The sequence below is a fragment of the Salmo salar genome, chromosome 16 (assembly GCF_965601325.2).
Source record: "Salmo salar chromosome 16, fSalSal1, whole genome shotgun sequence".
Lineage (NCBI taxonomy): Eukaryota > Metazoa > Chordata > Actinopteri > Salmoniformes > Salmonidae > Salmo > Salmo salar.
The window spans coordinates 67,297,846-67,369,934 of NC_138306.1; the positions used below are offsets into that span (position 1 = coordinate 67,297,846).

Genomic DNA, 72,089 nt, shown 5'->3' on the forward strand with positions numbered 1-72,089 from the left:
GACATTACATCAAAGTTGGATCAGCCTGTAGTATGGTTTTCCACTTTAATTTTGAGTGTGACTCCAAATCCAGACCTCCATGGGTTGATAAATTGGATTTCCATTGATTATTTTTGTGTGATTTTGTTGTCAGCACATTCAACTATGTAAAGAAAAAAGTATTTAATAAGATTATTTTGTTAATTCAGATCTAGGATGTGTTATTTTAGTGTTCCCTTTTTTGAGCAGTGTACATCCACAGGTACACCTCCAATTGACTCAAATGATGTCAATTAGCCTATCAGAAGCTTCTAAAGCCATGACATCATTTTCTGGAATTTTCCAAGCTGTTTAAAGGGACAGTCAACTTAGTGCTTGTAAACTTCTGACCCACTGGAATTGTGATACAGTGAATTATAAGTGAAATAATCTGTCTGTAAACAATTGTTGGAAAAATTACTTGTGTCATGCACAAAGTAGATGTCCTAACCAACTTGCAAAAGTACAGTTTGTTAACAAGTAATTTGTGGAGTGGTTGAAAAATGAGTTTTAATGACTCCAACCTAAGTGTATGTCAACTTCCGACTCCAACTGTGTCACTCCAGTGTTTAATTGCTTTTTGTATTTATTTAGCCACTATGGCCTATTTAATGCCTCACCTCCCTTATCCTACCTCATTTGCACACACTGTATATACACTTTTTATATTGTATTATTGATTATGTTTGTTCCTTCCATGTGTAACTCTGTGTTGTTGTTTGTGTCGCACTGCTTTGCTTTATCTTGGCCAGGTCGCAGTTGTAAATGAGAACTTGTTCTCAACTAGCCTACCTGGTTAAATAAAGGTGAAAAAAAGGCTAAATTCAATATTTTATCAAATAATGTTTTTTTATCTATTTTGGGGATACCTAAAGGGATCCTAAAATTCTAAATCAAACAGCTAAATGTTCCAAAATCAAACAACTAAACTATCCATGGTATGATCATATTAAAACAATTTCATATGTTAGCTTAGCTTGAGAGAGACAGCGGTGGAGGAGAGGGGAGAGGGAGAAGACAGTAGGCAGAAGAGAGGCCAGGCAGGCTGTGTTTGGACCTGTTCCTTGCCTGAGGGATGATACATTTCACTGCTGTCTTCCAGCCATCAGGCTCTGTTTAATGTTTCCTTCCTCCGTGCCAGAAAGATGTATCTTGGAGATGATTCCAAATCATGCTTGACATTTATACATTGCACCGATGCCAGGGCGGTAGCCAAAACTGCTTATTTAGTGTGTCAATAGGTTAAAAAACGACATAGCTTTAACTCGCAACAAGCATGTATGAACAACCAAACATTTCTGCAGCCGCTGTCTGAGCACCGTCCAACGTAAGAACTGATAAAAATAACCAATCAAAACTATGAAAGTAGACCTCAACTAATAAGGATAACTGTGCTGGATTTATATGCCAATATTTCAAAACACACTGAGATTCGAGGTATTTGGAGTTGTGAATGATTTAGCGCCATTGTGAAGCGCTCCAATATGGGCCTTCAGCACCAAAGGACGTATCGTAGGGACAAGACTTTGTGAGACACAATCACATCCAGCTGTTCAGCTGTTATGTTGATGAATGATTGATTGAATGAAGGATTATTATGTGAAGCATATGTATCCATTTACTAGTGAAAGATTTATGGCAAAATAGTTACACATATGCTCTCTATCTCCTCTACCCCTCTCTCACTTTATTAGGATAGGAATAAACTTGAAGAGAGAGTGAGAGTAAATAAATGCCACTAAATATGGTAAGATTTCAAACTATGCAGCAAGCAAAAAACACAATGTATATCTACTGAACAAAAATATAAACGCAACATGTAAAGTGTTGGTCTCATGTTTCATGAGCTGAAGTAAATAATCCCAGAAATGTTCCATTCCCACAAAAAGCGTATTTCTCTAAAATATTGTACACAAATTTGTTTACATCCCTGTTAGTGAGCATTTCGCCTTTGCAAAGATAATCCATCCACCTGACAGGTGTGGCATATCAAGAAGCAGATTAAACAGCATGATCATTACACAGGTGCACCTTGTGCTGTGGACAATAAAAGGCCACTCTAAAATGTGCAGTTTTGTCACACAACACAATGCCACAGGTGTCTGAAGTTTTTGAGGAAGCGTGCAATTGGCATGCTGACTGCAGGAATGTCCACCATAGCTGTTGCCAGAGAATTGAATGCTCATTTCTCTACCATAAGACGCTTCCGACTTAATTTTCGAGAATTTGTTAGTACGTCCAACTGGCCTCACAACCGCGGACCACGTGTATGGTGTCGTGTGGGCGAGCTTTGCAGATGCCAACGTTGTGAACAGAGTGCCCCATGGTATCGGTGGGGTTATGGTGTGGGCAAGCATAAGACAATGAACACGATTGTATTTTATCGATGGCAATTTGAATGCACAGAGATACCGTGACGAGATCCTGAGGCCCATTGTCGTGCCATTCATCCTCCGTCATCACCTCATGTTTCAGCATTATCATGCACGGCCCCATGTCGCAAGGATCTGTACACAATTCCTGGAAGCTGAAAATGTCCCAGTTTATCAATGGCCTGCATACTCACCAGACATGTCACCCACTGAGCCGTTTGGGATAATCTGGATTGACGCGTACGACATCATGTTCCAGGTCCCGCCCATATCCAGCAACTTCGCACAGCCTGATCAACTCTATGCGTCACGCTGCATGAGGCAAATGGTAGTCACACCAGATACTGACTGACTGGTTTTCTGATCCACACCCCTACTTTTCTTTTTTTAAGGTATCTGTGACCAACAGATGCATATTTGTATGCCCAGTCATGTGAAATCCATAGATTAGGGCCTAATGAATTTATTTCAATTGACTGATTTCCTTATATGAACTGTAACTCATGAAAATCTTAGAAATTGTTGCATGTTAAGTTTATATTTTTGTTCAGTTTTTTTTTATCCACCAACCTCTGAATAGTGATACTACCTGGGTGGTGAATCCTTATACATTTTTACATTTTAGTCATTTAGCAGACGCTCTTATCCAGAGTGACTTACAGTAGTGAATGCATACATTTCATACATTTTTTTTTCTTCCCCGTACTGGTCCCCCGTGGGAATCGAACCCACAACCTTGGTGTTGCAAACACCATGCTCTACCAACTGAGCCACACGGGACATATGTCATGTAATTCAAATTCAGACCCTTCTTAGGCCATTAACTGCTTGGCTATTGGCCCAGACATACGCTACCTCTTAAATTAAAGTGGTTCCTGCTCCGTGCTCCCACTAAAAGACCCCTGTAATTAAGGTCATTTGCTAGCTCAGTCCTCCGTCTCAGGTATTCTTTCACAACTGGCTGACTCGGCATTCATCCACCACTAGGAGACCTAGCAGCCATCCTAAACTGCCGGCTAAGTCATAGTGAGTGCACCGCCTATAGGCTGCTATCACCAGAGACACAAGACCTAGTCTTCTTGCTGCGTTCATTCAGTGGTTAACTCAAGTATAGCGTTGACAAGGGTACATGTACTTGTTAGAACCTCTCAACAAGGCAGTGTCACAAGGCAATGCTGAACTGATGACAGGTGACGTTGACAATCTGACATAACAACAATGTTTAAAGTGTCGTCAGAAAGGACCTCTGCTTGTCATTAAGGGGTGGGTGGGGGATGCTTTGAGGAGACTCTAGTCTTTTACTTGGTGGTCAGGCGTCCAGGCGGGGCTCCTGTTTACGACCGCCCGGAGGCGATAGGTTAACACTAAAGTGTGTTGTTAGGGCTCTAGCATTGTATCAATGACAGAGCAGAGGTACCTCACAGCACTTACTGTCCTAAGGCTTGAATTTGCTGAATGTAATGGTTTTTTTTAAGGGTTTAATTCAATTAACTTATTCTCAATCATTCGTAATGATTCAGAGAGTTAATTTCCTTCAATGCCTTATGGGTGTCTATGGTAAGACTGTGATATGGTTGAGTCGTTGTGGTCGACTGGATCCCCTCTCCCCAGTCAAACACGAGACACCGTTAGCATCTGCTGAACAACACAGAAACATAAATGGTAAACACAGATGTACAAACATCTTCACACGTCCATTACAGAAAATAACAGGACATGAGCTGCACTGTGCAGCGGGTAGAAGGTGTGATATTCACTGTGGAACACACACAGCTTTCCTGGGATGTCAGGGAAAGAGTGTCAGTCTCTCAATTAGCACCCTATTCTCTATATAGTGCACTACACTTGACCCAAGCCCTATGGGCCCTGATCAAAAGTAGTGCACTATATAGGGAATAGAGTGCCATTTGAAAAACAGCCGCGGAGTCTCAGTGGAGTCTCTCTGATCATAAGGGATTCATTAGTCAGTTATTACCGAGGCTGCTCCACTTGGCGTCTCTGCAGCAGCCTCAGATGTCATGCAACACAAGGAGGTCCAGACAACACGAGTCACTTTCCACTGTTAACACTAATTACTTTCTTGAAATTATACCTTTTAGATTCATTTGGATCTTATGAGAGCCTTTAAGGGAGGGGATAATGAAGCTCCAAAATCGATGACTGCTGTGTGGTTTAAAGTGTTCACGCATCCACACACACACACACACCACAACTCAATTACAATGTTGGGTAGATACAGACTAGGCCGGTGAACTTGTAGACAAATTACCAACCGACGGAAACACTCCGAAGCTCATTTGTCTGATGACTTGAAATAGTGGTAGCTAATACTTCTAAGGCCAGCTAAGAGCTATTGAATCATAGAGAAGATTAAAGGTTTTGATATTCTAATAGTGTTTGGCCAACCAGACAACAGTCAGTCACATGACTTACATGTCGCCTACAGTATATACAAAACCAACGTGGAAATAGAAAATCCCATCCTATGCTGAATTACAAATCTAACCCTGGCTCCTACCACCCCAAGTACTCTGATACATCTGAAACGATTACATAGATGTAAGCAATATGGAGACAATTCTACCGAGCCTATCAGAAAGCAAAGTATAGCAATTACCAAATCGTTAACACTATTAATACATCACAATATGTTATAATCACACTTCTGAGAGGAAAGAGAATCAGTTGTTGAGTCAGTGGATAGGAGGTGTTTTTAATCCTGGTTGTGTGGATCTTTTAAACAGTATCTCACGAAGTTAAATACAGTACTGCAACATTAACCATATGAAAAGGCCATACAAAGTTTGTAAGGTAGGCTGTTAAATAATAATCAAAACAATCTATACACTTTGACAAAAGGCATTGGTAAAATGGTATTGGGTATAAAATATCATATGCTTGTATTGACCTAAAAGTACAGTATTTCTTCTTTCATATTCGTTTTCTTTTTGCTAATACATAAACAAAATCTTAAAAAAAGGCAAAAGGCTGAGGATTGTAAAGCAAATTCCCTAGATACACACTTAGATCCCTAGATACACAAAAAAGACGCAAAAAAACAATACATGCGTTGACCAAAAGTCCTAATTATTCGGTCCATTTAGTGTAAACTCACACCGAGTATTGTTTCATAATTGGTTATTAAGAAAACGACATAAAACATTACATACAAGCAATCAAATTGTTCAATTCAAATAATTTAAGTTGACTAAAAGGGACACGAATGACTTCAGTGTTACTAAGTAAGTGTGAGAGACAGTTTGTGATTGTACTATGATGTGTCTAGTCATGATGTGCTTTCTACTGGCCAGTGATATGATTGGTGGAGAGAAGACAAGTTTATTGGCTGCCTGAAGCAGATGGCCAAGCATCTTGCTGAGACAACTTCCTGCTTGGCTATACATGAAACCAGCTGGAGATCTGTATTCTACAGTTCTTTATAGTACGTGAAAGAGACCTAGAGAAAGATAGACATACCAGTCAATATACAAGGATATTTTTTTGTTATTGCGTGAACAGCAAAATAGGACAAGGTGGACGGAAGAAAAAGATGGGAGAAACCCCGATTCCACATATAGCAACTAGCTACACTTCTTCCACACAACAATTATTCCACGTATATTATTATTAACAGTCAACGTTTTCAACAGCACAGCTCAAGTATAAACAGTGTGTGTGATATAAATAAAGTTGAAAAAGTACCACTAGCTTGTCAGGAGAAAAGAAGAAGACATACAATATGTCACATCCAAAGGCACCGTTTACAAGTGCTTTCTGGTCTGGCCTTGATGCACACATGCACGGAAGTCTGGCCGATAGATAACCAAGTACTTACAGCTCAAAATGACAAGTTTAACAGCCTATTTGACTAGCGGCCACTTGGCATGATATTGTACTACGTTCCTGTACAAGTTTTGTACTTTCTCATTGACACATATCCTGTACAGTCTACTAAGTAAGGATATAGTAACCACATATCTAAATTCCATTTACTGTACAGCTCAATACTGAGTCTACTGTATGCGTGATAATTTTTGGATCATAAGCTTTGCTCGGTTGGTTGAGTCCCACAAGTTCCAACAAAGAAAACTGGAACCTTTTTGTCCCAACAAAATATAAAATTCCTGATTATTGCATTTTAAACATATTCATTTCAGTAACAATGTCCTTTGGTTCAAAGAGGACCATCATTTTATTTTTTGCATAACAGGAGAAGGCTCAGAGAAACAAAGAAACTGAGGACAGAGGGTTGAGGTTTTAGTTAAGTGAAAAAAAACTCTTTCAAACAAAAATAAATTAATGATAGATAAATATTGTGGTGATATGATGATGCTTTTAGTTATTTTTAGGTCAATTCTGTCCTGCTCTTCCACCCAATGTGGAACACATCAATGTCTTCAAGCAAGATAAAGTTCTGGGACTTGGAAGCTTAGAAGTTCTCTTGCTGACCATACAATGGTGACATCTCAGATGATTTACCAGTCGTTCTGTTATTCAGCAAGATCCAGAAGTCTTTCTATATTTTTTCAACATCTAGAAGTTGGACTCACCTTTTCCAAGATCTAAAAGTTCTTGTCTTTCTCTACAAGACCTATATGTTTTCGAAGTATTTCTCTCGTTACTTCCGCCTTTTTTTTTTTTAGAAGTTCTTGAAGATTTCTAAATCCTTCGCAGGCACAGGTGCGTCTTTCTTCCACTCGTCCTCGGGGTAGGCATCAAAGTTAGACGTGTCACCTTCGTGGGACACCTTGGGAACTATGGGTGGCTGAGGGAACAAAAAAAAATGTGACGCTGGATACATCAAAGAGCTAAAAAAAGCAGGCATTTTCAAAAAAGTATATCAACTCTAAATGGTGAGTTTAATGAAAACAGTATATGCTGAAAATAAAGTGTATGTTTTACGAGTGTTCCCATTGATGTGTCTGGATGATCGTGTGTGTAATATAGCCAACGTGACAGACCTTCAGTTTTCTCAGAGGTACACCATCCCAGTCTATAGACTTGAACCATCTGTGCTTTTTCACATCGTCTGCTCCGTTCTGCAAGAGAAGACATTGTGCATCAGAGCCGTCTGTGGGCGGTCTACTCGACACAATCTGGAATGAGGATAAATAACGTTCTTCTCGTCTGGAATAAATGGTTTGAAATAATAATAATTAGAGCAAAACACTTCATTCTTTCTAAACGCTTTGTGGTGTCTGTGGCGATTCACCCTGTATACTGGGAGTGTGTGGCTAGACCACTCCATGAGTCAGCTAGCTAGTCAGCTAACTAGCACATTTTCCTCAGAAAACCCTTTGAGGCACAAGTCAATAACAGACTGTGTGCCGAATTATGTTTATTTAATCATTGTGCTTACCAACAGTTGTTTTATTGAAAAGAGCCTTCATATACTCCCACATTGACTCGTATGCCTTTGAACAGTGTAATTCAAAACACTCAGACATTATCCTTCGATTGAACGTCAGTGCCAGATACATACATGATTCCAATGAATGAATCATAAAATGTCGGTAGACTACAGGGAATAGAAGTCTGAAACAGATAAATGCAAATTTAGTTTCTTTCACTCTGTCTTTCCATCTTAGGTGGATGAGTAAAAACCAGGCCTGCAGTGTTCCTGAGGCATACATATACTGCACACAACGGTGGCAAGCAAACAAGGAACAATCAGTTCGCCATGAGAGTTAAGATGTGCATGGCGCCTACTTTGGACCGCTCAGTGTCTAGCAGAATGGGCAGTATTGTGCAGTTCAAAAATAAAATCCCTCCCGTTATGACGGAGAGCCAGTTCATCACAGTGGTGTAAAAATAAATTATTTCACGCAAGAGGAATTACTTCATTGAGTGACACAGCGACCCAAACGGAACCCTATTCCCTACATAGTGCACTACTTTCGGCCAGAGCCCTATGGTCCCTGTTCAAAGCTAGTGCACTATAAAAGGGAATATGGCGTTACCAAGAGACCGTGTTCATTGTGGAGGGAGACTCCATTTCTCACTGTGCAAACACAGCTTCTCTGTTGCCTCCTATACATTTCCTGTGCAGATGGCTTGTGCATACTGGCTTCACTCCTACTACTACAGTGGACATCCTGGCTACCAAAGGGGGCATCTTTTCAGCAAGATATAATTCATATTTGCATAGAATGCCCAGTCATGCTGAAATGGCAGGACTAAGTAATGAACCGACTGACTTACTGACAGTGCATAGGAAGGGGAAATAGGTTTTTCTGTGATCCCCCTAAACCCCTGCCGTCCCCTCCCACCCCTTCAACGGTGCAAACTACCTCTACAACAACTTCCTCTATGTATCCAGCTAATTGGAACCAAATGCAGACATTCAGTCACTTCCTAGGCCTTTTCCTTTCCCGTCTCAGTGTTGAGAGTGTGACGTCAAACTGCAAAAGACTCACTCCACAACCTGCCGAGTGAACAAAATACTTGGAATTCTGTTTAATTAGTACTGTGTATCTGTTCTCATGTAATGTTTTAGTATAGCTTGGGACAATAAACATTTCTGAAATCGAATCCCAATAATTATTTGATCTTGAAACTCACCTTCATATTGCCTAACCTCCTGGCTCGGTCAATGACGAGGAACTTCTTGATGAGATCTCTGGAAAACAATAGAAAGACAGTCAGAGAGAGAGTTACAATGAGTTCACACTGACAATCTATCTCCAGACAGCAGTGTGTGTGTGTGTGTTCAGACAGCAGATCTACTGCAGGTCTGCAGTTTCAGTCAGAAGCCAAGAAGTCCGTTTCAATCCAAAAGCTGACAACAAGATGGAGGAGCTTGGCCATTGGAACAACAGATAACCAGACGGATTCATAAAGGTGCCATGGGGTACCAGAGCGGTACATCCTGTGTGTGTGTGTGTGTATATGTGAGGTGCATCCTGACAGAAACATCTCTCTTGCTCTTGCCCTTTCACTCCCTCTCTTTTAATTGAGGGAAAGTGACAGGTTTTAAAGTGAAACTTTTCACAACTATGAAGATGCTGGAGTAGGCATACTTTAGGGATGAATTTGTCTTTAAAATGACAGTGTAAGTTTTCCGATGATATGCGGCCGGCGCTGACAGAGTGAACATTCAATAAAGCTGACGTATATCTCACAACCAACGAGATGCCAGCAGACGTAAATATACTATCCGATTATCGAAAGTCTGCATTTTAGTGTCTTAAAATCCTCCCAACTAACAACAACTTCACAATCCGACAGCCTCCGCTCTCATTCAGTGCCCTCTTTTACAGTTCCTAGGGCAAGGACTGAAATGGGGAAACAATCCTACTCCTATAATACTCCTTGGTCCTGGAACGAACTACAAAAGACTTTAAAGACTTTAATCAGAGTTTAAAGCAATGATTAAAAGAAAATGTCAATGACCATTGTAATTGTATGTACACACTGGCTACTTCCTGCTGACCTCTCGCTAGGTCTCCCTCACAAAAGACATTTCTAACATCAACAGTTTTTTTCCTGGTTAAATTAAAACGTAGAGGGGAAATGCAACTTTCCTTAACCCCAATTGATTGCCCAATCTGAGACAATTCTATTTTATGCAATATGCAAGCGACAAACAATGTCACTGTACATTTCTATGGAAATATACCACACAGCAAGGCTTTTTTTCTGGATCAAAATGGGGCTTAGGTGGTAGGAATGGCCAATGGTGAAGTCACCGACCAACATTTTTGTGGAATTCTACACATTTTGCCTTTGTTGCAGTTTTAAAGCACATTTCCTGCAGATCTACACATTTTGCCATGACTTAGGCTATCTGAGTGACTCAAACATTATAACAAAATCAAATGGGGGCCCCATGCCATGACAAAAATACTCCTGAATGCATTGTTTTTTGAATTTTTGATTCTCATTTTTATTTTGGTGATTGTTAGTCGACAGTTCTCTTATTTAAAAATACATAGGCCCATTATCTTTTCTTCATAGTTTCTATCTGGTTTAGTTTCTATCTGGTTTTAGTCATTTAAGTTTACACTGAAAACATTTTGTATCTTTCTTTCTTTCTGTTTGGATTAAGGCGGCCTGAAAAAACACTTTGCACCCCCCCCCAAGACTTTTCTATGCAGAAAGCCCTGCACAGTGATGTTACTAAATACAGCATATTTAGAATGGCGTATTTGAATGGCATATAACACTTTACAATAAGTTGGTCTTACACCGGTTCAGCAATACTGTAACACGTCTTATCTTCTCTGCGATAGAAAATAGTTACTGCAATGGACAGACAAACACAGCCAGAGCCAGAGCCACGCAACTCTGCCTCAGGTTCTACCCATCAGTTCTGATGGATGGATGGGAGTGGGTCAAAGTGACAGTGATATAGCTGGAGGGAATATTAAAAAAAGAAAACCCTTCTGTCTGTCTGGTGGCCAAAAGATAGACGGCTTAAGTGTTTGGGGGCTCTATTGTTAGTGTGTTATGTAGCAGTGGGACTGTGTGTGTGTGTGTGTGTGTGTGTGTGTGTGTGTGTGTGTGTGTTTGGTAGCAGCGGGACTGTGTGTGTATGTGCGTTAGGTAACACTGTGTGTGTGTGTGTGTGGCCTCTCCCAGGTATCCGGTTGGGCCAGTGTGTCAGGGCTGATTGAGTGCGTCCCAGGACCTCTCCTCCTAAAGCTGGTAATCTCCTCACATTACTCCAACCCCCAGCTGTTCTGAGGAGCAGTGTGACGGTTGTGATGGGTTTAAAAGGACGAGTTCCAACTCAGCAGGGTGTGTCATTAGTGAGGGCCCACACCCCACATTCAGCGTAGCTAGCTCTTCATCTTCTGCATGGGAGGCTGATTGACCCGGTCGTTTGGGAGGATGGTTGCTCTGTGTGACGCAGCCGTTAGCACACACACGTAGATCCGTTGTCTGAGTGCGCGGGCAGGCACACACACGGTCTCACACACACACACACACACACAAGTCTACACTGGAGAGATAGGTTAAATATAGGATTTAGTACATTCCCAGATGCACATACACAACTAAAGGTATTCACAATGCACCTCTGATAAATTCCAATTGTCAGGTCCTAATCATGAGTATTGGTAATAATGCATTTCCAAAACACACTGTTTGTTATGGGTAGAGAGAGTGTGGTGGATGCGGTTGTTTCCAATTACAGTCTGGAGAAGGACTTATCTCAGGAACATTTTGTTTCCTGCATGCCAAGACCTAAATCTAAAAATCTGATTGAAATGTGATGTGAAAAACAACTTCCATAAATTCTCCTCTCACGTTGAAATGATATAAGATGGCTTATCGTATATTATGTATCATAATGGAATACATTTGTGCCGAGGTAGTGGTAGACTTTGGGTACTTTCCCTACATTATTTCACGCACAATCCCCTGTGCTTGGGTGTGTGCTTGTGCTTGTGTGTGTGTGTGTGTGTGTGTGTGTGTGTGTGTGTGTGTGTGTGTGTGTGTGTGTGTGTGTGTGTGTGTGTGTGTGTGTGTGTATGTGTGTGTCCGACTTACTTTACATAGAAATCCAGATGCCGCGGGAATTCCAGCTTTCCGGCGAGGATCTTTTGATAAATACCAAAAGGATTGTCATCAAAAAACGGTGGGTACCTGGAAGGAAAAATAAAAGAATATGTCAGAAAACAGTCCTCTCTCCTCAACCGGTGATTACTTGCAAACTCCTTCAAAATGTTTGCTCCTATTGGCAAACACTAAAAAAATTATAATAAAATGAAAATCACCAGGTAAAAATAGCATCAAAAGCCAGGTTTCCATCCAACCTATTTATGCGAGTCAAGTACGTCAGATTAAAATGTCACGACAAGCTTGATGGAAACGGCAAATTTGTCGGTAAACTTTATAAATGTCCGTCAAGCAAAATACGCTATACAAGATGTGTCTGTTAAATTGATTGGGCGAGAAATGGCAGTGGAAATGCATTTATGCGCAAATATTGACAACCATTATACTGAAGTAAACTTAGTGTCACACGTTGATATTTTGTGTGGTTCCGTGTGGCTCAGTTGGTAGAGCGTGGCGCTTGCAACGGCAGGGCTGTGGGTTCGATTCCCACAGAGGTCCAGTATGAAAGTTTATGTACCCACTACTGTAAATCACTCTGGATCGTCTGCTAAATTATGAAAAATGTTGAAATGTCCTCCCACTACGGCATGGGAAAGCATGCAGTTTATTAGGTTACAGATGAAGTAAGTTATGATGAACTTCACAAGGTGGTGATGCTTGGCTGCTGTTTGACAAATAATCTCTTTTTTTGGCCATTACAATCTCATCATTTTGTTGCCTACCCGCCATCTGTGAGCTGTTGACTAGAGCCCAGCTGTCAAGACCAGAGTAGGCACATTTGCTATATAAAACGCAAAAAAAATTTGTGACAAAACCATCAGTAGGGTTGAAAGTGAGATGGAAACCCATTTATCTGTATTTATTTTTTGGTCACGGGAATTGAACCGCAAAAGTTATTTTGATATGTCCCATGTCAACACGCACAGCTTTTTATCCGCAACAAATCAATTTGATGGAAACACATCTGTGGTGGGAAAATGCATATATTATTTTGATTCAGATTTTTGATGGATGGAAACCTAGCTATAAACAGAAAATTGAAAGGGCTGCACTAAAGTACACGGCAACACAAAGCAGTGAAACACGTGACCCTACAGTTTAAATAACTAATCTGGTGACCTGTGTGTGCCGTTTGACCCTGTGTGTGTGTATGTAGTGTGTCTGCGCACATGTATGAACACACTCGCCTACGTGTCTCTGTAGTACAGAGCTGTAGTTCCTCAGACCAAATCAACTGCATTCTGGTGACTCCGATGGTTTAACGGTGAATGCTTCGCCAGCACTGCTCCAGCCTGGACAAGCCATTAACCGTGCAGACTGCGTTACATAATGGGCCAGGCTAGCCTAGCTAAATACATTACACATGCAGCAGACAGCCGGATAATCACACCAGTTTGTCACAGGGGGCTGCCGAACTGAGGAGTCAGAAACCTCTGCCCGTGGAATGGGGCCTGGAGGCTGTTAGATGGGTAACACAGACCAACTAATGTTGAATACCTATCGTTACTAGTGAGATTCCAGTAATCAAACACATTATACTATATTGCTATGTTTAAGTTGACAGCTATTACAAATCAGCTGCCAGAAGCTGCATGGCGAGCAGTTTGTTGTGATCCTATCAAAACTCAATATTCTCTTAGTCCCTCTCCTAAACTCACGCTATACATCAGTTGGCCCCAACATGCAAAAAAAAGAAAAAAGAAAAGAGCTAGAACGGAACGTGAAGAGCCACCGCCATTCCATGGAAGAAAAACGTTGTTTCAAATTCTGAACTAAAAAGAGAGAACTGGATATTAACACTCACTTATCTATACGAACGTGCTGTGACGGGATTGAGGGAAAAGATTGACGCCAGGATTTGGTCAGGTTTTTTTGAGTATGGATTCAGTTCCACCAAGGATGGCGAGCCGCCCGAACCCAGGACATCAATAAGAAGATTTTGCATGCGAAGATTTCTTTTCCTTGGAGAACACTGAATTTGCACTGCCAACTATGGTGTGGTAGGATTTTTCTTGCAAGACATCATTGCATCATACATTGCAGTGGGATTGTTATAAGCACATGCTACACTCTGATAGGCACAGTCACATTTCATTCCATGTCATAGTGGTTTATAAGTCAGTATTTGTGAATTGGGTTGTGTTTTTCTGTGGATTCATATTTATTGTATTTCTATTGAACAATGAAATCGGAAAGACCCTTGGGCGGGCCCTAGTAAACTATAGGCAGGATGTATGGCCGATATCTACGTCTATTGTACTATTGATGTATTTCATTCATATTAAGCTCATCGTACAAATTTCACACATCAATATTTACTTAAGGCGATTCATTTTTTTGTAAGCATTTTTATTTATACAAGCCGGCATTCTTTTCCTAAATTATTCAGTTGTGTGGTTTTCATTTCTCCGTACTGCTCCAGTAGCAAACCAGGTCCAATAGAGTTTAAGCTTAAACATACAGTAGTCCATCGTGTTAAGCAATTGTTAAGACGGTAAGACATATTACCAACGATCAAAGGTGAACTGCATCAGTGGATGACGGCACGCATCAGTCAAAACCTGTCAATAAACTGAAATGACTAATACGGACAGGATAAGGAAGGGATAAATAATGCCCGGTAATGATTTTTGGTCATGACCTGAGATCAGAATAAAGTCCTCGTTGCCAAGGGGAATGTAATGTCTTTAGCAGGGACAGGTCTCTACAGTGAATGTCAGAGCAGAAGGGAGGGGGAAAAAGAGGAAGAGTCTGGGCGTTGGTAGAATACGAGGGGAGCCAAAGGATGAACCAACAGAGAGCTGCTGTCCTGATGGGTCCTCCTCTTACTGGATGGTAGAGAGGGAGGGAGGCCAAGTGCAGACTACCCCCCCCCCCCAGGCTACCACCCCGCTCCCCCAGGTACCCCGCCAGTAGATTAGTAGTAGAATTAAACTAGCACAGCTACAGCAAGAATGGACAAGAGTACTCTCAAGAATATCCATCTTCCATATGTTGTAGAAAAACAGTTAGGCCTATAAGTTGAGAAATTAAAACTGTTTCCGGTTCACATGGAACTGGAATCGGCTACATTGACCAGATAAGATGTTGTGATGTGAGTGGGAGGGAGGGAGGGAGGACCACACACAAAGACAGGGCTGTTGTCATTAAGGAGAGCAGGCGCCCCCTCCAGGCAGGATTAGATACAGGATGATACAAGCCTACTGGACTGTCTATGTGTGTCGGTGTGTGTTAGTGTGTGTGTGTCGGTGTGTGTATGTAAGATACAGGAGGGCTGGACTGAGTGTGTGTGGAGCTAAGTGCACAGGTGAACTCGTCATGATTATTCCCAGAAGTCAGGACCCTGGGGCGGTTGGATGTCTGAGTGTGTAAACCTACCCCACCGCGTAACTTTCAGTAGCCCCCCCCTCTACATTCTTCCACTACGGAAGCTACAGGACCTTTGACAAAACAGTTACGCGGCAGTCAACATTTAGGGCGTGTTGTTCTGAAGGGAGCTTTTGTCTCCTGGAGCGCTGAATGTGTGCGCACACTTCAAAGGCCAGTGTGACGAATGCTATGGAGAAGGTCACATTTTTCTTCACTAGAAGCCAAAGCCACTGAATTCTCCACTGGCACATGAAGACTAGGGTGAGGTGAAGAGGCACGTACAGAAAGACCTCTGATTCACTGACTTCACTACCACTCTTGTCCAGTCGCACGTTTCTATATTCATATAGATATAATCAATATGTAAAATACAAAAAATATTTAATAAATGTAACATTCTAGGCCTATCAACTTTGATTTTAATCGAAAGGCGTAGATATGAAGTCTAATCTCAGATTTAACATTTTTACCCACTCTGGGGGATAAGGGCTATGCTACATTTCCATAGCAAAACAAAAACAAAAACACCCAAACCCATCTTGTGTACTGTACCAAGGTCATAATAACTAGCGCCCCCTAGGGGCGACTAATTCACATGATCGAAAAAAGGTTGGGAACCACTGCCTGTTACTGTACCACCAACTGAATTTTGCTCTGCTGGAGTACACGTGATTTACCCCCTGATGTGCATTTTACCAGTAGGCCTATTGTCTCCTGAGTCTTCTTAAGTACCCCCTGTGGATAGGCAAAGTACCCCCAGGGGTCCTAGTACCCCTGGTTGGAAACCTCTGTGATAGTGTTATGTTCAGTACGCTATCAGAGCCCTTCTCGCTTGCTTCCATGGATTGTATTAGCCAACGCATTGTCTATGTAATATTATAAACTGGGTGGTTCGAGCCCTGAATGCTGATTGGCTGACAGCCATGGTATATCAGACCGTATACCATGGGTATGACAAAACATTTATTTGTACTGCTTTAATTACGTTGGTAACCAGTTTATAACAGCAATAAGGCACCTCAGGGGTTTGTGATATGGCCAATATACCACAGCTAAAGGCTGTAAGAACAGCCCTTAGCTGTGGTATATTGGCCATATAGGCCATATACCACACTCCCTCATGCTTTATTGCTTAATAATATGGCACTTGGCAGACACTTATCGACTCACAGTTCAGTGAGTGCATACATAGGCTAGGCCCTACATATTTAGCCTAGTATATGTAGCCTATGTGACGCCTGCAGAAATGCATGTGGATTATAAGCAAAAAGCAAGCACTTAACTCATGTGTAGGCTGGGCTCTATAGAACAAATCATTTAACTTGGTGCACTCGTCTCAAAGAGGAGTGGAAGAGCAGCCGGCCACATGAGTGATGCTATATGTTGCTAGCAGACATCCACTCAGTCAGTGAGTCATTTATTCATTCATTAATTCAAGGCCAGTGTACTCTACAGAAGCACTGCTGAATTAGGATTTCTATAGACACCAGGCCGCAGATGTACCATAGCTAAAGGGCCCAGCGCCACTGTCTGTGTTCCAAAGGGCACCCTATTCCCAATGTAGTGCACTACGTTTGACCAGGATTCTGTTCAAAAGTAGTGCACTACATAGGGAATAGGATGCCATTTGGAACACATTTCCGGTGTCATTAAGCTATGGTACAACTACGGTCTGTCTATAGAAATCCTATTTCAGCAGTGCTTCTGTAGGCCTTGAATTAATGAGTGACTGAGTGGGCTTCTCAGACGAGAGAGCATAGCTTTAAGGCACCAGAGTTTGTTATTATGAAACCTTGGTCTCCACAGATCACACACGTGGGAATGTGTCAGAATAAGTTACCTTTGACCTTTCTTCAATCTGTAACCTTCCTTTCATCCTTATGACCGTCCACCTCTGTCATCACAGAAACACAAGGCAGACTGGTCTTGGAATTGAGCCCACTACGAGTGACGTAACCTCATGAGGTCAACTCGCTGAATAACAGCACACTTGTCTCACCATTGACTCGCCACAGACATTCTGCTGGATACTACCCAATGTTCATAGACAGAGCCCATTGTCCATAGATGATAGCCACTCTTCATACATACTACTACACTAGGAAGGGGTCAATTCTATTTCAAATTCAGGAAGTAAACTGTAATTCCGATTCCAATATTTTTTATTAAAAATCAATGAGGAGAAATGGAATGTTAGTTTACTTTCTGAATATAAATGAAATTGACCCCAAACCCTGCTACTAACACCCAGTCATCTTGTCCTCTGGTGAACAGGGCCCCCCTGGTGTTGAACCCTGCTCTGTCAGGGGACATTACAGTATTCAGTTAAATCCCTGCTACTAACACACAATCATCTTGTCCTCTGGTGGATTGGGGCCCCCTGGTGTTGAACCCTGCCCTGTCAGGGGACATTACAGTATTCAGTTAAACCCCTGCTACTAACACACAGTCATCTTGTCCTCTGGTGGACTGGGGCCCCCTGGTGTTGAACCCTGCCCTGTCAGGGGACATTACAGTATTCAGTTAAACCCCTGCCCAGTCAGGACTCATGCCACTAGTGTCCAGCTCAACACCAGTCCTTCCCATTCAGTCAGAGGACAGGACACTACTACTCACCCAGCCAGCATCTCAAAGATGAGGATCCCCAGGGCCCACCAGTCCACCGCCCGGCCATGACCTTTGCTCTGGATGACCTCTGGGGCCAGGTACTCCGGGGTTCCACACAGAGTCCACGTCCTGGATGGAGCGATGGAGAGAGACCGAAAGAGACATAAAAGAGAAACAATACCAGTTTGAACTATTTCAATTCTAGATGTTACGTTACTACAACAGAACACAGGAACACGCGCACACATACAACGTTTATTTTGGCTGTGTGGCCAATCATGTCTGACTGATGATCCTTCTAAGCCTAGGTTTCCCCAAGGGTCACCCTGTACGCAGCACACACTGCACATTCCAATGAGTTTACCCTAGAAGAGGAGACTTCTGTTACATACAGGGAAAGACAACCCCAGTCTTGTAAAGTAATCACCCTGCCGTTTATAGTAGTGTCCTGTATGTAGGTTGCTCTCATAATAGTATCAGCTGTCAGTCGACTGGTCCTTCAGTCAGTAGTAGTGTAGCTTATGCAGGCTGATCTCAAAGTAGTATGTACACTGATATGGTATAACTAATACAACGTGTGTAGCCCGATCTCACAGTACTATCGGATGGTATTTGGATCCAACAGAGTGACGGAGCTTTAGTTTGCTGGAAGTTCTGGTTGTGTTATTGGTAGATCAATGTCTTTGGTTCAATAGTACAGCTGGTTAACACTGTATGGAGGACATATAAAACCCTTGACCACTATTGTCTGGCCAGGGAGAAAATCTGAAGTGGGGAGCAGAATATGACACAACAAATTATAATTTTTATCAGATGTTTTAATGTTCTGAATAAAAAAAATGTATAAAGAAATGGCCCTCTGGAAAATAACTCTTGTTCAGTTGCCGTGGTGATGGTTCATTTGTATGCAAATGGTTACTCTGTTTAAGGGGCAGGCTCAAGGTCCCTGATTTCATTTCCATCTTTATTATACATTTTGAAGTGAACGAGAACGGGACACTTTGGTTGCAAGTGGAAAATGTAGCTTGCATTGTAATTGTAGATTTTTTTTGTTGCATTGCAACCTTTATCAGATAGGCATACAGTACCTACCTCAGACTCAGAGTACTCTCTGGACAGAGCGCTGCTCTACGACTGGAAAAGTTAGTCTAATAAACCGGTAACCTCTGAGCACATCCTAGAACCTAAAGCAGGTCCATTCTATTGTGCCACTAGGTGGCACTGTGGAAGCATCAACAGTGTGGTGTGATAATGTTCCACCTAAACTAATCACACATACGTCACACACACACACACACACACACACACACACACACACACACACACACACACACACACACACACACACACACACACACGAGGAACCCCACCAGTGGCAAGGCAGCCAGCTCGCTCATTCGTTTGTTGTTCACACTCTCGCCGCATTCGAGGCAATTTCTTTTGCCGTCCATTTCTTTAAGTGGGTCACAAGTTGCACATCAGAGACATCTACTCGAACTCTGTTTTACTCTCCCGGCCAGAGAAAATGTAATCTTAGTCCATTCTGTTTACATGTCAGTGGGTCAGGTTTGTGTACAGCGAGGCTCCCTGCAAAACACCAGCGCTACTGCAGTATCACTACACTACTGCACTGCAGATACAAAACTCTTTTAACCCGAGTGCTGCAGCTTTCCAATCCTACGGAGGTTACCGAAAAGGACTAGCTGCTTGTAACGCTAATATAAAAACAAAACAACGGCAATTTCATCTCAGCTTTGCATTTTTTTCCTCATGTTTTGGGATTCCGTCTTAGATAGAGCGAGGATTCCCCTCCATGTGAATATTATATGGACGTGTAATATGACAACTCCCGGAAGGATATCTATATCCCTACTAGAGGTTGATAGATTATGATTTTTCAACACCGATACCGATTATTGGGGGGGCCAAAAAAGCCGATACCGATTAATCGGACGATTTTTGTATTTATTTATTTGTAATAATGACAATTACAACAATGCTGAATGAACACTTATTTTAACTTAATATAATACATCAATAAAATCAATTTAGCCTCAAATAAATAATGAAACATGTTCAATTTGGTTTAAATAATGCAAAAACAAAGTGTTGGGGAAGAAAGTAAAAGTGCAATATGTGCCATGTAAGAAAGCTAACGTTTAAGTTCCTTGCTCAGAACATGAGAACATATGAAAGCTGGTGGTTCCTTTTAACATGAGTCTTCAATATTCCCAGGTAAGAAGTTTTAGGTTGTAGTTATTATAGGAATTATAGGACTATTTCTCTCTATACGATTTGTATTTCATATACCTTTGACCATTGGATGTTCTTATAGGCACTTTAGTATTGCCAGTGTAGCTTCCGTCCCTCTCCTCGCTCGAACCAGGAACACATCGACAACAGCCACCCACGAAGCAGCGTAACCCATGCAGAGCAAGTGACGTTTGAAACGCTATTAGCGCGCACCCCACTAACTAGCTAGCAATTTCACATGGGTTACACCAGCCTAATCTTGGGAGTTGATAGGCTTGAAGTCATAAACAGCGCAATGCTCGAAGCATTGCGAAGAGCTGCTGGCAAAATGCACGAAAGTGCTGTTTGAATGAATGCTTACGAGCCTGCTGGTGCCTACCATCGCTCAGTCAGACTGCTCTATCAAATCATAGACTTCATTATAACATAATAACACACAGAAATACGAGCCTTAGGAAACTATTTTGTGCAATGAACGCAAGAGAAGTGACACAATTTCACCTGGTTAATATTGCCTGCTAACCTGGATTTCTTTTAGCTAAATATGCAGGTTTAAAAATATATACTTCTGTGTATTGATTTTAAGAAAGGCATTGATGTTTATGGTTAGGTACAGTCGTGCAACGATTGTGCTTTTTTCGCAAATGCGCTTTTGTTAAATCATCCCCCGTTTGGCGAAGTTGGCTGTCTTTGTTAGGAAGAAATAGTCTTCACACAGTTTGCAATGAGCCAGGCGGCCCCTACTGCTGCATATGCACTGACTCTGTTGCAAGAGAAGTGACACATTTTCCCTAGTTAAAAGAAATTCATGTTAGCAGGCAATATTAACTAAATATGCAGGTTTAAAAATATATACTTGTGTATTGATTTTAAGAAAGGCATTGATGTTAATGGTTAGGTACATGTTGGAGCAACGTGTACCTAAGCGATTATATGCAACGCAGGACAGGCTAGATAAACTAGTAATATCATCAACCATGTGTAGTTAACTAGTGATTATGATTGATTGATTGTTTTTTATAAAGATAAGTTTAATGCTAGCTAGCAACTTACCTTAGCTTCTTACTGCATTCGCGTAACATGCAGGCTCCTCGTGGAGTGCAATGTAAAGCAGGTGGTTAGAGCGTTGGACTAGTTAACCGTAAGGTTGCAAGATTGAATCCCCGAGCTGACAAGGTAAAAATCTATCGTTCTGCCCCTGAACAAGGCAGTTAACCCATCGTTCCTAGGCCATCATTGAAAATAAGAATGTGTTCTTAACTGACTTGCCTAGTTAAATAAAGGTGTAAAAAAATAAAATGTTTTTAAAGAATATATAATTTAAAAAAATTATAATAATCTGCCAAATCGGCGTCCAAAAATACCGATTTCCGATTGTTATGAAAACTTGAAATCGGCCCTAATTAATTGGCCATTCCGATTAATCGTCCGACCTCTAATCCCTACTGTACCAATCAGGCAAATATGTCTGTATGGCTACAATTCCTAAACGTGTCATAGTCTTACAATGAGACAGAAAAACAAACAGCATTCACTCCCACAATTAACATGGCAATCTAATAATATCCTGGTTATGACTTGTTAGGGGGCATAATGCCTAACAATTAAGGATGTCCTGGCTGTGCAGTACACCTGCTCCCAGATGGGATGATATCTGTGGGGACGAACAGCTCATACGGGACGCTGCTCTGCGGCTGACCCTGTGCTGCTTCCAGTCTCTAGTGTGTGTTTCTCTGTGTGTGTGTTTCTCTCGTGTGTGTGTGTGTGTGTGTGTGTGTGTGTGTGTGTGTGCGCGGTCTCAGGGAGGTTGGAAATATAATAACACAGTCCAAAGAGACATTTCCGTTTCGACGGACAACAAAGTTGCACTCTACGGCATTACATCATACCTGTCCGAGAGCTTCTTAGCGAAGCCGAAGTCCGTGAGGCGGATGTGTCCCTCGCTGTCCAGCAGTATATTCTCCGGCTTCAGGTCTCGGTAGACGATCTCTTTGGAGTGGAGGTACTCGATGGCACACACGATCTCCGTGGAGTAGAAGAGGCCCGTGGTGTTGCTGAAGCGCCCGCGGCTACGGAGGTAACTGAACAGCTCGCCACCTGGAACGTAGTCCATCAGCATGTATAGTAAACAATCGTCATGGTGGGTCCAGAACCTGGAAGGTATAAACAGGAAATAAACACACCGGTACATTTGAACAAGGTGACTCTATTCAAACACAAATATTTGTCGGGCTACAGTGGTTGGATGTAGAGAGTTAAACTACATGGTAGTCTGAGGCAGTGTTTGCTCAGCTTACAGCACGTGGCATGGGCCTTGTCAAAACAGTTGTAGAGGACAAGTGGAAAGTGTTTTCTAATTATCAATTAGCCTTTTAAAATGATAAACTTGGATTAGCTGCGTAGCACCATTAGGTGCAAAAACTTGACTTACCTAGTTGCGGCCCACTTTTTGGAAGCAAACCACTCGATTTCGTCTCTGCGTTATATTGGCATCGAACATGTCACCCTCCCTGGGAGAGGGGGTGACCTTGATAATTTATTGTTAAAACGAGAGGATGCCTGGATCTTTAATTTAAAGACCCTTGCACCCTTCGGTCTCAACATAGACTTTGATCTGAAGCCATTCTTGTGATTATTGTGACTTTGCCATTGTAATTGTTTGTAAACTTGTGTAGTCTAAAATGAATCTATGATCGTATGCTATCCATTTGTTTTTTGTATGCTGTTCTTTGTATGCCATTTTTATATTTGAGAATTAACCAATGATATTAGGCCACACTTGGCCATGATTACAGACACCTGTGTGTCTTTTGACACTATATAAACGAGTCATCTTGCAGTGTTTGTGTTCATACCCTGATGAAGACAGCTTGGCTGTCGAAACGTTGGATATTACATTTTTGCATCCGAGCTCCTAGAGTGTGCGGCTCTCCCTTATTTTCTAGTTTTCTACTCCGTTAGCCAGCACCTCGCCTTAATAGGTGTGCGTTTCTTTTTCTTCTAAACTTGGATTAGCTAACACAACTTTCCATTGGAAAACATGGGTGGGCCTCTGTCCGCCTATGTCGATATTCCATAAAAATCTGCCGTTTCCAGCTACAATAGTCATTTACAACATTAACAATGTCTACACTGTATTTCTGATCAATGTGATGGTATTTTAATGGACAATTTTTTTGTGCTTTTCTTTCAAAAACAAGGACATTTCTAAGTGACCCTAAACTTTTGAACGGTAGTATATATTTCATCCACCTCCAACAGATCTGTGGCTGATGATGGCGGTAGTGTTGAGGTGATCAGACACTCACAGTCTAATGAGGAAAGGGAGGTTGACTTCGGTCAGGACTTCCTTCTCTTTATGTTATGATAGCATAACTTAAAACATAGCATAAATGGCTATGTGGTGTTGAGGTGATCAGACACTCACAGTCTGATGAGGAAGGGGTGGTTGACTTCCGTCAGGACTTCCTTCTCGTTGTGGACGTGCTGCTCCTGCTTCAGCCGGATCACGTCGGGGATCTTCATAGCCTTCAGAGCGTAGAACGCCCTGCTCTTCTTGTCTTTCACCAGGAACACCCTGCCAAAGGTCCCTGTGCCTGAAGCAAGGAGAGAGGGGAACAGTCATTAGACAAGGCGTTAAGTTCTCTGTCACACACACCCACATGTCATAGAGCAACATTCAATTCAGATTATTTCTGCAACAAATCAACCACAATTATTTTTTACTTAACACTTATTTTTCTTAATACTGCATTGCTGGTTAAGGGCTTGTAAGAAAGCATTTCACTGTAAGGTCTACACACCTGTTGTATTCGGCACAAATACAATTTGATTTGATAATCAAGAAGAGATCTGTGGTTAAGTCAGATCATGAAACCAGAATGCTATATTTGTGATGTTTTTGACATTCAATTATCTCTGACATGTCTTCAACCCTTCCATCAATTAAAGAGGTCGAATCTGGAAGAACTGTCCAAGATTCCTTGAGTTGTCTTCTCACTCTTTTACAAGTCTGAGCTCATTATTTCAGTCAACAATTCAAATTGTTTCTCTATTCCCATCTCCTGTTCAAGAGGAGTACAAAATAACACCCTATGCCTAGTCATATTTCACTGTGAGTAAGGAGAGAGGGAGTAGACAAACAGAGAACAGAGAGATGGACTCACAATCCCCCGATAGAGTCATGGAATGTTGGCTTCTAGCACATTTGGGCTTACTTCATACAAGGGATCTGTGTCCTTCCCTGTTCTCAGTCTCCATGGTAATCTAATAGGAGCAAGCAAGCAAGCAAACAAAGCCCAAACCCTTTGTCTTTTTACTCATCATATGATAACACAGAGGTTAGATAACGGCCAGGTTTGACTCTGAGCTCAGCAGCACTACCATATCTGAAAACATTGCTGGTGTAATATTTCGCCTCAAGGCAGATATGTTCTAGTACACTCGGCACAATCAGATGGATATTCTATGGATTTTTGTCCTCTCCTCGTGGGCCTAGTACTACTTATCTAGAGATTCCCAACAAGCAGGCTTTAGGCCTACACTACTAAAGCATGAAAAACAGCAAAAGAAAATATTTTGGCAAACATAGTGAGCACCTTGCTCAATATAAATGAGCTAATAATGACATGTGCGTCGTCTTTAGGCAACAGCTTAATCAATATTTTGTTTGTATTCAGAAGGAACCCTTGCTGCAGAAGCCAACTGTCTAGAGAGATTAGGCCTAGTACCTGTCAGCACAGTAAAGACATATGGTAATGTCCTTTTCCGATCACCGTTTGTTGTTCCCTCAAGTAGCCTAATCTTCTTGTGGAAGCAGCAAACTGACATTTTTCTTCCTGCTGATTTTGTAGCTCCTGTTGCATTTTTAGATGTGTGCATGTATATACCATTTTCATCATATTGAGTGATTACCACCAGAAATGTCCCATGATTTAATTTGGCCATGTGACATAGGTTTTCCCCTGCAAGTGGGTCAAGCCTGGTTTGTCCTTTTCTCTCCAATAGAGCAACGCCTGAGGTAAAGTGATATGCACCAAATACTGCACTGATTACTTTGCATGGTGTACTGAATACTGAATAGTGTTTCCAAAAAAAGAAAAACAGCTAGGCTATATGATAACAAATGGCACAAAATGGATGCTTCTCTCAACACCAACGTGAGGTATTTTTCATGGAAACAAACCAGAGATCTAGCTAACTTGGAAAAGAAGGGTAAAATAGCTGACCTATTTTTGCTCCAGACCTGAATTGAATCAATTAGTGAGAAACAGTGACACTTATTTTCACAGCTAAGGTGTTTCATTTGGTCAGATTCTTGGTTTGCTGGATGCTAGCCTACATGTATTTGAATAGAATACAGAATGTTTCTTGTTCTAATTTTGTGGGAGCAGAACTAGATAGGCCCGTGTTTTTATTTGATTTGACTGGCACTACATATTTGATGGAACAAGGCCAGACGTGGAATAATAAGAGCCTAGCTCGTTGATGCTACTCAATGCACTTGGCCAGTGGCCACGTATCTTGATGTAGGCTTAGGACCCACCATTTCTGCCTCATCACCAGAAAACATTTCCTATGCACGAAAGATGGGCAAAATGCCTGTAAGCGTCGAATGTCACGTGAGAACCAGGTGCCTCATTATTTCAATGACCATTAGACAAAAGCAGTCGTCAAGACATGTAACTGATTTGTCATAAGCACTAAATCCCTCTCATCATCTAACAAAAGGCTTTGCAAATTGGATGATTTTATCTTGGGATTTTAAGCTTCATGCTTTCCCTGATCGCGTGGGCTTAGAATGAGATGGGAATTCTCTATTAGCCAAGTGTCCGTCTCGTCATGAATCAAATATGAGAGCGCTGTAAAAGAATAAGTGGTTTTCGTGATCAGTAGCCTGTGTTCAGTGTTGAAGTAGTGCATGTTGTTTTAACATTCTTGGTTTCTGGCATTAGACTCACCACAGAGTGGACTCCACCCATGTGAAAAAAAACACAGTTCAACAGCTGAGTCTGCTGAAACATTACCCATGCAGTGAAAGGACTTACATGCCCAGACAAGTGAGCAGGACCAAACATGAACTTTGACATTCACAGGGCACTGCTCACAATAACAACACGAACATCTGACACCTCACCTTACTAATATAGCTAGTTCCTTTTTACAAAAAAAATATATACTCACCCTCTCTAGACTAGTGCAAAGGGTTTCAATGTAGCAAAATCTGATAAGGGAAGTAAGAGTTTAATCCATTAAGCTTTCACTTCTCAAGCTGGTTATTTCATGTATGCAATGCAACCATTAATCCTTCTTGATCCCTTAGATGTACACAGATATTTCCCCTAATACCATGTCAAGAAAATGTTGAAGAGCCCAGCAACCGTGTGGGATTATGAATTCCTCAATGATTGGCCACAGAGCGGGCAATAAACCTATGGGTGAGCTTGACTGAAAGCGAGAACATCCTTGTCCACTTCCGGTTGACAGATTAAGTAGCAGACCGAACAGAGTCATGACAGCTATCTTCTGACTCAAGAGTTGAATGATGTTTCATGGTCAGCATATCACCATGTCATATTCCATGGAATGGCTGATCACATAGTCGCCTTGGCTTTCATTGCTTGTGCTGTTCTGCACGAGCCACACATGTACCAGTAGTAGCTTATGCCCTATATTGCCTAGTTGATAGGCAGGATAGTGTGAGAAGCCCTGTGATAGACAGACCAGTTTCACCAGTGCGTGTACTATAACATACTGTCTTGCTGCCTAAACTTACCAACTGTGGAAATGGTGTCCAGGTCATCGAGTGAGTATGTCCTGTTGTTCAGTGTTAACGATGCTGCTTCGGCCAACAACATGGGACTGCTCGCGCAGGTCTTGGCACTCTCACGAATGGAGTTGCTTTCATTAATTATCCCAACCTTTGCCTTTGTTGATGCCATTTTCCGTATGCATCCAAATGTAGCTATGCTAGCAATCACTTTAGCCACTTTACCAAACCGGTTTCGCCGAGGATAGATAGCCAATGACGGCTACAGTAGCCAATTCTCAAGATCAGTGTCCGCCTTATTCCCTAATACCAACTACGGTTTTAAATCAAATGTGGCTACTTCCCTTGGACAAGCGAGCATCTTATTTGTCTTGATAGCTAGAAAACAGGTGAGGATCGTATCCTTGCGGAATCGCATGATGTAGCTCGAGCGGTCACTGCTGTCAAATGCAGAAGCTAGCTAGCCATAGCAAACGGAGTAGCTATCCAGCTATAGCTAACACAAAAGAAAACCATCCCACACCTCGCGTCTGAATGAATGAATGACCAACGTTAGCTAGCTAATGTCAAACTACAAACTCCTACTGCCCGTTTCCGTACGAGCCTCCGCTTGAGTAGTTAGGGGGTCTCGTGTTGTCTCGCTAGCTTAACTTCCGTCCTAGGAAGCTAGTTGGCTAGCAAGAAAGATGAGACATTTAAATTATTTACTTCTCTCCTTCGTTCGCAAGTAGAACCTCACCCAGTTCAACAACACACATACAGGGCAAGGGAGAAGTGGGGATTGCTTTGTGTTGACAAAAAACAGACCAATGACTAAACACCCCATGTGCAAATTAAACCAATGGTATGATTAAAGGGGCGTAGACCCGTTTGACAGACAGCTGGAAAACGGCCGTAAATGTTCTTTCTACATGTACAGTTTGAAGACATGCCACTCAAATGAAACACGGTTCCCTCTGTGAGATTAGACTGATACAGACAGTAAAGAGTACCAGTACACAGCAATAGCTAAATGTAGCCTAATCTCAAATTGCAAGGTTTTAGATCGCGAACTAATCTCCACTCTCTCTGTAAACCCTTGACACAGTAAAACCTGAAAGCTCTGAGTAATGGGGTGTGTATTATTTACTCATGGACTGCGGTGGGGAGGGTTGGGATGAGGTGCTGCGGGGTATGGGGAGTGGAGTGCCTCCTTGCCTTCTCAATTTTCAGAGGAAATGACCAACTCTCAAAATTCCCAAATTAGAACAGCTGTTTCCGGCCCTCAGATGATTTGTCACTAAGGGACACATGACACACTAAGGGGCCAGGCTCAGGTTGGCTAACACACACACACACACACACACACACACACACACACACACACACACACACACACACACACACACACACACACACACACACACACACACACACACAGTTATGTATGATACACCTCTACCCACAAGTAATATAGGAGCCATACGTGTCTGCACCTACCTTTTCCCCACATACAAAATACTACAGTTTACTATAGAATATTACAGTTTAAGATATGATACTACAGTTTACTATAGAATACTACAGTTTAATATAGAATACTACAGTTTACTATAGAATACTACAGTTTAATAATAATACTACAGTTTACTATAGAATACTACAGTTTACTATAGAATACTACAGTACTTACTATATAATTATATAGTAAACTGTAGTATACTGTAGAATACTATAGTAATTACTACAGTAATGTCCGCAAAAACACTACACTTTTTATCCGAGGTAAATACTGCACTATTGAATGTGCATATACCTGCCAATTCCCCTCCCCATATCGCAATTTGTGCCACCCATAAGTGAGAAACCTACAATACACGTCAAGTATAGACCATGAATGTTGACCTATTTAAAGGTCTTACTCACATCAGCTGCGGAGAGCGTGATTCACACAGTCGTCCGGAACAGCGGGTGCTCTAATGCATGTTTCAGTGTTATTTGCCTCGAAGCAAGCATAGAAGTAGTTTAGCTCGTCTGGTAGGCTCGTGTCACTGGGCAGTTCTCGGCTGTGCTTCCCTTTGTAGTCTGTAATGGTTTGCAAGCCCTGCCACATCCGACGAGCGTCAGAACCTGTGTAGTACGATTCGATCTTAATCCTGTATTGTCACTTCGCCTGTTTGATGGTTCGTCAGAGGGCATAGCAGAATTTCTTATAAGCTTCCGGGTTAATGTCCCGCTCCTTGAAAGCAACAGCTCTAGCCTTTAGCTCAGTGTGGATGTTGCCTGTAGTCCATGGCTTCTGGTTGGGGTATGTACGTACAGTCACTGTGGGGACGACGTCATCGATGCACTTATTGATGAAGCCAATGACTGATGTGGTGTACTCCTCAATGCCATAGGAAGAATCCCGGAACATATTCCAGTCTGTGCTAGCAAAACAGTCATGTAGCTTAGCATCTGCTTCATCTGACCACTTTTTTATTGACCTAGTCACTGGTGCTTCTGCATACATTTTTGCTTGTAAGCAGGAATCAGGAGGATAGAATGATGGTCAGATTTGCCAAATGGAGGGCGAGGGAGAGCTTTGTACGTGTCTCTGTGTGTGGAGTAAAGGTGGCCTAGAGTTTTTTTCCCCTCTGGTTGTATATTTAACATGCTGATACATATTTGGTAAAACAGATTTAAGTTTCCCTGCAATAAAGTCCCCGGTCACTAGGAGCGCCGCCTCTGGATGAGCGTTTTACTGTTTGCTTATGGCGGAATACAGCTCATTGAGTGCGGTGTTAGTGCCAGCATTGGTCTATGGTGGTATGTAGACAGCTACAAAAAATACAGATGAAAACTAGGTAGATAGTGTGGTCTACAGCTTATCATACAATACTCTACCTCAAGCGAACAAAACCTTGAGACTTCTTTAGATATCGTGCACCAGCTGTTGTTTACATATATGCATAGTCCACCACCCCTTCTCTTACCAGACGCCGCTGTTCTATCCTGCCGATACAGCGTATAGCCAGCCAGCTGTATGATGATAATGTCGTCGTTCATAAGATATTACAGTTTTTAATGTCTTGTTGATAGTTTAATCTTCCTCGTAGGTCGTTGATGTTATTTTCCAATGATTGCACGTTAGCTAGAAGAACGGAAGGCGGGGGGGTTATTTCGATCATCCTCTTTTTCTTCGTCGTCTCTTCATGCAAATGACTATGTCGTTCACGTCGAGCTTGTCGGACTCGTTAAAGGAAAAAAAAGCTTCTGCCAGTTCGTGGTGAGTAATCTCTGTTCTGATGTCCAGAAGTTATTTTCGGTCATAAGAGACGGTAGCAGCAACATATGTACAAAATAAGTTAAAAAACAAACATAAAAACACAATCGGTTAGGAGCACGTAAAACGTCAGCCATCTTTTCGGGCGCCATTCTGGAGTTTTTGGGGGTTACGGTTAATCCTGAGGGTTACGGTTAATCCTGGGGTCAAAGGTGAGGGGTTACAGATAATTTATTATGTGTTGGGTTAGGGCTATAAAATGTTCTACTCCTGACGTTAATGCTACGTAGAAACTGTCACTGTACAGTTTTATTTCTATTTCATTCTCGACCATCCTACTCACCAGTCTGTGTCTCTCTTTCACCAACACCTCTTACTCCTCCTTCCTCCTCTACTCCTTGTCTTTGATCACCTTCCCTATTTCTCCTCTCTTTATGTCCAGGAGTTTTGCAAGAGCGTCCTCTTCTCTCCATCTCCTCAACATGAACTCCGGCCCTCACCCTCTGTTTCTCCTTCCCTCTGTCATCTCCTTCTCTTTTGATAGCTGTGCTCTCACCTTCTCCACCTCCTCTCCCTTCACCTCAGTCTGAACATTCTCATTCTCCTCCCTGACAGCCATCCTCTCTTCCATCAATCATTCGCTTCTCAGAACGATCTGATCCCTCTCCTTATAATCTTCTATTTTGTTCCCACAGTCTTCTCCCTCCTCTCCCCCTGTCCTCCTCCACCTTCTTTCTATCGAATGCCACCTCCTTCCTCTGCCAGTATATGAAATGACTCCAAATAGTATTTGAACCCAGGTCTGAACCCAGGTCTGAACCCACTACACCAACAACCCATAGAATAAGAATGAATAGAAATCCATACATTTTTGCCATTTAGAAGACTGGTCAAGGGCACATTGACCAATTTTTCACCTAGTTGGCTCGGGGATTCAAACCAGCGACCTTTCAGTTACTGTCCCAACACTCTTAACCGCTAGGCTACCTGCCGCCCTACGAATCATTCTCATTCTATGGGTTGATAGTTGTAGTGGGATATAATATAGAATTGTAGTGAATAGAACCCATATAATGAACTCTTCCAATTCTATGGGTTGATTGTAGTGGGGTAGAATATATAATTAAAAAGAAAATAACCCATAGAATGAAACAATCTGACCTGTGTTCAAATCTGTGCTTGATTAAGCTTGCCTGACCCATTGGAACTAATTAAATAGTCCCAGAAGTGCAAACCCCACCCATCTGGCACTCCAGACAGGCTGAAGTAAACGCTTAAAGTATTTGAACATTTTTTAAAGATTTAAAATACTAGGCCTATTTTAACCCAGGTCTGCTACCAACATGCTTCCACGATGAGGAACATGCCACCATTAGTCTAGGAATATAATGGAGTAGTTTTACAAAGTAAATAGAGTAATTTCTATTTACACAAAGTAAATAGAAAACATAAAGAAAAAAATAGACACTTGACACTCACTTTAGAGACTGTCTGCCTCCGCGACCTCCCCTTCATGGTCAAGACAAAATACCATACAAACAAAATACACTGAGTGTACAAAACATTAGGAACACCCTTTTGCCCTCGGAACAGCCTCAGTTAGTTGGGGGCATGGACTCTACAAGGTGTCGAAAGTGTTCTGCAGGGATGCTGGCCCATGTTGACTCCAATGCTTCCCACAGTTGTGTCAAGTAGGCTGGATGTCCTTTGGGTGGTGGACCATTGTTGATACACACGGAAACTGTTGAGTGTTAACTCAGCAGCGTTGCAGTTCTTGACGCACTCAACCCGGTGCGGGTTGAGTGCGGGGTACTACCATACCCCGTTCAAAGGCACTTAAATATTTTTTCTTGCCCAGTCACCCTCTGAATGGCACTCATACACAATCCATGTCTCAAGGCTTAAAAATCCTTCTTTAACCTGTCTCTTCCCCTTCATCTACACTGATTGAAGTGGATTTAACAAGTGACATCAATAAGGGATCATATCTTTCACCTGGATTAACCCGGTCAGTCTATGTCACGGAAAGAGCAGGTATTCTTAATGTTTTGTCCACTCAGTGTAATCAAACAAAGCAAAAAATCAACAAAGCAAAACATTCTAAGCAACAAATAAAATAAACAATATCAAGTAATAAAAAGAGAGTAGAGTAAAATAGAAATAGAGTAGGCTAAATAGTATTCTGTTTATTATCTATCCTGTTGCCTAGTCACTTTATCCCTACCTATACAGTATGTACAGTACATACTGTATCTACCTCAATCTACCTGCTCATCGACTCTGTACTGGTACCCTGTGTATATAGCGAAGTTATCGTTACTCATTGTGTATTTATTCCTTGTGTTATTATTTTTCTATTATAAAAAAAATAAATCTCTCTGCATTGTTGGGAAGGGCCCAAAAGTAAGCACTTCACTCTTAGTCTGCACCTGTTGTTTACGAAGCAAGTGACCAATAAAATTGTATTTGAATATTTCGTAGGCTTTTGCAAATAGTATTAGATAGTTTTGGAAGCAGTAACATTGGAATGTTTACACCATCCCTTGCCAATTTAAAAGGTCATGTCATGGAGGTAAATCAGGATAGATTTATATCTGTGACGTCATCACAGTTCTGGAATTGCAAATAATAATAATTCATTTAATTTGTAAAGCGCTTTTCGCAGACCCAAGGCGCACAATAAATAGAAAATTCATCAATAATCCAAAACACAGAACTTAGAACACAGACAACAATCAAAGCTGTATACAGATGTCACCAGATCCGGAGGACATGAGAACAGAATTAGCAGAGGTTCTTGAAAGCTTTTCTGAAAAGCACGGTCTTGAGCAAATATCAATATGCCAACATTTTAGATGATGTAATAATGATAGGCCTACATCAGTGACCTCTACAATGATAGTACTAATACATAAAACACACAAAACAAACAAAGAATAAAAGCAAAAAAAGCCCACTAAGAATCAACACAGTTCAGATCAGCTTTCTCTTCCCAATCCCAACCTTAGCGTTAATCGGGAAAATGCTAAACTGACCACAGATCAGCGTAAGAAGTTCTATTAATTTAGTATACCCTGCAACAGCTTAAGGATAACATCCAGGTAACTTGGCACATCAGACATGAACAGTTGTCATATTTGTCCAACACATTAAACTATTGGCTTTCTGACAGACCTATTTTCTGACAGCCTACAGGCTTTTCTTCCTCATACTACTACGCAGATACAAACTCAGAACGAAAGAGGACAATAGACATTACTGTATTCTCAAGTGTGTTTGCGTTGGTGTAGTAAAAGCAACAATGTAACAACGATTGCATCGTAAAAGGGCGTGGTGAGGTCATTCTGGAGCTAACAGAGAGACCCTGTCATCATAGCTATTGTAGAGTCATTTTCACCCTTCAGGGACTGGAAATATACAGCGCATAGCAAGACAGCACACTGTGTTATTGTATAACAACGATGACACTTCGACTGGGCTCTGGAATGGAGAGCGGAATGCTACAGTAGGTAGCCTTCATACATGCAAGCATGGGCAGGAATTTGATAGATAAAAAAACACAGTATAAAACTTTATAGGATCAAAAACAGGTGGGAAAAAAATAGGGTAAAGGAATGACCTTGCATGTCTAGAAAGGGCGCTAACCAGCAGGAAAATTGTATACTGTAGTGTCACGATTGAGGTTTGTAAAAAGACTCCTGCAAGCACAAGGAAGCAGAGGAGAACCACTTCGCCCGATAACTGTAGTTGTTTGAGTTATCTTCACCCGATGAATCTTATTAAGAGTGGAACACATGTTGACAACAGTCTGTTACAGTCAACAGTAGTGAGCTGCGTCTAAGGTAACTAGAGAGAGCTGGGATCTCCCTACTCTTCAGGGCCTCATATCCTGCAGGAGATAGAGCTTTTTTTTCCAAAACAAAAGGCCATGATACAGTAGAACAGGGGCTGCATATATGAATCATCTTAGAGTAAGTGTGCTGATTTGGGATCAGTTTTTCATAACTAATAAGATTACATGAACATGGGGACCTGATCCTAGATCAGCAGTCCTACTCTGACCAACACTAGCACTAAGAACAACTTGTGCGTTTGTATTGAAAGTGGTGGATGGCTCTCATAAATACCCATAAGATTAACTATAATATTCCCAAAGGGATTTTTAGGACAGCCACCAGTGTTTAAAATTACTGCAATTATCCCTCCTCTCTCAAATCCCTCTCCCATCTGCTGGAGTCACTGATAATATAGCCAATCGACTGTGTCATTTGTCATCTTAAACTAGCTTGCTGTAAGTCTGTGAGTCTATGTGTGTGAGTCTTTGTGTGTGAGTCTTTGTGTGTGAGTCTATGTGTGTGAGTCTATGTGTGTGAGTCTATGTGTGTGAGTCTTTGTATGTGTGATGTGAATGTGTGTGAGAGAGATAAAGCGTCTTAGGAGTGTGTCTCCTGGATTGTTCAGACTTGGTTGTGTCTGGAGGAAGCCATCTGTTAGTTTAGTTATGTAACGTGTGTTGTTGTTAATACTGTTACCTCCTAGCTGGAATATTAGAAACTGCAGTACTGTGCTGCTCTTTTCATCCAATATAATCAAGCATTGATCTGAGTCAAAACTCTGTTATGTGTCCAACTATGTGTCTGTATTGGCCACAGTGTTAGAGTTACCTGCAAGACTTCTACCTCCAGTTCACCTTGCCTGCCCTCCCATAACACACCAGTCTGTCTGTAGAAACAATGCGTACCAAACCAGTCTGTCTTCTTATCTCCCCATAGACCTCCTGAGGTTATGATTGGTTGCTGCAACCAGTGGCTGGAACTGATAGAACGGATAAAGCTTCATGCACTCTCTCTGACTGTATATGCTCTAGTCAGAAGGAAAGAGTCCCATATGGTGTATTTCAAGCTTCGGAAGACATCTTATTCATGTGATTATGTGTAATATGCAACGTCAGATCCCTCATATTCGTGTGTGTGTGTGTGTGTGTGTGTGTGTGTGTGTGTGTGTGTGTGTGTGTGTGTGTGTGTGTGTGTGTGTGTGTGTGTGTGTGTGTGTGTGTGTGTGTGTGTCATACATAGCATCACCTTGCAACATTCACTCCTTTAACTTGTAATACATTAAACCAAGTTAACATTGACAGTTCAACCTCAGTAGACTAAGTAGGCAGTGAGGCTGATATGTACGTTACAGCCAAAAGGTCTTCTATCATTCAAGGTTAATGGGTAATAAACATTTGCCAATGGACTGGTGCTGGGTGCTCAGTGTTTGCAGAAGGTAAAGATGTTGACTTTACTGCACTGGCTCACGTAGAGTTCAACATTTGCTTATAACCAAGGGTTAAGGATGAGCATTAGTATTGAAGGTTGAAGTCCAGGCCACAAGTCTGGCCACATTAGCTTTTGACCTTCCAAATGCACTTTACAATGTAGGCTGATGACATTTGCATAACATAGCCTATTCACTGAAAACGGATCAAACACACTGCATTCCAACTTCCACGAGTTGTGCTGTGGCGGAGATCTTTGCGGGCTATACTCTGCCTTGTCTCAGGATGGTAAGTTGGTGGTTGAAGATATCCCTGTAGTGGTGTGGGGCCTGTGCTTTGGCAAAGTGGGTGGGGTTATATCCTGCCTGTTTGTCCCTGTCTGGGTGTATCTTCGGATGGGGCCACAGTGTCTCCTGACCCCTCCTGTTTCAGCCTCCAGTATTTATGCTGCAGTAGTTTATGTGTCGGGAGGCTAGGGTCAGTTTTTTATTTTGTTTATTTATTTCACCTTTATTTAACCAGGTAGGCTAGTTGAGAACAACTCTCTAGAGACAGCAGGAGCGGTAGAGATACTCGCATGAAAAGCCAACTGACATTTACTCCAGAGGTGCTGACCTGTTGCACCCTCGACAACTACTGTGATTATTATTATTTGACCATGCTGGTCATTTATGAACATTTCAACATCTTGGCCATGTTCTGTTATAATCTCCACCCGGCACAGCCAGAAGAGGACTGGCCACCCCTCATAGCCTGGTTCCTCTCTAGGTTTCTTCCTAGGTTTTGTACTTTCTAGGGAGTTTTTCCTTCTACACCTGCATTGCTTGCACTTTGAGATATCAGCTGTATAAATCGGCTATATAAATACATTTGATTTGATTTTGATTTGATATTCATATGCTATAAGAGCAGGAGACAATAGAACATACCCGTCCCTTTAATCAAAACACAATGCAAAAATCATTAACATTTTGTCTCAGTTCTTCCCTTACGTATGCTTGGTTACTACAGTACCACACCTCCACACTCCTCTCCCCCTGCCGTGCCTACTATGTGGGTGGCAGTGTCACCTCTGCTCTCTGTCTGCAAAAGACTGCAGACAAACACCAACACAGTGACATAGGCTACAGTACATAGTTGGAAACACTGACAGGCTCACTGCTACCAGGAACTCAAATTGCAGCATGTTACACAATGACGACCTGTGTTTCTGTCACTCTGTAGACACAACATGACTGGGCTGTCAGGGCTGCATAGAGAGAGCACCACACCTGTTTGGCTGGTGTTTGAAATGGGGAAAGACACTGAGTTATTGTAGAAAATGTCAGACATCACTTTGCACCACAGTATTGTGACATGAGAAAATGGAGACCATCTGACCTTATGGCAAACACATGTATGCACGCTTGCATGCATGCACCGGCACCCACAAACAGACAGACAGACACAGATAGACAGATGCGCACACACACACACTCATGCATGCGCACACACAAACAAACAAAAAACAGATATTCCGTGAAAAATATTAGCATGTCTCTGAGGCCAGATGGTCATAAAACACTATGAGCAAACAAAATTGATAGGCATATCTTCAAACAAGATACTTCTGGTTTTAATGAAAAAATCCAAGATGCATCAATAAACAGAGTCATAAAACTGGGATAGAAGGCTCCGGAGACTGTGTCCCTATTCGCTATTTAGTGCACTACTTTTGACCAGGGTCTATAGAATATGGTGCCAATGTGGACACAGTCACAGACAGATATACTCTTCAGAGCACACAAGTGCAGAGCAGACGACCCCTCGAGACCGGCGTTACTGATAAGCCTGAGCATTTGATGGGTAAACAGTCTTCCTGCCTTTATCAATCTCAAACAGAGAGCTTTTTCCCTCCATTATTTTGTGGCAAGTCTAACTGATAAGAGGTAGATCCCAGAGTGCCCTGAAAGACTTTCCACTGACCAGCGTCCACCGAGACAAAATGTGATTGCAAAGCTAAGACGGGAGCAGGAGGACGCATGGCTTGTGTGTATGTCCTGCTGCTTTGTATGACTTCCTTATTCTAGAGTATTGAATTCTACTCAGCCTCTGATGCTTGTTCTAAGTAATAGGGAGCGTTATGGGTTAGGTAGGGCCTTGATGTTCTTTTTTTTATCCTTAATCTCCCATGGAAGAGACACTCTTCGATAAAATGGACCTGTTTGTACAAAATCTATTTGTCAGCTGCATTGGTTATCAGCTGCCATTGAGCTGCCATGTCTTTGAGATACCAAGCAATAAACTGTTTGATAATGGAAACAGTAGTAAAATAAAATAAAATCAAACTTTATTTGTCACATGCGCCAAATACAACATGTGTAGACCTTACGGTGAAATGCTTACTTACAAGCCCTTAGTAGGCTAAAAGACAGTTAAACTGTGCACAAACAAACTCCTTTTCTGGTTCTCCGTAAAGAAGAGAGAGAGACCTAAACTGCCCTCTCGGTAATTAGCATCTGCTTTCTGTAACGAAACAGAATCTTATACTCAAGTTGTAACCTCAATCTCATTTACAGTTTAATGTTTTGTAGTATAAAACAACATCATCTCCAGGCCTCTCTCTGGAGGATCTCGCTTCAAGTAACGTGGTGATTATTTTGTTCACACTGTTCCCCATTTTACTCTTACTACAGTGTCTACTCTTCACACGAGTAAAATGCTGTGAGAGAGAAAACTGAGCTGCTCAGATGAGAGGGCGACGATAAAGATATCCAAGTGTTCTGGGGGGGGGGGGGGGGAATGACGGTAATCCGGCAGAATACAGCTCGATACAGGAATCTGTCAGAGCCAGCTGAAGATGAGTAAGATATGAAGCAGGCCTGAAGTGTTTTTATCCTCTCATCGTCTGTCAATGAAAAGACAATAACAAGTTGATAAGTGTCTGGTGCTAGAGCCTAGTGTCGTCGTGCTCAGTTGTCACCATGCAGGGATTGGGGTTAATTACATTTCAATTCAGTTAAAGTGAAACGACAATTCAAGAATTGAATGTGTATTTTTTGAATTGTAGTTTCAACTCACTTCCTAAATGAACGGAATTTAAATGAAACTATACACCAACCCTTGAGGACATAATGTTAGTTTTACACATTTGCATTTACCAGCTGGGTAACACTTTACTTGACACCCAGCGTCATAACCATGCCATGTCCCGTGTAGCTCAGTTGGTAGAGCATGGCGTTTGCAACGCCAGGGTTGTGGTTTCGATTCCCACGGGGGACCAGTACGGAATTTTTTTTTTATGAAATGTATGCATTCACTACTGTTAAGTCGCTCTGGATAAGAGCGTCTGCTAAATGACTAAAATGTAAAAAATGTCATAATATGGTCATGACACATGTATTTAGACCTATTGTGACATATTGCGTTATTTTATGGCTGGTTATGACACCTACATAAGAGTGTAAAAACCCACTAAACTTACCACGGTAGTTATTTTATGGCTGCTTATGACACCTACATAAATGTTTAACCTTTATTTAACTAGGCAAGTCAGTTAAGAACAAATTCCTATTTACAATGACGGCCTACACCGGCCAAACCCAGACGACGCTGGGTTTGAAAAAGGGGGTACATTTAAAAAAAACAAAAAATAAGAGACAATCTCCAGAAAATGTAACAGTGAAAAAGACTTGTTTGTCAAGCTGTACCTGTCTCATTAGACCACAAAGGCACTGACATCATTCCACGCAGCAGTAGGCTAATCAGTCTTTCTCTTTCCCTCTAACCATGACCAAGACAAAGAAAAGTATCTCTCTTTCTCTCTGTCTGTCTCTGTAGTTTCCTGACAAGGATTGGGGAGTAATTGATTACAATTGTAATATGTAATATGATTACAAAAAACAGTAACTGTAAACAGTTATGTTACCAGCTAAAATATTGTAATCAGATTACAGATACTTTTTAAAAACTAGATGATTCATTCTTGGATTACTTTTAAATTCAGAAAGGATGTTTGCTAAAAAAAACCACAACACCTTTCTGTTTTGTCAATGTCATTCAATTCAGCATTGAAAAAGAAGCAAGTTTAGGTTTGTTTCACCTGAGCGAGTCTGACAACAAGTCAGAGACCACTATGATGACGCACCAAATATATTTGATGTATCCTTTTTGTCTTCTTATAATGTCTCTTAACAGGAAGGAAATTTGAAAGTAGCTGAAAGTAATCAGATTACCTTACTGAGTTTGGGTAATCCAAAAGTTACGTTATTGATAAAAATGTTGGACAGGTAACTAGTAACTGTAAAGTATTACATTTAGAAAGTAACCTACCCAACCCTGTTCCTGACTGACAGTACATTTATATGCTAGCTGTCTGGGAAATGGATGGAGTGTGTTATAAAGGAAGGCTTATGTAATAGCTTCTGAGATTCTGTATTTTAGCTAAACATAGCAAAACACCTTTGGCTATATGGCTGAGCTCGGTCTGCTTTAATAAACAGCCTGTTGCCATTGAAAATTCTGTAATGCTGCGTCCATCAATGAGACACTTCCCCAGATAACCAGTTGGGGGCACTGTGGAACTGTCACTGCTCCACACAGCTTGTTGATTTTACTTTGCAGTGATGGTTTAAATTAAACATTGAAGCAAGTGAGAGAGAAGGGGGAGTGAAATAGCAAGACATAGAGAGAGAAGAGAGAGAGAGAGCAAGACATGGAGAAAGATGAGGGAGATATATATAGAGAGAGATGAGGGAGCTAGAGAGAGCTAAAGAGAGCGACAGAGAGCAAGAGGGCGCTAGAGAGAGAGAAATTGAGAGATAGAGAGAGTGTGCAAGAGGTACCAAAGTAAAACTGATGTGCCATGTACCTTTATAGCCAGATCTACAGTGAGTGTACAAAGAACACATTCCTAATTATTTTTGCCTTCAGAACAGCCTCAATTTGTCGTGGCATTGACTCTACAAGGTGCCGAAAGCGTTCCACAGGGATGCTGACCAATGTTGACTCCAATGCTTCCCACAGTTGTGTCAAGTTGGCTGGATGTCCTTTGGGTGGTGGACCATTCTTGATACACACAGGGAACTGTTGAGTGTGAAAAACCCAGCAGCAGATCTTGACACAAACCTGTGCGTCAGTTACAGTTGAAGTCGGAAGTTTACATACAGTACACCTTAGCCAAAAACATTTAAACTCAGTTTTTCCACAATTCCTGACATTTAATCCTAGTAAAAATTCCCTGTCTTAGGTCAGTTTATTTTAAGAATGTGAAATGTCAGAATAATAGTAGAGAGAATGATTTATTTCATCTTTTATTTTTTTCATCTTGTTCCCAGTGGGTCAGAAGGTTACAAACACTCAATTAGTATTTGGTAGCATTGCCTTTAAATTGTTTAACTTGGGTCAAACGTTTTGGGTAGCCTTTCACAAGCTTCCCACAATAAGTTGGGTGAATTTTGGCCCATTCCTCCTGACAGAGCTGGTATGACTGAATCAGGTTTGAAGGCCTCCTTGCTCGCACATGCTTTTTCAGTTCTGCCCACAACTTTTCTATAGGATTGAGGTCAGGGCTTTGTGATGGCCACTCCAATACCTTGACTTTGTTGTCCTTAAGCCATTTTTCCACAACTTTGGAAGTATGCTTGGGGTAATAGTCCATTTGGAAGACCCATTGCGACTAAGCTTTAACTTCCTGACTGATGTCTTGAGATGTTTCTACAATATATCCACCAAATTTTCCTGCCTCATGCCATCTATTTTATGAAGTGCACCAGTCCCTCCTGTAGCAAAGTACCCCCGCAACATGATGCTGCCACCCCCATGTTTCACGGTTGGGATGGTGTTCTTCGGCTTGCAAGCCTCCCCCTTTCCCTCCAAACATAACGATGGTCATTATGGCCAAAAAGTTATATATTTGTTTCATCAGACCAGAGGACATTTCCCCAAAAAGTGCGATCTTTGTCCCCATGTGCAGTTGCAAACCGTAGTCTGGCTTTTTATGGCGGTTTTGGAGCAGTGGCTTCTTCCTTGCTGAGCGGCCTTTCAGGTTATGTCGATATAGGACTCGTTTTACTGTGGATATAGATACTTTTGTACCTGTTTCCTCCAGCATCTTCACAAGGTCCTTTACTGTTGTTCTGGGATTGATTTGCACTTTTCGCACCAAAGTACGTTCATCTCTAGGAGAGAGAACACGTCTTCTTCCTGAGCGGTATGATGGCTGCATGGTCCCATGGTGTTTATCCTTGCGTACTATTGATTGTACAGATGAACGTGGTACCTTCAGATATTTGGAAATTGCTCCCAAAGATTAACCAGACTTGTGGAGGTCTACAATTTTTTTTCTGAGGTCTTGGCTGATTTCTTTTGATTTTCCCATGAAAATCAAAGAGGCACTGAGTTTGAAAGTAGGCCTTGAAAGACATCCACAGGTACTCCTCCAATTGACTCAAATTATTTCAATTAGCCTATCAGAAGCTTCTAAAGCCATGACATAATTTTCTGGTATTTTCCAAGCTGTTTAAAGGCACAGTGAACTTAGTGTATGTAAACTTCTGACCCACTGGAGTTGTGATACAGTGAATTATAAGCGAAATAATCTGTCTGTAAACAATTGTTGGAAAAATTACTTGTGTCATGCACAAAGTAGATGTCCTAACCGAGTTGCCAAAACTATAGTTTGTTTACAAGAAATTTGTGGAGTGGTTGAAAAACAAGTTTTAATGACTCCAACCTAAGTGTATGTAAACTTCCAACTGTACCTACTACCATACCCCGTTCAAAGGCCCTTAAATCTTTTGTCTTGCCCATTCACCCTCCTGAATGGCACGCATGCACAATCCATGACTCAATTGTGTCAAGGATTGAAGTGGATTTAACAAGTGACATCAATTAAGGATCATAGCTTGGTCAGTCTATGTCATGGAAAGCGCAGGTGTTCTTCACATCGGTGTCCCTAAACCGGGACGATTGTTGCTAACGTGCGCTAATGTGTTTGGAATGACGTTGTAAGTAACAGCCAACTTTCCAGGACATAGACATGTCTTATATGGGCAGGAAGCTTAAATTCTTGTTAATCTAACTGTACTGTTGAATTTACAGTAGCTATTACACAAAAAAAATATATATTTTTTTTTTGAGGAGAGTGCACAACAACAAAATGCTTTTATCACGGCGACTGGTTTGATACATTCACCTCTGAAGCTAAATAATGTACTTACATTCAGTAATCTTGCTCTATTTTGTCACCCTGAGGGTCCCAGAGATAAAAGATAGCATAGTTTTGTTTGATAAAATCTATTTTTATATTGAAATGTAGGAACTGGGTTCTACATTTTGAACCCCTGCTGAGTTCAGTTCACGTAACAGGGTTGACCTTAAAATTTGGGACAGATGTAAATTAATTGGGGCAGCAGGTAGCCTAGTGGTTAAAACGTTGGGCCAGTAACCGAGAGGTTGTTGGATCGAATCCCGAGTTGACAAGCTAGAAATCAGTCGTTCTGCCCCTGAACAAGGCAGTTAACCCACTGTTCACTGGTAGGCCATCATTGTAAATAAGAAATTGTTCTTAACTGACTTGCCTAATTAAATAAAGTTAAAAAAAATCACTAATCACATGAAATTATTGATGTTCAGAAATGACTGTCAAAGCAACAAAATAACTAGGGCTTTACAATGAAGGTGACATGTTGGGGTTAAATGGGTTAAAATCTTCCTAGATGTCAAAATGCTGAATTGTTTTCTCATATTATAAATCTGATTTGTTTAATTGTCCATGTTGTCTATATTAAATGGCACTTCATTTAATATAACAGGCTGTCAAATTAAATATTGGTGCACAATTTCTACTTAAAAAAATCAATGGACACAAAAAAGCACTCTTTTCATGGAACGACCTGTCTAGTATGCGGCTCTCTTTATCACAACATTCCACATCCACCAGGTCCAGGATCACATACCGCATACCACATTCATTGCTGATTTGTTCCAGAAAATGCAAACGATTTTGGCACCAACCACTGTAAAGTTGTACCAGATACATATTATACAATGCAAGATAAATCCCCAAATTGAAGCAATCCTGGATAACATTAGATTCTCTTTACATCCAAATAACCTTCAGTGAACCTGATTGGTTTAGCAATAAGATCAAGCCTGCCTTCCCACAGTCTGTAAAGCCAAGACAACGTGGACGTATATATATAAAAAAATATTCAATAAAATGGATTTAAGTCTTCTCATTGAAATGATACAGTAATAAACCAAACAAATAATTGATCAAATGTATGACAGATGTGCGATACAACTGAGCTTCACACACAGCGAAAATGTCAGGAGCAGTTGCGGTGATCGAGGTGGCAGTGACTCGGTGAGGCAGTGCGGTGACATTGTGGATGGATTAATGCAGTGCTGGGAGGCACGCAGCCCCCTTTTGCTATCATGACCTTGCCGACTGACTGCCACTCCACTCGGCCCTCGGAGGGGTTACTGCTCCTTAGGTAGGGCCTCAGCCGTGTCTGTCAGTCCCAAATCCTGCTTTCTTCCTGGGCTGCTTCATGTAGCTGTCTGTCTGTCAGACTCTGGGGATCGGAGAAAGCACTTTGTAGTGCTCTATGACAGAAGACTGTTTGGACTGATTGAAACTTGGCCAGGAGAACTTTGAGGAGTTGATGTGACATGTCATCCTGGAACGATAGATTAGGGACCCTGTACAATCAACCTTAAAGGTACAATCTTGGATGCGTTTTTTTTTCTTCAGCAAAATGCCAGGCCCACCACATACAGCTAAGTTTAGGGACTCTGTTCAAACAACCTTTTAGGAAAGGAAAGGCCTTTCCCTCCTGGAGGGAATCCGCCGCACTGGAAAGGTTTGAAGGACTGGTCTGGTGACACACATTGAAAGTACCTGACTATATGGAAAAGCAGTGCTTTTGAATGAAAGTCCTGCTCACCAAAATGGCGCTAATAGGCCTCCCATATTTTGACATACAACATGAGATAGCGCTTAAACACTTGACACGAAAACCCAATTAAGATCAGTTAGAAAGCACACAGTATGGGCTTTTACAACATATATAACGAAATGTTCTACTCTATGATAACCTTGTTTTAATTACGCAATTACATGGCCAACTCACAACCGCTCTCCCTCTCTTCGGTGAGTCGTTTAAACCAGCCCCCATAGTCATGGCCATTTGTTCGGCATAGCGATCGCTTTGAACTTGCAGGGAAATGTTATGCAAAAATCTTCTGCTTTGAAGCGGAGCAAAGTGCGCTTATTGAACAATTAGCATAGTTATTCTGGTCCTAATCATCCGGAGACTACAGCTGGCAAGAGGGGGTTTTAAATAGAATAAAACATATATTTTACAAGCTGCATCTTAATACCTGATTACATGCCCTAAGGTAAATGCAGTGATTACTGTGGTGTGCCCAAAATTACCCCATTGGGGGAGTTGACTGACTCTCTAAAGTCACTTTTAGGTGTTCCTGTAGAGCAACTAGTTAGAATAAAACCTTGCTTGTTGCACATCACTGTGGGAGAGAGTGGCTTCCATTATACTTTTGGATGTAATCTCATCCTTATTGAATACAGTCACAAAAGGTACATATTAACTTATATTCATGTGTAAAACAGTGGTTATATAAGCTATTAGTGGATATCATCTAATTTGACTAAACTATACAAAATCTAAAAACTATACAAGACAATACTCTCCCAACAGGGTATATCAACCTGTATTTACCAAATGACAGTTCAATACTGCATGATGGCTGACTGCCTTGGTGGATAAATGACTGCTATAGAAAAGCGGGAGTTAGAGATCGGAGAGGGTGGATGTTAGCTAGTCCTCTCACTACAGCTGTTGCAGAGAGGGGGGATAGGAGGCTCAGTTGGTAGAGGATGGCAAATGCAACACCAGGGTTGTGGGATCGATTCCCACGGGGGACCAGTACAAACAAATATGAAAAAGTATGCACTCACTACTGCATGTCGCTGAAATGTAGAAAATGTTAGTGCTCTCATTTTAGTTTGTTTATGCGCTCCATATAAATGAGATTTTTTTTTTTTCTTCGTTCCCCTTCTCTGAGAGTGACTCATACAAGCCCTAGATCATTTTTAGAACATCACAACCCATTAGTGTCGTGGAAAACTACGCCCACCTGTCAATGACTGGCTAAAGAAGCACAGACATTCAGAAAGGACTTTCGAGTAGAGTGAGCTTCGGATGCGTATTGACTACAAATGGTGTGTAAATGGATGGTGGACAGTCAGTCAGAATATAAGAGAATACCCAGGGCCGTGATTATCAGAGCTCTGCTGCTGATGCTGAAATGGGTGCATCCGAGTTGACGTGTTCTGTTTTTATGAGTGCTAAGCTATTGCTGAGGATGACCTTGAGTTGGGGCTGAAAAGTGTGTGTGCGTCTGTGTGTCTGAAGAGTCTTTGGGTGTGTGTGTGTGTGTGTGTGTGTGTGTGTGTGTGTGTGTGTGTGTGTGTGTGTGTGTGTGTGTGTGTGTGTGTGTGTGTGTGTGTGTGTGTGTGTGTGTGTGTGTGTGTGTGTGTGTGTGTGCGTGCATGCATGTGTGACAGTGTGTGTGTCCAGTTTTTACAGCTTCTATCTATCCTCTTTTACATAAGCCTGCCATGTTTGGACTACATACTCTTGTAGTCACGGCAACACAGGCAAACCGATGAGAAGTGCAGGCAGAATCCCTCATCATCTTTGGAGAGACATTTCAAAAACATATATTGTTGTTCTACACACCTAGAAAGATGGGTTCCTAAAGGGTTCTGCCTGTGTTCCCATAGGAGATCCCTTTTTGGTTCCAGGTAGAACTCCTTTGGGTCCCAATGTAGAAACCTCTGTGGAAAGGGTTCTACATGGAACTCAAAAGGGGTTCTTCAAAGGGTTCTCCTATGGGGACAGCCGATTAATCCTTTTTGGTTCTAGATAGAACCTTTTTTTCTAAGCGTTTACATGCTCTTCTATTTACCTATCATTGTTCTTTCAGGTTACCAAGGACAAGGTCTACGGTATGATGGGTTGAGCCCTTGTCAGTTATCTGGGTGCCTTAGGTAAGTCAACTATATTGTTAGCAGAGTAGTACAAACAGCCATTGAAATTGTACCGTTTGAAAAACCTGTTTACAATTCACATGTTCTTCATTTTGACAACTCATCATAGAGACATAGTGTTGTTAAATTACAGTTAATATCTCTCTCTCCGGTCCAGTGACCTGTGTTAGCTCAGTTTCATATTCACTACATAAAGCCTGATGTTTGCGAACATTTAACTCATCACATCTTATCAGAGCGTATCTCCTGTAACTGAGATTAATTACAAGAGGCCCCTCGTCACCAAAATTAGCGAGCTCAACTTATAAGTGATACATCAGCTATATATGCCAAATACGGCACAGCCATGACGGCATAAATCGCTCTTGTTTTCTCTGTCCTACTTTCTTTCGCTGCAGCAGATAGAAAACAAGTCTTGCGACGCAGTCAGTAATCGTGTTGTCTGCCTCTGTGCTGGTGTGCCAGAGCCTGGTGCTCACACAGAGGGAGATGTACCTTCAATTATTGATTGCAGCTATTACCGACCAAACCTCTGCTGGGTTATTTTGGAACCAACATGGGATAAACAGGCTGCAGCCTCCAAAAGGACCCACAAGACCAGCTTGTTGTTTTTGAAGACATTAGCATTGTAGATTTGAGCTCGGAGTGCCACCCTAACACCTGTCTAGTAATGCATTAGCACCTTGAAACATTTTTTTTTTCTCCAGAAGATAGCTACATTTTCATGGGTTTCTCACTCAAAGGCAAGCAGCTAGGTGCCAGGGATCAGACTCACAGTAGTTATATATGCTCCAGCAAACACAGTGGCATCAGATATGGCTTTTCTTCCTTTCCTAACTTCGGATGCAAATGCTCCATTTTAATGCTCCATTTTAGACAATATTGTATACATTTTTTACTTTCTTACTCCTAGTTGCACGGGTTTGTTTAAGTCATGGCAGGAGATAGACTGTCGCAATTTAGACGCTCTCGTAGAGGATAATAAATGATTTATTTATTTCTGGTTAATAAATTATTTATTTATGATAGAACAAATGAGTTTCTTTGAATGCCAAACAACAACAGTTCCAGCCCATGAGGTAGCCTAGGTTTTTTCATTTTGCAGTTTATTATAGCTTAAGAGCTTCAATCTAGGTTTTTTAAAGGATGGGCCTGCCTGCTCTGCCCTGTATCCTCTGATGAATGGTGAATTGCAGGTTCGGTTCCCATAGGCTACCGTACCATCTGCTGTTCAGCCGTGGAGTGGAGTGGAATGGGGGATGGGGACTGTACTACATTTTGCCTGCTATCAGTTCAGGTCCAGCTTAGCACAGCACACACCCAACTCCAGTATGCCTATTACGTGTGCACTGTGGTGTGAAACAAGCTTTTGCACCTGTCGAAGTGATGCTCCCCAACACCCCCCTGGGACGCGCCAAGGTGAGAGTCTCTGAGTCCCCCGGGAGTTAGCTCGCTCACAAAGAAAACATTTGGAACAGATGTGTTAAGTTCTTTCTTTCTACCTCTTCTCCCTGCCTACTTTGCCACCGCCAGCATGTTGTACTCCTCTAGCCTACCACTTCCCTGAGTAAAGCAGCTTTGTCTATGTCTAGGCTACCGCAGCATGGTACCACCAGACCACTGTTACGGGGCTCTCTAGCCCACCACCAAGCTCATCATGCAGTCATGATACACCACATATCTCTGACCCTGATGCCATCTTTGACTTGTTTAATCATTGAAAACAAAAGGCAAGATGGTTCAAAAGGAATTCCAGAAAGGTCGGTCCCCTCCAATCCATTTCTCTTTTTCTTCTCGCCAGACTGCTGGAGTAATGAGGAATATTAGTGGCTGCTCCAGATAAAAGGAGAACACTCAGAGAGCATTTAAGATCCCTATCTCATTGACGAGGGTTAGGGAGAAGTGTTGAGCCCAGATCTGGGATCAGAGATAAAGCTTCAGCTTTGATCTGGGGATGGGTCTGAATTCTCTAATCTCTAGCACCAGTCGTGGAACGAGTTAGCCATTTAGCGACCACCCCCACTCACAACACAAGATTCACGCCATGTTCCATTATACTGAGAATAACATTGCTAGCAAGAAGACAGCAAGAAAGGTGGACTTGGCTGGTAGTTACAGTAATTATTTTTTAACCCCACAACGTCTGTTACACTCTAGTATATTATGAGACTGATCTGACAGAGCTGTCGAAACGTTCAGTGTCATTATTAGTGATTTGTGTGGTTTTTACCTGACCTGAGGCCATGATATTTATCCATCAGATCCTACCTTTGGTCCTTTTAATTACTATATGTTCCAGTCTCATTAGACCCAAACGATCTCACATACCACCGCACATTTGTATGCACACTTAGACACATTATTGAGTGGGATAGGGTAACACTGTCGTCCTAATTAGGAATCAGAGTGCACCAAATGACACACTATTCCCTTTGTAGTGCACTACTTTAGACCAGGGCACATAAGGATCTGGTCAAAAGTAGTGCACTATATATAGGGAATAGGTTGCCATTTCGGACACAACCAGCGGCAAGAATTTGGTATTTAAAGTATTATTGATTTTTGTAAACCGCTGCTGAGTCTTTGATTTCGGGGCTTGACAAAAAATGCTGCAGAGGAAGTTTTTTCTTCCCCCTGTTGAGCATGGACAAATCCTGCAAACGATGATCGAAGAAAAGCTCATTTATGCAAATAAGTCAGTGGAATGCCTCACCTTAAATACTGTGATTGAACCAGTCAGCGAACTTTCTCTCTTCACCGTCTTTTTTTTTGTGTGAGATGGCCACCATTGTTCCTGTACCCAAGAAGGCAAAGAGAACTGAACTAAATGACTACCGCCCCGTAGCACTCACTTCTGTCATCATGAAGTGCTTTGAGAGACTAGTCAAGGATCGTATCACCTCCACCTTACCGGCCACCCTAGACCCACTTCAGTTTGCATACCGCCCCAACAGGTCCACAGACGATCCAATCGCCATCACACTGCACACTGCCCTATCCCATCTGGACAAGAGGAATACCTATGTAAGAATGCTGTTCATTGACTACAGCTCAGCATTCAACACCATAGTACCCCCTGGGTCTCAACCCCGCCCTGTGCAACTGGGTCCTGGACTTCCTGACGGGCCATCCCCAGGTGGTGAAGATAGGAAACAACATCTCCACTTTGTTGACCCTCAACACTGGGGCCCACAAGGGTGCGTGCTCAGCCCCCTCCTGTACTTCCTGTTCACCCATGACTGCGTGGCCACGCACGCCTCCAACTCAATCATCAAGTTTGCAGACGACACAACAGAAGTGGGCTTGATTACCAACAATGATGAGACAGCCTACAGGGAGGAGGTGAGGGCACTCGGAGTGTGGTGTCAGGAAAACAACTACTCACTCAACGTCAACAAAACAAAGGAGGAGATTGTGGACTTCAGGAAACAGCAGAGGGAGCACCCCCCATCCACATCAAGGGGACAGCAGTGGAGAAGGTGGAAAGTTTTAAGTTCCTCTGCGTACACATCACAGACAAACTGAAATGGTCCACCCACACAGACAATGTTTTGAAGAAGGCGCAACAGCGCCTCTTCAACCTCAGCAGGCTGAAGAAATTTGACTTGTCACCTAAAACCCTGACAAACTTTTACAGATGCACAATCAAGAGCATCCTGTCGGGCTGTATCACAGCTTGATACGGCAACTGCAGCGCCCTCAACCGCAAGGCTCTCCAGAGGGTAGTGAGGTCTGCACAACGCATCACCAGGGTCAAACTACCTGCCCTCCATGACACCTACAACACCCGATGTCACAGGAAGGCCAAAAAGATCATCAAGGACAACAACCACACGAGCCACTGCCTGTTCACACCGCTACCATCCAGAAGGCGAGGTCAGTACAGGTGCATCAAAGCTGGAACCGAGAGACTGAAAAACAGCTTCTTTCTCAAGGCCATCAGACTGTTAAACAGCAATCACTAACTCAGAAAGGCTGCTGCCTACATTGAGACCCAATCTCTGTCCACTTTAATAAATGGATCACTGGTCACTTTAAACAATGTCACTTTAATATCGTTTACATATCTTACATTACTCATCTCATATGTATATACTGTATTTTATACCATCTATTACACCTTGCCAATGCCGTTCGGCTGTCGGTCATCCATATATTTGTATGTACATATTCTCATTCCCCCCTTTAGATTTGTGTGTATTAGGTAGTTAGGTAGATTACTTGTTAGATATTACTGCACTGCCGGAACTAAAAGCACAAGCATTTCACTACACCTCACATTAACATCTGCTAACCATGTGTATGTGACCAATACAATTTGATTTGATTTTGAGACCAGTGAAATATATTTACACAGAGTTAATGGCAGGCCCTAAGACAGATCAGTGAAGAAGGGTATTATTAACCTGTAGGCTTCCAACTAATCATATCACTGGTCTAACTGCACCTTTTTGGACACACTCAGGGTATGCATCCCAAATTGCAGCCTATCCCCCATCGGGCTCTGGTCATAAGAAGTGTACTATTTAGGAAATAGGGGGATATTTGGGATGCAAACGTGGTCTTTTAACCCTCATGTGTGGGATATGGCTTGTTTTACTTCATCTGACATCACATTTCTGAAGGCCATTCCCTGTAACCTACACTTGCACTCAGTGAATACTCACAAATCCATTTAAATTGAGCCCAGTTCAAATTCAGGATCACACTCCCTCTGCCCCCACATCCTAGAGTCCTAGCTAGAACTCACAATAATGACAGTCTGTCTGCCACTTCAGTACACAGGATACACACATGAGTGCACACACACGCATGCATGCACACACGCACACACGCACACGCACACACACACACACACACACACACACACACACACCACACACACACACACACACACACACACACACACACACACACACACACACACACACACTGCAAAGGGAGGGTATATTACTGGAAAGTTTACCAATAAACTACCAGAATTTTGGTTTTTGGGAGGAATATTGTAAGATGACATTTAATGGCCGTTTTGGGTACTTCAGATTATCACAGGTGTCTGTAATTAACTCCGGCCCTCTGTGTGGCCTTATCATGTGACAATACAGAAAATAACAAAATAAGATTATAAAAAATATTTACAAAGCTGTAAAACATTATCTTAAATATAAACCATCAACTTAATGAATACCATTGGTGTTTAATATGTAGGTTTCAGCATGAAATATCCTTTATATAATCTTTACACACTTTGATTTAATTAGACTATGCCAATACGTCTTTGTTGTTAATGTTTTGGCACCAAACTGGAGGCAGTTGTAAAAAGGTCAATAGTTGGAAGAGTTCATTCAAAATAATGACATTGTTGATTAGATGCCTGCAAAGCCAACGCCCCCTGAAGGGAGAGCAGAATATACAAGGAAATTCTCTAAGCTGCTAATGAGAACCTTGACGACCTTGTACCTAGCCAGTGGGGATTCCGGTGGGGTGCCCAGTGGCAGTGCTGGCAACACTAGCTGCAGTAACCCATGGGGGGGGGGGGGGGGGGGGGTTGGGTTGTCATCCCAATGCCCGGCAGACCACCCCCGACCCCCCGGATCCCATCGCCCCGGAGAGACTGGGATCCATCCTTTGAAAAGAACACACAGTGCCACCCACCGAACAGAAGCAGATCAACCACCAAATGCATTTCCATCTCCCTCACCTCGATTTGTATTATATATAGGCATTAAATATATATGGGAGCCAAAGGGAGAGTGCATGGGACACACAGAGGGGTCTCTGTTTGAGAGATGTAACAAAGTAATTTAGCAAACGTGGAGGACTGGTTGCATAAGGCAGAACCCATCGCCACCCGGCCCTCTGTGTTTAACTCTGACTTCCATGATAGTAGCCTACTGACCTTCTACAAAGTAGAAGTCCTAACCGACTTCAAAACTTCCGAGTTGAAGTCGGAAGTTTACAATCACAGGTTGGAGTCATTAATACTCGTTTTTCAATCAATTTCTTGATAAAAAACTATAGTTTAGACAAGTCGGTTAGGACATCTACTTTGTGCATGACACAAGTAATTTGTCCAACAATTGTTTCAGACAGATTATTTCACTTTTAATTCAGTGTATCACAATTCCAGTGGGTCAAAAGTTTACATACACTAAGTTGACTGTGCCTAGGCCTACCTTCAAACTCAGTGCCTCTTTGCTTGACATCATGGGAAAATCAAAAGAAATCAGCCAAGACCTGAGAAAAAAAATTGTAGACCTCCATAAGCCTGGTTCATCCTTGGGAGAAATGTCCAAACGCCTGAAGGTACCACGTTCATCTGTACAAACAATAGTACGCAAGTATAAACACCATGGACCACACAGCCGTCATACCGCTCAGGAAGGAGACGCGTTCTGTCTCCTAAAGATGAATGTACTTTGGTGCGAAAAGTGCAAATTAATCCCAGAACAACAGCAAAGGACCTTGTGAAGATGCTAGAGGAAACAGTTACAAAATATCTATATCCACAGTAAAACGAGTCCTGTATCAACATAACCTGAAAGGCCGCTCAGCAAGGAAGAAGCCGCTGCTCCAAAACCGCCATAAAAAAGCCAGACTACGGTTTGCAACTGCACATGAGGACAAAGATCGTACTTTTTGGGGAAATGTCCTCTGGTCTGATGAAATAAAAATAGAACTGTTTGGCCATAATGACCATCGTTATATTTGGAGGGAAAGGGGGAGGCTTGCAAGCCGAAGAACACCATCCCAACCGTGAAACATGGGGGTGGCAGCATCATGTTGCGGGGGTACTTTGCTACAGGAGGGACTGGTGCATTTCACACAATAGATGACATCATGAGGCAGGAAAATTATGTGGATATATTGAAGCAACATCTCAAGACATCAGTCAGGAAGTTATAGCTTGGTCGCAAATGGGTCTTCCAAATGGACAATGACCCCAAGCATAATGGCAAAATGGCAAATGATGGCTTAATGGCATAATGGCAAAATGGCTTAAGGACAACAAAGTCAAGGTATTGAGGTGGCCATCACAAAGCCCTGACCTCAATCCTATAGAAAATGTGTGGGCAGAACTGAAAAAGCGTGTGCTAGCAAGGAGGCCTACAAACCTGACTCAGTTACACCAGCTCTGTCAGGAGGAATGTGCCAAAATTCACCCAACTTATTCTGGGAAGCTTGTGGAAGGCTACTCAAAACATTTGATCTAAGTTAAACAATTTAACGGCAATGCTACCAAATACTAATTGAGTGTATGTAACCTTCTGACCCACTGGGAATGTGATGACAGAAATAAAAGCTGAAATAAATCATTCTCTCTACTATTTTTCTGACATTTCACATTCTTAAAATAAAGTGGTGATCGTAACTGACCCAAGACAGGGAATTCTTACTAGGATTGAATGTCAGGAATTGTGAAAAGTGAAAAACTGAGTTTAAATGTATTTGGCTAAGGTGTATGTAAACTTCCGACTTCAACTGTATAAAGATCCAGTCCATTTAAGGCTTTTTGCACTACAGTGCTGTGATGCAAAAATTCTAGCTAAATGCTTGGCGCATAGAATTGAAAAGGTATTGTTAGGTATTATTCATTCTAATCAGAAAGTTTTTTTTACATGGATAATACATTGGAGATAATATAAGACAAATACTGGAAACAATAGAATACTATGAAATATCGGGGACACCAGGCCTGGTTTTGCTAGCTGATTTTGAAAAGGCTTTTGATAAAGTACAATTGGAGTTTATATATAAATACCTAGAATATTTCAATTTTGAAGAATCTCTTATTAAATGGGTTAAGGTTATGTATAGCAACCCTAGGTGTAAACTAGTAAATAATGGCTACATCTCAGAAAGTTTTAAACTGTCAAGAGGAGTAAAACAAGGTTGTCCACTATCAGCATATCTATTTATTATTGCCATCGAAATGTTAGCTGTTAAAATTAGATCCAACAATAATATTAATGGATTAGAAATCCGTGGCTTAAAAACAAAGGTGTCATTGTATGCTGATGATTCATTGTTTCTTTTAAAACCACAATTAGTATCCCTCCACAGCCTCATAGAGGATCTAAATACTTTTGCTAACCTTTCTGGATTAAAACCAAATTAGGATAAGTGTACTATACTACGTATTGGATCACAAAAAAATGCTACTTTCACATTACCATGTAGTTTACCAATAAAATGGTCTGACGAGGATGTGGACATACTCAGTATAGAAATCCCAAAATAAATAAATTATCTCACTCCGATACATTTTTATTGAAAGTTATCAAAAACAGGTTAGATCTTGCTACCACGGAAAGGAAAATACCTGTCTATTTGTGGAAAAATCACCCTGATTAACTCTTTAGTCATATCCCAGTTGACCTATTTGCTTATGGTTTTGCCTACACCTAGTGACCTGCTTTTTAAATGATATTATAATTATAATATATTATATTTATTTCGAATGGCAAGCCAGACAAAATTAAAAGGGCCTATTTATATAACGAATATGAATTCGGTAGGGCAGAAATTATTAAATATTAAAGCATTAGACCTCTCACTAAAGGCATCAGTCATACGAAAGTTATTCTTAAATCCGAAATGGCTCTCTAGTAAATTGGTAGGAATGTCTCACCCCATGTTCAAGAATGGCCTTTTCCCCTTTATTCAGATTACAATTGCTCACTTTCAGTTGTTTGAAAACGAAATAATCTCCAAAATATTGTTATTTTTTAAACAAGCCTTAGAAAGTTGGTTGTAATTTCAGTGTAATCCACCTGAAAAGACAGAACAAATAATACAACAAATATTGTGGTTAAACTGAAATATTCTAATTGATTAAAAAAAAACATAGTTTTTGATAAACATTTTTAAAAGGTATACTTTTAAGTAAATGATATCATAAATAGGACTGGTGGAGCTAACACAAACATATGGAAATGTCTGCTCTACCCAAAATTACAACCAACTAATTGCAACATTACCACAGAAATGGAAGAGGCAAGTAGAAGGGGGAAAAAGTAAGGAACTTGCCTGTCGGCCCTGCATTAAAGACCATAAATGGTTAAAGAAATGATGATAAATAAAAACATATACCAATTTCATTTACCAAACAATTGACAGCTGTGCCATATAAATTGCAAATAGTTGGGAAGAGATTTTCGATGTATCCATTCCATGGCACATGGTTTATGAATTGACATGCAAAACAGGCTGGATTCAAAACTTCAAATTTTTCTATTTAAATTATTATTCAAAATTCTTGCAACCAATAGAATGTTATATATATGGGGGATACAATCTTCTCAGCTCTGCAGATTTTGCTGTGAGGAGGCAGAGTCATTAGATCATTTATTTTGGTACTGTCCATATGTAGCTCGTGTTTGGTCACAGGTCCAGGAATGGCTGAAGAATTGCAACATTTGCCTAGGACTAACGCTGCAGATAGCAATACTGAAAAGTTTTGAAAAGTCATAGTCAATCAATCAATAATATAATAATTATTTTAGAAAATATATATATATATATATATATGTTTTGACACCAAACTGGTGGCAGTTGTAAAAAAGTTCAATTGTTGGAAGAGTTCATTCAAAATAATGCCATTGTTGATTAGATTATTTTTTAATTAATTAGGCTATTTTGAATATAATAAATGATAAATATGAATGAATACTTTTTTTATTCAAGTATAATTTACCAAAGTTACATAATCATTACATGTTAATTACCAAAATTACTGAAAATGTAAGTAACTTTGGTAAATTACCACTGGCTTTGCAACCCTACACACGCGTGCACAAGCGCGCACACACACGCTCAAGGATAAAGGCACTGGTGGGAAGAACTCCTTTGACTGTCGAGGTGTTACACTAAAAAGTTTGAAACTTGAAGGGTGTGTGTTACTGCACACCTCAGAGAGTTGGTACAGAAGCCAAGGCTGTCAGTTCAGACACCTTTTTTACTTTCTATCGTTTCCACAGTGGCTGCCTTCACTGGACATCACCCAGGAAATGTATTTTGAACTCAACTTGTCTTGGCATATAGTAGGATGTGTGTGTGTGTTCGCACCCAATAAACATACCATCTGTGCATCTATGAATTTCAACATTCAATTGTGTTTCCACAAGTGTAAATCAATGAATCATATGTACACACATTTTCTCCAAAGTGCCACTGCATTAGGTTTATCTTTTTTGATGTCAGTATGCGTTGGTGAGGAACACTCCGGCAGGCAGCGAGCCTTCACTTAATTCCTCTTGACATTCAGGCAAACAGGAAATTAATTCAGATGATCAATATTGCCATTGACGGCTCAGGAGAGACCTGTCGTACTGTATATGCTTTTTCCTGCTGAAGCCGCCTGCCACATAAGTATACAGGACACACACACACACACACACACACACACACACACACACACACACACACACACACACACACACACACACACACACACACACACACCATGCAGCAGCAGCGTTGTGTAAAGTTGACAGCGTGTTTTTCCCGGATGATGTGGCAGACAGATTGCGTTCACCGCTGTAAATAGAAAGTGGAATAGTGCAGCCAAAGCAGGCCTGACAGCCAGGCCATCTTATCTAACTGTGTGGTAAAACACAAACACATCCAGGCACCACAGGTCAATATCAGCAATACATAACAATGTAGTGTTTCAGACCAAACCCACTCACTTCTCCTCAAAACAGTGCAACTGTAGGTGTATTAGAAGCATGTTCACCACAACTCAGATTGTAAGTCTTGTGGTTGAACGACATACGTTAAATGTGAAGTGACATTGCCTTGCAAAAGTATTCATCACCTTGGTGTTTTTCCTATTTTGTTGCATTACAACCTGTAATTTAAATAGATTTTTATTTGGATTTCATGTAATGGACATACACAAAATAGTCAAAATTGGTGAAGTGAAATGAAAACGATATTGTATGGAAAAGTGGTGCGTGCATTTGTATTCACCCCCTTTGCTATGAAGCCCCTAAATAAGATATGGTGCAACCAATTACCTTCAGAAGTCACAGTATTAGTTAAATAAAGTCCACCTGTGTGCAATCTTTGTGTCACATGATCTGTCACATGATCTCAGTATGTGTACACCTGTTCTGAAAGGCACAAGAATCTGCAACACCACTAAGCAAGGGGCACCACCAAGCAAGCGGCACCATGAAGACCAAGGAGCTCTACAAACAGGTCAGGGACAAAGTTGTGGAGAAGTACAGATCAGGGTTGGGTTATAAAAAAATATCTGAAACTTTGACCATCCCACGGAGCACCATTAAATCCATTATTAAAAAATGGAAAGAATATGGCACCACAACAAACCTGCCAAGAGAGGGCCGTCCAACAAAACTCACGGACCAGGCAAGGAGGGCATTAATCAGAGAGGCAACAAAGAGACCAAAGATAACCCTGAAGGAGCTGCAAAGCTCCACAGCGGAGATTGGAGTATCTGTCCATAGGACCACTTTAAGCCGTACACTCCACAGAGCTGGGCTTTACGGAAGAGTGGCCAGAAAAAATCCATTGCTTAAAAAACACATTTGGTGTTCGCCAAAAGGCATGTGGGAGACTCCCCAAACATATGGAAGAAGGTACTCTGGTCAGGTGAGATTAAAATTGAGCTTTTTGGCCATCAAGGAAACGCTATGTCTGGCGCAAACCCAACACCTCTCATCACCCTGAGAACACCATCCCCACAGTGAAGCATGGTGGTGGCAGCATCATGCTGTGGGGATGTTTTTCATCAGCAGGGACTGGGAAACTGTTCAGAATTGAAGGAATGATGGAAATTCTTGAGGGAAACCTGTTTCAGTCTTCCAGAGATTTGAGACTGGGACAGAGGTTCACCTTCCAGCAGGACAATGACTCTAAGCATACTGCTAAAGCAACACTCGAGTGGTTTTAGGGGAAACATTTAAATGTCTGGGAATGGCCTAGTCAAAGCCCAGACCTCAATCCAATTGAGTATCTGTGGTATGACTTAAATAATTGCTGTACACAGTTTTGTCTTGAAGAATAGGCAAAAATCCCAGTGGCTGGATGTGCCAAGCTTATAGAGACATACCCCAAGAGACTTGCAGCTGTAATTGCTGCAAAAGGTGGCTCTACAATGTATTGACTTTGGGGGGTGAATAGTTATGCACACTCAAGTTTTCAGTTTTTTTGTCTTATTTCTTGTTTGTTTCACAATAAAAAATATTTTGCATCTTCAAAGTGATAGGCATGTTGTGTAAATCAAATGATACAAACCGAAATAGGAAAAATGTCAGGGGGGGGGGGGGGGGTGTATACTTTCACAAGCCACTGTACCTTACATTTGGAGAGCAGACTCATCTCATATGCTATGTGGGCTATTATGGAGTGTTTTTCACATGGGCTGAGGCGTGATGAGGAAAATAGTGGCTGACATGTTGCAATGATACTTTCTGACATGATTATGATACTTTCTGTGATAAATTAGTGCTAAAAGCAAAACCACCAGAAACAAAAGCCTGCATGTCCATAGATTTTGTTATTGTCTCTCAAGATCTTAGGAGTAAACATCTGTTTAAAACCATGAGGAGTATGGTGTGGGGGAGGAGGAGGAGTGGCAGGGAGGAGGAGGATGAGGGTTGGAGGAGGTGAAGGTGTTGGAGCAGTAGGATGCTGTGCTATCTTGGCAACCTCTGAGATCACAAGCTAGCGAGGCCTTGGTGGACCTGTGTGCCCGACTGTTTCAGTTGCACCTACAGTTTGTCTCATGGGATGGGCTTCCTACTGAAGGACAAGAGCAAAGTAGAGGAAGGACAAGGAAAGGGATAGAGCCTTCCCCTCTCTCTCTCTCTCTCTCTCTCTCTCTCTAATTGATATTATATAATGGTATTGATCGTGTCTGGGGCAGTTCAGTATCCAGTCACATAATGATCAGCAAAATAAATCATTATTATAAACTGATTTGGCTAATACGAAGTGTCTGGTTCAGTTAGTTCTCATTCTATTGTATTACTTAGACATCAGAAAGATGACTTGCACTTTCCTCGAATTGTTCCACCATGTCACGGTTCCCTCTGGAACTTTCATTGCGCACACCTGGCCCCTATTCCCACTGATTGTATTTGTATATATGTGCCCTTTGTTCACCATGGTGCTTCGATTATTGTTCCAATGTCCGTTGGTGCGTGTGAGTACTTGTGCTGTGTGTTTTGGGCTGTCGTGCCCTTGTGGATTGAGCAGATGATTACGGGTCTTGTCCTGTGGGTTAATCATTGTGTGCTGGTGTTATTTTTTCGAGGTACTCCTCGCTCTTTTGTTTGGGTTGCAACCCTGTGTTTGTTTGGTCTTCGTCCCCATGCCTTTACACAGCACGCCGCCATTTGGGGCTTAATAAAAAACCCTATTACACATTCCTGTGCCTGTCTTCTGAATCATTTATGCCAACGTGACAGAATAATCGACCATTGAGGGAGACGGGAATGGCCCGTCCGCCGACGCTGCGACTGGGTCGTCCGACGTCGCCACAACGCGTCCATCCGACGACAACTTCAGCAGCCACAACTGGCCCGTCCGACGCCGCCACAAGCAGTCCATCTGACGCCACTGCTACTGGTCCGTCTGACGACGAGGCAACTTTGGCAGCTGCATCGGGTCCTGATCAACCCGCCCTGCGTTCCTGTGATTGTCCACGAGACCGGTGTCGTTGCGCTGCTGTTGCAGGGGTGTAGAGGCTAATGCTAATGTATGGGGTTTGCATATAGAGTATTACATTATAATTGGATAGTTTATATGTATATATTTTTATTCCATTCCTTTACTTAGATATGTGTGTATTAGGTAGTTGTTGTGGAATTGTTAGATTGCATGTTACATTTCTCTACACTCACAAGAACATCTGTGTAATGTCTTGTCTGTGGTGTGGCGGAAAGAAGCGCAGGAAGCAGCGAACACTGTGTGGTAATTTTAATCAAGAACCACCCGTACAAAATAAGAGGTCTCCCAACAACAGGGAAAAATACAATGGACAAGCACAGTCAACAAACGCAGTTGACATACAGAAAAACAATCCCGCACAATAGGGTGCGGGCCAGCTGAACTAAATAGCCCTCTTAATTACCTAACTCAGGGCAGGTGAGAAAACATAAAAAAAAGGGAAAAACAAAAAGGGAATCGGTGGTAGCTAATAGGCCGGTGACGACGACCGCCGAGCGCCACCCGAGCAGGAGGGGGCGCCACCGTCGGTAGGAATCGTGACAGTACCCCCCTCCTGACGCGCGGCCCCTGCAGCGCGCCGACACCGGCCTCGAGGCCGACCCGGAGGACGAGGCGCAGGGCGATCCGGACGGAGGCGGTGGAACTCCTTCAACATGGATGGGTCCAAGACGTCCTCCGCCGGCACCCAGCACCTCTCCTCCGGACCGTACCCCTCCCAGTCCACAAGGTACTGCAGGCCCCCCGCCCGGCGTCTCGAGTCCAGAATGGCCCTTACGCTGTACGCCGGGGACCCCCCGATGTCCAGGGGGGGTGGAGGGACCTCCGGCACCTCATCTTCTTGTAGGGGACCAGCCACCACCGGCCTGAGGAGAGACACATGAAACGAGGGGTTAATACGGTAATAGGAAGGGAGTTGCAACCGATAACACACCTCGTTTATCCTCCTCAGGACTTTGAAGGGCCCCACACACTGCGGCCCCAGCTTCCGGCAGGGCACGCGGAGAGACAGGTTCCGGGTCGAGAGCCAGACCCTGTCACCCGGTGCGAACACCGGCGCCTCACTGCGGTGGCGGTCAGCACTCCTTTTCTGCCTAGCACTGGCCTCCTTCAGTGAGTCCTGTACTGCTTTCCAGGTCTCCTTGGAGTGCTGAACCCAGTCCTCCACCGCAGGAGCCTCGGTCTGGCTCTGGTGCCATGGGGCCAGGACCGGCTGGTACCCTAGCACACACTGGAAGGGTGACATGTTAGTAGAGGAGTGGCGAAGTGAGTTCTGGGCTAACTCTGCCCAAGGAATATACCTCGCCCACTCCCCTGGCCGGTCCCGGCAATACGACCTCAGGAACCTGCCCACCTCCTGGTTCACCCTCTCCGCCTGCCCATTGCTCTCGGGGTGATAACCGGAGGTTAAACTGACCGAGACCCCCAGCCGCTCCATAAACGCCTTCCAGACCCTGGATGTGAACTGGGAACCCCGATCAGAGACAATATCCTCCGGCACCCCGTAGTGCCGGAAGACGTGGGTAAATAGGGCCTCCGCAGTCTGCAGGGCCGTAGGGAGACCGGGCAAGGGGAGGAGACGGCAGGACTTAGAAAACCGATCCACAACCACCAGAATCGCAGTGTTCCCCTGAGAGCGGGGAAGATCTGTCAGGAAGTCGATAGACAGGTGCGACCATGGCCGTTGCGGAACGGGGAGGGGCTGTAACTTCCCTCTCGGTAAATGCCTAGGAGCCTTACTCTGGGCACAGACCGAACAGGAAGAGACATATGACCTCACGTCCTTAGCCAAGGTGGGCCACCAATACTTCCCCCTTAGACTCCGCCCTGTCCTCTCTACACCAGGATGACCCGCCGCAGGTAGCGTGTGCGCCCACCGAATCAACCGATCGCGAACATCGAGCGGCACATACATGCGCCCCACGGGCACCTGCGCAGGCGCAGGATCCAACACCAGTGCCCGCTCGATGTCCGCGTCCACCTCCCACACCACTGGTGCCACCAGCCTAGACGCTGGAATGATGGGAGTTGGATCGATGGGGCGGTCATCCGTGTCATACAGACGGGACAGCGCGTCGGCTTTAGTATTAAGGGAACCCGGTCTATATGAGATGGTAAACCTAAACCGGGCGAAGAACATGGCCCACCTTGCCTGACGTGGATTCAGTCTCCTCGCTGCCCGGATGTACTCCAGGTTTCGGTGGTCGGTCCAGATGAGAAAGGGGTGCTTAGCCCCCTCAAGCCAGTGTCGCCACACCCTCAAGGCTTTGACTACCGCTAGCAACTCCCTGTCCCCCACATCGTAGTTACGCTCCGCCGAACTGAGCTTCCCTGAGAAGAAAGCGCAGGGGCGGAGTTTCGGTGGCGCACCCGAGCGCTGTGATAGCACGGCACCCACCCCAGCCTCGGATGCGTCCACCTCTACTACGAACGCTAAAGATGGGTCCGGGTGCGCCAACACGGGCGCGTCGGTGAACAGGGTCTTCAACTTCTTGAAGGCTCCGTCCGCCTCCGTCGACCATCTCAAACGCGCCGGCCCCCCCTTCAGCAGTGAGGTAATGGGAGCCGCTACCTGGCCAAACCCCCGGATAAACCTCCGGTAGTAGTTGGCAAAGCCCAAGAACCGCTGCACCTCCTTCACCGTGGTTGGAGTCGGCCAATTACGCACGGCCTTAACGCGGTCACACTCCATCACCACCCCCGTGGTGGAAATGCGATAACCCAGAAAGGAGACGGCTCGTTTGAAAAACTCACACTTCTCAGCCTTAACGTATAGGTCATGCTCCAGCAGTCTACCAAGCACCCTGCGCACCATGGACACATGCGCGGAGCGGGTGGCGGAATATATCAGAATGTCATCGATATAGACAATCACGCCCTGCCCGTGCAGGTCCCTGAGAATCTCGTCAACAAAGGATTGAAAGACGGCTGGAGCATTTTTCAACCCATACGGCATGACGAGGTACTCATAATGGCCTGATGTGGTACTAAAGGCGGTTTTCCACTCGTCTCCCTTCTTGATACGCACCAGGTTATACGCGCTCCTGAGATCCAATTTTGTGAAGAACTGTGCTCCGTGAAATGATTCCACCGCCGTAGCGATAAGAGGTAGTGGGTAACTAAACCCCACCGTGATCGCGTTTAGACCTCTATAATCAATGCACGGACGCAGACCTCCCTCCTTTTTCTTCACAAAAAAGAAACTCAAGGAAGCGGGTGAGATGGAGGGCCGAATGTACCCCTGTCCCAAGGATTCCGTGACGTATGTCTCCATAGCCGCCGTCTCCTCTTGTGACAAGGGGTACACGTGACTCCTGGGAAGCGCAGCGTTAACCTGGAGATCTATCGCACAATCCCCTTGTCGATGAGGTGGTAATTTAGTCGCTCTCTTTTTACAAAAAGCGATCGCCAAATCGGCGTATTCAGGGGGAATGCGCACGGTGGACACCTGGTCTGGACTCTCCACCGACGTGGCACCTATGGAAACTCCTAGACATTTCCCTGAACACTCCTCCGACCACCCCTGGAGAACCCCCTGTTTCCATGAAATGAGGGGATTGTGACCAGCCAGCCAGGGGACCCCCAGCACCACTGGAAACGCAGGTGAATCAATAAGGAAAAAGTTAATGCTTTCCCTATGATTCCCCAGCGTTACCATGTCCAGCGGCACCGTAGACTCCCTGACTAGCCCTGACCCTAATGGTCGGCTATCTAAGGAGTGCACGGGGAAGGGGGAATCTATCGGCACCCGTGGAATGCCCAGCTTAATGGCAAGTCCACGGTCCATAAAGTTCCCAGCTGCGCCTGAATCGACTAGCGCCCTATGCTGGGAAGAGGGAAAAAATTTTGAAAATGAAACAGGCAAAAACACATGACCAACAGGGGGTTCTGGGCGAATCTGGTGCTGACTCACCTGAGGTGACCGAGAAGTGTTCTGCCTGCCTTCTCGACTCCCAGACTGGCTCCTCCAGCACCGGTCGGCCGTGTGTCCTCTCCGACCACAGCTGGTGCAGGAGGAGCCACCTCCTCCGGTGCCCCTTGGCACGGCCCCCCCTACCTCCATAGGGGTAGGGGCGGGGGTGCACGGGGGTGGAACGGGCAGGACCCTCTCCGAACGCCCGCGGGCAGCCAGCAAATTGTCCAACCGTATGGACATGTCAATGAGTTCGTCCAGGGATAGATTGGTGTCCCTACAGGCCAGCTCCCTGCGGACGTCCGCCCGGAGACTACACCGGTAGTGGTCTATGAGGGCCCTGTCATTCCACCCCGCTCCAGCAGCCAAGGTCCTAAACTCCAGCGCGAAGTCTTGAGCGCTCCTCGTCTCCTGCCTGAGGTGGAACAGCCGTTCACCCGCCGCTTTACCTTCGGGGGGGTGGTCGAAAACAGCCCGAAAGCGGCGGGTGAACTCTGGGTAGTGGTCCCTCGCCGAGTCTGGAGCGTTCCAGACCGCATTAGCCCACTCCAGAGCTCGGCCCGTCAGGCAGGAAACGAGGGCACTTACGCTCTCCTCTCCTGTAGGAGCAGGTCTGACGGTGGCCAGGTACAACTCTAGCTGGAGAAGAAACCCCTTGCACCCAGCCGCCGTCCCATCGTACTCCCTCGGGAGTGCCAGGCGAAGCGCGCCAGAGCCAGACGTCGTAGGAGGAGGAGATGGTTGTATCGGGGGGGGTGTAGGTGGAGAGAGGATACCACTCCTCTCCCATCGTTCCATCCTCTCCATCATCTGGTCCATGGCGGATCCGATGCGATGCAGGACCGATGTATTGTGCTGGACACGTTCCTCCATTGAGGGTAGTGGAGTGCCCGCTGCTCCCGCTGATTCCATGCTCCTTCTGGTGGTGCGGGATTCTGTAATGTCTTGTCTGTGGTGTGGCGGAAAGAAGCGCAGGAAGCAGCGAACACTGTGTGGTAATTTTAATCAAGAACCACCCGTACAAAATAAGAGGTCTCCCAACAACAGGGAAAAATACAATGGACAAGCACAGTCAACAAACGCAGTTGACATACAGAAAAACAATCCCGCACAATAGGGTGTGGGCCAGCTGAACTAAATAGCCCTCTTAATTACCTAACTCAGGGCAGGTGAGAAAACATTAAAAAAAGGGAAAAACAAAAAGGGAATCGGTGGTAGCTAATAGGCCGGTGACGACGACCGCCGAGCACCACCCGAGCAGGAGGGGGCGCCACCGTCGGTAGGAATCGTGACAATCTGCTAACCATGTGTATGTGACCAATAACATTTGATTTGATTTTATACATGCAGAAGGAGAGCGAGAGTTAATGTACCAAAGCAAGAGTGATGTTACGTAGAAGGATAACATAGACTGGTTCTGCATCCATGGCCAGAGAGATCAAACTAACGGCAACTATAAATGGAACTGAGATTCCTAGAGATTCCTGTATTGTTGACAGAACTTAATTTATTCTGTTTCTACAGATCTTGCAGTGGAAGGGAAACCCTAGGGAGAAGAGTCCTTCATGTACTACATCATTCAGCTATGCAATGTTGTTGGCTCAGATAATCTGTCATCAAATATCTAATCATTGCCTTTTAATTCAGAGGGTTCATGAAATATGCATTGCGGCAACTTTGGAATGGAGAGTGAAATGGTGCTCCCTGTTCGGCTTGAAATCTGGCCCAGATTTCTACAGCCGTCTTGGCAAGAGCCAAAATATCAAAATATTGAGCCTGACCAATGGACGTACTGTAGATGTCACCGATACACATCAGAACAGCTGTCCTTCCTTCCTTCCTTCCTTCCTTCCTTCCTTCCTTCCTTCCTTCCTTCCTTCCTTCCTTCCTTCCTTCCTTCCTTCCTTCCTTCCTTCCTTCCTTCCTTCCTTCCTTCCTTCCTTCCTTCCTTCCTTCCTTCCTTCCTTCCTTCCTTCCTTCCGTCAATTTGTTTGTAACACACACATGCACGTGCACACACATGCACACGCACGCACACACACACACACAATATTGTGTGCAGTGCGATGACATTTAATAAGGCACTGCTGGACTGACCTCCACTGATGGGCTGTGGCATATATTCCTGAATTAGCTGTCACCCCGACTGTAAATACGAACCTCTCCAAAGTCTGAGGGGGGATTATTTATCCATTCTCTGGGGCTCTGTCCCAAATGGCACCCTATTCCCTACATAGTGCACTACTTTTGACCAAAGCCCATGCGCCCTGGTCAAAAGTTGTGCACTATACAGGGAACAGGGTGTCGTTCGGGATGCGACCCAGGTGTTACATGGCCCAAGGCCCAGAATATGGATGCTAAATGTTGTTTCTGCTTTATTGTTGAATGATGCATAGTCACCACCATGCACAGCAATCTGCAGTAAGCAGTGGTGTCTAACTTTATAGATGGCCCACTAGCTAGTACATTCTGCAATGTTCTCATTCAGTACTCTGAGGTTGTACAGAACATATGAAATGTAATTAGCAAACCGTGTGGCTGGTAATTGGTTTCTTTCTACGTGTATCTATGCCTCATACATGCCTCAAACTGCCCATGGCACGCGACTGTGATATAGCATGAAAACATGGGTATGAAGCCTTAATATCGCTACATAGTTCAAGGGCAAATATCCCCAATTGACTCAAATTGTTATTGTTAGATCCCTATTACATTAGGCTATTGTAAGTTAAGGAGGACGAGGATAACGATGTACTATTCTGAAAAATTAACAGTGTTTGAATGCTAGATGTAATGTCAGGCTAACAGCTGTACCAAACAGAGGTCCATTGATTTAATATAAGGTGATTGGTGTTATCAATTAGTGTGTAGATCACTGGTACAAATAGCAGTTGTACATTTATCCCGCTTTTGAAATTCCAATTCTAATGTATAGGCCTATTTCTAATACCCTTACCTATTGAGAATAGTACGAGTAAGGCTTAGTTAGTCACATTTAAGCTTGAGATCCTCCATTAAATGTTCATCTGAGAGAGGTTTTGAGAATTCATTGGCGCTGGTAATATTACATGTTCTATGATATGCTTTCCCTGGGATCTGCTCATGAAAATGTCGAACTAACTCAGTCACCATGGGAGAGCTAGCAGGACGATCATATTCATGTGTTCGCATGAATGTTAAATACACTGGAAATGCCTAGTGTAAGGGGCTTGGAGCATTGCCTATAAGTGATTGAAGAACCACCCTGGTAAATTGTAATGCTTTTTTTTTATCTTATGAGGGATTTTTACGTTTTGTTTTTGTTGTGGAAATGCCTGTGCTTCAAACCGAGCTTCAAGCCTAGAAATAGTTTCTTGCATACTGTACAAAGGCTATCCTGTATCGAAATCAAAACTTTCAATGAAACGTTAAATAGATACATAACAGTTATCACCAGCTAGCTACGTACGTATGTCTCAAACGATTTAGCAAACCAACAGAGGGTGATGATGTGATACATTACTCACTGATATCTACACAGGCTATAGGCTTTTTCATCATACCTCAAGATGAGACCGCAGGACCAGAATAGACTTTAGCAGGCAATTGGACTGGTGAGCACAACTAGGGAAACTGGCAGGCTATTTGCTATTCCATCTGTGGAGAGGAACTAATACAGAGAATAGTTTGGGTATAGGGAAGCACTTTAGAAGACCTGGTCCCTCAAATGAAACAACCTGCCCACAGTGTAAGTGAAGCTGGTTTAAAGTTCAGTATAGGTCGATAGCTAGCAGGGTGCGAAATTACCTCCTCTTGCCACTGGCTCGCCTTGCACCACACACTGATATGTCACTTAGAAGTTAGCTGAAGGGAAGGGGAGGGCCAGGAAGAGGCCGGGACCCGCTTGGAGATCCCCCACGCCTGTGTAATAAAGGCTCCTGACATTCAGAGCTTCTAAAGGAAGGCAGGGAGAGCATGAGAGTTCTTTTCGTAAAGTGCCACCGAGATTGAATGTCTGTCTGGACAGCACAGAGAGAGCCAAGTCAGTTACTGGAGGACTCTGGGGAGAAACGTTTTTATTGATTCCAGACATCCTCCTCTTCTCCTGACTGAAACCATGGGAGAATAAGAGGGAGCAAGAAGTGGGAGAGAGAGAGAGAGAGAGAGAGAGAGAGAGAGAGAGAGAGAGAGAGAGAGAGAGAGAGAGAGAGAGAGAGAGAGAGAAAGAAAGAAAGAAAGAAAGAAAGAAAGAAAGAAAGAAAGAAAGAAAGAAAGAAAGAAAGAAAGAAAGAAAGAAAGAAAGAAAGAAAGGAAGGAAGGAAGGAAGGAAGGAAGGTAGGAAGGAAGGAAGGAAGGAAGGAAAGAAAGAGAGAGGGGGGAGGGAAAGAGAGGGCGAGAGAGAGAGAGAGAGAAAGAAAGAGAGACAGAGAATGGGAAAGAGAGATAGAGAGAGGGGAGAGTGGGAAAGAGAGAGAGAGGGGGAAAGAAAGAGAGAAGGGGAAAGAGGTGAGAGAGGGTAAGAGAGAGCGAGATAGTGGTGCCACCTCAGCCCAAAGCATTGTAAATATTGTGAGTGGTTTTCAATGGTTTTGCTTAGACTATACTAACTCAATAGCAGTGTATTGCTGTCATTTAATCTCTTACCAGGTGGTCATGGGATGCCACTATGACAGGAAATACAGTATGAGGTTTCCCTCATGATTGAATTTTTTTTTTTCAATGAATATGTTGTCGGGAATGTATAAAAAAACAAGGACATTTCTAAATGACCCCAAACCTTTGAACGGTAGTGTATATACTCCACCTAATGTGGATGATTGAGGATCTGTAATATATTTAACTAAAACGATCCTTTAAACCTAAGCCATTTGTTATAATAATAGTTAGAACTTTAGCTGTAAATCACATTTCATACAGCAGTTCAAAGCGCTGTATGAAAAGCGCTAGTGTTGCGCTGGTATAAAGGATTTTGGAGACAGGCGCAGGAAAACACAATAGGGGTTTTTAATACACCCCAAACAAACACGTATACAAAAACACTGGGCTGTACCCAAACAAAAGAGCGAGTGTAAACCTCGTTGAACGCCACGGGACGATACCCGTAATACACAACATATAGTATAGCACCAACGCATAGGTACTCACACCACCAACGAACATGGGAACAAAAATCGACCGCCCAATGGAAACCAAAGGGCACATATATACAAATACAATCAGTGGGAATAGGGACCTGGTGTGCGTAATGAATGTTCCGTAGGGATCCGTGACAGCTAGATCAAAATGTACAAACGATATTTCAAAATACACAAGCAGATGCTAATTGTATAACGTGGGTGGGAGTAAGATAAGTGACACATCAGTGAAAACATCAGCCACACGACACAGTGTGAGGGCGATACAGGAGCCGCACGGTTGTTCATTACAGTAACACTAACACATAAGCCCGTTCTGTTCTACTCTTTGTTTTCGAGGGAACTGTTCATATAGCAAATTGTTAGTTAGGACGACTGTTACAATCATCTTCAAGCCTTCATAAGGGAATGGCAATGTGCTGTTCTCGTGAGTATAAATCTTTCCATTGTGTAGAAAACGGTTAAAGCCAAGTGCAGTGGACAGTGCTTACGTCCTGACATTATTTCTGAATTTAAATGGTGCCATTAATCAGTTTATTTTGAACTTGCAGTACAAATTAATTAACCGTGACCTTCAGAAACACAACACATAAGGAGTGGTTCGAGTGTGTAAGGAGGTGTCCCAAATGGCACCCTATTCCCTTTGTAGAGCACTACTTTTCATCAGGGCCGTGGTCAGAAGTAGTGCACTATAAATTAAATAGTGTGCCTTTTGGGACACAATCTAAGTGTTTCTTGGCCTCACACCAGTAGCATCTGTTCTTGATAATAGGCTACTATATAATTCACTATTAGCAGAGTGACCAGTGTACAGGGTGATAACCAGAGACCAACACTCATGTACTACAGGCTCCCCAGAGCAAATGAAATGGGCACACACACACACACACACACACACACACACCACACACACACACACACACACACACACCACACCACACACACACACACACACACACACACACACACACACACACACACACACACACACACACACACACACACACACACACACCCAAGTCAAGTGTGTTTGTACGTGTCCCACACACATGCACATAGGCAAGCAGGCAGGCACACACACAGAACTACATGCAAGGACACACACAAATGTCATGCTTTGACTCTTCTCTGAAAATAGACTCATACCCTACACCTTTAATATGTTGTGCTTTCAAATGGTGGAACATAGCCAGACGTCATTCAAGCAAGAGAGAAAGAGAAAGGGAGAGGAGAGAGAGAGAGAGAGACGGAGAGCAGAGAGAGAGAGACGGAGAGCAGAGAGAGAGAGATACGCAGAGCAGAGAGAGAGGGAGAGCAGAGAGAAAGAGGGAGAGCAGAGAGAGAGGGAGAGCAGAGAGAGAGTGAGATCAGAGAGAGAGACTGAGAGCAGAGAGAGAGGGGGAGAGCAGAGAGAAAGATGGAGAGCAGAGAGAGAGGAAAAACAGAGATAGAGCGAAAGAGAGCGAGAGCTCTGTTCATGTTAATTGCTGTGGCTGGATGCTTGACAGTGACATGTATTGCCCAGTGTAGGCCAGACAGGCCTGGGAACTGGGATTGTTGATGGTAATTAGATAAGACCATTATTATTATTATTATTGTTATAATGCTCATGCAAAGGCCCTGTGGGACCACATACTGTACAGTCCAGCACTCACCATCATGCTTCAAATGACAGGCAGTATGCAGATGGACAGAGGGAGTGGGAGTGGAGGCCTGGAACGTTCATTCCCATCTCCTCACTCTTGCTGAGTGGTAGGCTAAGGATGCATCCCAAATGGCACCCTATTCCCTATATAATGCATTTCTTTTGAGCTGAGCACTATCAGCCCCTGGTCAAAAGAAATGCACTATAAAGGGAATAGGGTGCATTTTGATGACTTGTCGATGACTTGTCTTTCTGAGCCAATAATCCTAACACCTTGAATGTAAGATGAACTGGCTTTATTCATGGATTGCTTAAGAGGCCTGGCTTTGTGTAAATGTACAGTACCGTTCAAAAGTTTGGGGTCACTTAGAAATGTCCTTGTTTTTGAAAGAAAATTAACAGTGAAGAGGCGACTCCGGGATGCTGGAACACAGACACTGGACAGAGGAACTCTGCCTGTTGACGTTGAGACGTGTTTTGCGGGTACTATTTAATGAAGCTGCCAGTTGAGGACTTGTGAGGCGTCAGTTTTCAGCTGTGCTAACATAAGTGCAACGGTAGTGTATGTTCAAGTCTTAGTCTGGTGATTGATGATGGGTCGATGTTGTCCTTATGTATCTTTCATGCCATTTTTCATGGAGAGCCTTCACCACTCAACATTCCCTTTGAGTGCATGTTATGGTCTCTCTCTCTCTCTCTCTCTCTCTCTCTCTCTCTCTCTCTCTAACACATAACCACACAGTTCATGGCACACACACACTTATACACAATTATATGGCACGCACACATACACACACACCCCTCGACTATGCCTTTGAAACGCTATTCATTTACAGTTGTCTTACCCCACTGGAAGGGGGGGGGTTCACTTTACATTGTCAAGCCATGTGCAGCAACAGGTCAGAAATTCTACTTGTTAAGACAGCAGTGGCGGTGTGTGTAATTCCATGTTGGTGTGTTAAGCTTTTGTGCCCTGGCGGCTGGCAAGTATAGTATAGAAATAGATGAAAACACAAAAAATACACTGCCATTATCATGTAATCTAGCTAACACAAGTTCCCTTTACTCTAAGCATTAGCCATTTGTCATATTTCCCCCTATGCTTTTTTAAAGTAATTCATTAAATCCAGTGATTTAAACACTTTGTAAGTTCCATGCCGTTTGTTCTATAATTAAATCGTTTTTTTTTCTTCAGTTATCT

At 42.9% G+C, this 72,089-nt stretch overlaps 1 protein-coding gene across 1 annotated transcript; it reads right to left on the reverse strand.

Annotated features, from left to right (window-relative positions):
• Positions 1-6,877: 6,877 nt before the first annotated feature.
• LOC106574269 (cAMP-dependent protein kinase catalytic subunit PRKX) lies at positions 6,878-27,405 on the reverse strand. Its single transcript, XM_014150055.3, has 8 exons — positions 26,959-27,405; positions 23,611-23,779; positions 22,073-22,336; positions 17,940-18,059; positions 11,886-11,981; positions 8,952-9,009; positions 7,352-7,429; positions 6,878-7,155 (listed from the first exon to the last, which is right to left on the reverse strand). The coding sequence occupies exons 1-8, from the start codon at positions 27,122-27,124 to the stop codon at positions 7,030-7,032; spliced, it is 1,077 nt and encodes a 358-aa protein (XP_014005530.1). The 5' UTR covers positions 27,125-27,405; the 3' UTR covers positions 6,878-7,029.
• Between the last annotated feature and the right edge of the window lie 44,684 nt (positions 27,406-72,089).

Bases quoted from the DNA above. Each gene is read 5' to 3' on its own strand.
- LOC106574269 (XM_014150055.3), bottom strand. From the start codon at position 27,124: ATGGCATCAACAAAGGCAAAGGTTGGGATAATTAATGAAAGCAACTCC. The intron at 22,337-23,610 runs GTGAGTGTCTGA...TATACCTTCCAG, and splicing joins CACCCCTTCCTCATCAGACT to GTTCTGGACCCACCATGACG. The intron at 9,010-11,885 runs GTAAGTCGGACA...ATTGTTTTCCAG, and splicing joins CATCTGGATTTCTATGTAAA to AGATCTCATCAAGAAGTTCC.